Consider the following 72,089-nt stretch of genomic DNA (forward strand, 5'->3'; position numbering starts at 1 on the left):
TAAGATCCGCATAAATGTCCAACAATTACAACCTCTTGCATTCCAAATACGGACTTCATACCCGATAATGTAAGATGAACTTCTCCAAGCCGAGTTAAAATCTTTTCACAATCTTGTATATGATCAACAACATATCTGCGACACCCCCTCGTATCTAAAGTTTCATCCTTGTCTCCTTCTTTGCACCCTTTTATAGGAACATCATCTAGAAAAGGCATAGTCTTTTCCGGGATAAAATCTCTCAATACCTTATTCATCCCATTCATCATATGCGCAACTGTCCTTCAATATCATATAATCTTTTTCTTTCTTTTCTTTTAAAATCTTCAACTTTCTTATACATAATATTTCCATTCTCCAATATATCAATAAAACTCGCATCAAAGGCACCTTCATCTCGCGAGAGTACCTCCATAATCTCGCTTTACAGTGGTACCTCCCCAAAATCCTTAAATCCTTCAACAATCTTTGGCAATGGTTTCTCCCTCAACCTATCTCGATTCCGTTCATGGTTAGGAGGTACTGTTAGAAATTGTACAGCTTTCCTCCCATCTTCGCTCCGTACCCTTACATAAGCAGAACCATCGTCAAGTACCTTTGTTTCCATCCGTGTTGCCGTGATATAAGGTTGTCTTAAAATCAACGGATAAGACGTTGTATCTTGAACGAAGAAATGTTGCTCCATAGCAACATCCCCAATCCGAATTTTGACATCTGGACAAGCTCCATATAATTCGCCTCGTGTGTTATTAGCTGCTCGTATTGCCCATCCATGTTCCATATCAATTGGCCATTTTTGCTTCTTATAAAGATCTTTAGACATGAGATTTATTTCAGAACCATGGTCCACCAAAGCAACTATTGGTTCTTCTATATCTCATACCTTCACCAATACCTCAGTAGTTGCCCTTGCCCAATGCTTTCGAGTATAATGGCTCAAAGTTTCCATTTCCTTGTCACTAGAATCTTCGAAACGTACTCGCTGATTATACCCATTCTTTTCATTTATTCTTTGCTTGTAACCAATATCAACCTCTTTTTCATCTCTACATATTCTTGCGTCAATAGCATGACTCATTCCAGTTTCGCTCATTAATTTCTTCTTTCGCTTAATGCTGTCAATGATAACATCATGAAACTCCTTCTTTGCAATTCCCAAGACTTCTTTCAATGTGAATTCCACCTTAGCGTTTAATATACATTCTTTCAACACCCCTTTCAAATTTGTTGCCGCTTCAATATCAGAAAGTAGCTTATAAGCAATTGATTTGCCCTTATCTTTTGTCTCCGTTGTTTTTTCTCCCAATTATGTTGAGGTATCCTTTACAGGCAATTCTTGTGAAGCTGCCTCCCGAGCCTTGTCTCCTCGAGTTTGCCTCTTAAAAGAATTTCCTTCTCTAGTATCATCAAAATTTCTTCGTCTTTTCTCTTCCATCAAAGCTTCATGTTGGCTCTTAGCAATATATGCATGAACTGAAAGAGACTCAACGGGATCCTCCCAACCTGTTCTTCCACGTATTGTAGCTGCAGTTCTCAATAACGCTTTTCGAGGTAATTTCCCTTCTTACATTGTAGAAACGGCAGAAGCCCAAAACTCACTAGTTTCCGTACTTCCACCAATTTCATCATCTACTCTAGCACCATAACTTGCACTTTCTCGTGCTACTGTTTCATGCCCTTTTAAGTAATCTTGAACCAATGCTTTCATTCCTCCCTTGCCAAAATTGGTTTGAAGAAGATCCTCCCTATCTTTCAATGCTATCTTCCCATCTTTTCAGCAAATAATTCCCTGCCGTATCATATTATTAAATTCATTGCAATCTTTTCTAGTGTGTGAAGCATCATCACACCAAATGCATCTTTGTACATATCCTTGTTTTGAAACATTCTTCGAATTGTTTATAGAAGTATTCTCTTCAAGTCTTGCCAATTTGATTTGAAGATCTCGCATTCCTCGTATAATTTCTTCCATACCCATATCTGTTTTCTTTGACAAGGATGTCGAAGGTTGAACTGTAGGCATTGTCGGTGGTGTAGTACGTACTGGAGCTTTGGATGCTTGTACTTGTTTCGGAATATTACTCCTATCCTTCCTCCTTTCTTTTTTTGTAAGCAACCCCACCGCATCTTCAACGTTCTTCCACTTCGTTGTCAATCCTTCATCTTCTTCTTTGTCTTCAAGAAGGGGTTCTAATTTCTCTTGCAATTCTCCATCAGCAGCTTGAAGAAATAAATCAACTTTGTTCGGCTCCAATGTCAATTTTTCTACCTTCGATAATTGAGAGTACTGCCTCTCAAATTCCCTTAGTAGCTCTGTTGCTTGCAAATTCTTATTGGGCCGTTCAATCCATCCCAGAAACAGCTTCTTAGTAACGCGATCAACATCTTCCAAGAAATATTCGTCTTTCAATGCATGTGAAAAATCCTCCCATGAATTCCCACAACGATCCGTAATCGATGTAATGTGGTCCCTTATCTCCGGTATCATGGCAAGTCTAAATAGTGCAACCATTTTCTTCTCAGAAACCCGATTTAATTCCATTTCACGAACATAACATCTTAAATACCTTGAAATATTCCTCCCATCAAATTGATCAATTTTATTGACCACTGCTTGCAATGCTTTGGTTGCCAAAGCTTTCTTTCGATCATTGCTTTGCTGTTGCTGCATTGATAATGAGAAGGCTTGAAACAAACTAGCAATAGACGGATCCATGTGCATACCTTGTTCTTTAGAAGACTCCCCACCAGAAATTTCTCCCAAAAATCCTTCAAAATTTTTATTTTCGTTTTCCATAAAAAATAAAGATAAAATCAACCGAAATCCAATACCTTCTACCTCAAGCTTTCACGTCGGGTTCACCACTTATGTCGTATTACGTGCTTTCTTGCTTGAGAACGCATCGGGCGTCTGGTTGTAGAAGGTAGTATGGAGATTCGCCGATAGTCAAGCAATCTATCAGTTTTTGACTGCTGGAATATAAACGACTGCAACAATGTACCGTAAATCTATACGGGTGCTCTTGGACTGCTTGTCGAAGTCCTTTTTGCCCCAGCCGGTAGGTCTCTAGACGTTACAGAGAACCCCGTACAACCCAAACTGTTAACCTTCAATACTGCTTTGTACTTACGATCTTGTATCCACTAACTGTCTTGTTAGATTAACCCAATAAATTTCATTCACTCTGCATACTCAATCCTATAGAAACCCTTTTAATCCTTCAATCACAGACGTAACTCGATTTCACAAAACAGTCAAGAGTATTCAAATCCACTTCATTTAAAAATCCCGATTCACTATTAGAACACTGACTTCAGCAGCGATTGCCTCAGTCTTCCCCAAAACTCTACGAAGAAGAAAAATCCAAATCCTATGTCTTTCCTTCCCCGACCCGAAGCATGAAGCTCCTCTCTTTAATTTCCTTGATCTTCAAAAACCTCCCATCCCAATAAAAACCCACACCACTCCAAAACTATATCCCCCCTAACCTTATCCTCTGAATTTCTTCAATCTTCCGTCTTAGATCCGGAATTGGCTTTCACCTCAAGCTTGGTTCCGAAATTGGCTCCCACCTCAAGCTTTCTCCTCCATTTTTACCTTTAAGAAATTCATTTACCGAAAACAACGTTCCCTGAGACGGCACAGAGAACAGGACAGCCTGAAACAGAATCGAACCCCGTAAACGGGACCACATTGAGTCGCCCGACCAATTCAGGTCCTATATTGGAAAAGATGCCCGTAGTAACCTGGATGTTCTCGTAATTGGGTCAAATTGGTCCTCGCGTCAGATTCGCTAAGACTCGTAGTAAGACCTGGATTTCCCGTAACTAGACTGCATTGGGATGCCCCACCAATACAGGTCTCATATTGGGTAAGAGGACCCGGATTGGATTCTCGAAATTGGATCCAATTGGCTCCTCGAACCCGTCGTGTGAATTGGTCCTTCTCTTCCTGCTGACTCCCGTTATTGAAATCGAATGGGGCATTCCAGTATGCCCCGACTGACTATAACGGAGTCACTGAACTTGACTTCTCAGTATTTGTACTGAAGTTGGTCGATGCTCCCAATATTCGAGGTAAGTGAATATTAATAAAATTCCCCTTTCTTTTTATTTTCACTGTATACTCGTGTAACAACGCGACAGCGGAGTGAATGAAATTTATTGCGTTAATCTAACAAGACAGTCAGTGGATACAAGATCGTAAGTACAAAGCAGTATTGAAGGTTAACAGTTTGGGTTGTACGGGGTTCTCTGTAACGTCTAGAGACCTACCGGCTGGGGCAAAAAGGACTTTGATAAGTAGTCCAAGAGCACCCGTATAGATTTACGGTACATTGTTGCAGTCGTTTATATTCCAGCAGTCAAAAACTGATAGACTGCTTGACTATCGGTGAATCTCCATACTTCCTTCTACAGCCAGACGCCCGACGCGTTCTCAAGCAAGAAAGCACGTAATACGACATAAGTGGTGAACCCGACGTGAAAGCTTGAGGTAGAAGGTATTGGATTTCGGTTGATTTTATCTTTATTTTTTATGGAAAACGAAAATAAAAATTTTGAAGGATTTTTGGGAGAAATTTCTGGTGGGGAGTCTTCTAAAGGACAAGGTATGCACATGGATCCGTCTATTGCTAGTTTGTTTCAAGCCTTCTCATTATCAATGCAGCAACAGCAAAGCAATGATCGAAAGAAAGCTTTGGCAACCAAAGCATTGCAAGCAGTGGTCAATAAAATTGATCAATTTGATGGGAGGAATATTTCAAGGTATTTAAGATGTTATGTTCGTGAAATGGAATTAAATCGGGTTTCTGAGAAGAAAATGGTTGCACTATTTAGACTTGCCATGATACCGGAGATAAGGGACCACATTACATCGATTACGGATCGTTGTGGGAATTCATGGGAGGATTTTTCACATGCATTGAAAGACGAATATTTCTTGGAAGATGTTGATCGCGTTACTAAGAAGCTGTTTCTGGGATGGATTGAACGGCCCAATAAGAATTTGCAAGCAACAGAGCTACTAAGGGAATTTGAGAGGCAGTACTCTCAATTATCGAAGGTAGAAAAATTGACATTGGAGCCGAACAAAGTTGATTTATTTCTTCAAGCTGCTGATGGAGAATTGCAAGAGAAATTAGAACCCCTTCTTGAAGACAAAGAAGAAGATGAAGGATTGACAACGAAGTGGAAGAACGTTGAAGATGCGGTGGGGTTGCTTACAAAAAAAGAAAGGAGGAAGGATAGGAGTAATATTCCGAAACAAGTACAAGCATCCAAAGCTCCAGTACGTACTACACCACCGACAATGCCTACAGTTCAACCTTCGACATCCTTGTCAAAGAAAACAGATATGGGTATGGAAGAAATTATACGAGGAATGCGAGATCTTCAAATCAAATTGGCAAGACTTGAAGAGAATACTTCTATAAACAATTCGAAGAATGTTTCAAAACAAGGATATGTACAAAGATGCATTTGGTGTGATGATGCTTCACACACTAGAAAAGATTGCAATGAATTTAATAATATGATACGGCAGGGAATTATTTGCTGAAAAGATGGGAAGATAGCATTGAAAGATAGGGAGGATCTTCTTCAAACCAATTTTGGCAAGGGAGGAATGAAAGCATTGGTTCAAGATTACTTAAAAGGGCATGAAACAGTAGCACGAGAAAGTGCAAGTTATGGTGCTAGAGTAGATGATGAAATTGGTGGAAGTACGGAAACTAGTGAGTTTTGGGCTTCTGCCGTTTCTACAATGTAAGAAGGGAAATTACCTCGAAAAGCGTTATTGAGAACTGCAGCTACAATACGTGGAAGAACAGGTTGGGAGGATCCCGTTGAGTCTCTTTCAGTTCATGCATATATTGCTAAGAGCCAACATGAAGCTTTGATGGAAGAGAAAAGACGAAGAAATTTTGATGATACTAGAGAAGGAAATTCTTTTAAGAGGCAAACTCGAGGAGACAAGGCTCGGGAGGCAGCTTCACAAGAATTGCCTGTAAAGGATACCTCAGCATAATTGGGAGAAAAAACAACGGAGACAAAAGATAAGGGCAAATCAATTGCTTATAAGCTACTTTCTGACATTGAAGCGGCAACAAATTTGAAAGGGGTGTTGAAAGAACGTATATTAAACGCTAAGGTGGAATTCACATTGAAAGAAGTCTTGGGAATTGCAAAGAAGGAGTTTCATGATGTTATCATTGACAGCATTAAGCGAAAGAGGAAATTAATGAGCGAAACTGGAATGAGTCATGCTATTGACGCAAGAATATGTAGAGATGAAAAAGAGGTTGATATTGGTTACAAGCAAAGAATAAATGAAAAGAATGGGTATAATCAGCGAGTACGTTTCGAAGATTCTAGTGACAAGGAAATGGAAACTTTGAGCCATTATACTCGAAAGCATTGGGCAAGGGCAACTACTGAGGTATTGGTGAAGGTATGAGATATAGAAGAACCAATAGTTGCTTTGGTGGATCATGGTTCTGAAATAAATCTCATGTCTAAAGATCTTTATAAGAAGCAAAAATGGCCAATTGATATGGAACATGGATGGGCAATACGAGCAGCTAATAACACACGAGGCGAATTATATGGAGCTTGTCCAGATGTCAAAATTCGGATTGGGGATGTTGCTATGGAGCAACATTTCTTTGTTCAAGATACAACGTCTTATCCGTTGATTTTAAGACAACCTTATATCACGGCAACACGGATGGAAACAAAGGTACTTGACGATGGTTCTGCTTATGTAAGGGTACGGAGCGAAGATGGGAGGAAAGCTGTACAATTTCTAACAGTACCTCCTAACCATGAACGGAATCGAGATAGGTTGAGGGAGAAACCATTGCCAAAGATTGTTGAAGGATTTAAGGATTTTGGGGAGGTACTACTGTAAAGCGAGATTATGGAGGTACAAAAGAGGAGGTACTCTCGCGAGATGAAGGTGCCTTTGATGCGAGTTTTATTGGTATATTGGAGAATGGAAATATTATGTATAAGAAAGTTGATGATTTTAAAAGAAAAGAAAGAAAAAGATTATATGATATTGATGGACAGTTACGCAAGATAGGTACATTGCAAGATGATGAGAGGATTTTGGGTGTTTATGAAGAAAATGGGCTGGAAGATTCATTGGAATTGATTACATCTATTGGGTTAGGGGGATAATGATAAGATTGTTGAGATTCATTCGAGAGAGGTTTATACCATGCTTGAATCTTTTCAAGCACCAGAAGTCACAGTAGAGACGAGATATAAAACGGCAGATAAGAAGGTAAAGCCTGTTGCCGGACCATTACCAGAGGATTCTAAAGAACAAATGGGAGAAGCATCAAAAGAAGCAAGTTTAAGAGATCCAATGAGTATTGGACATCAGTTTACTGAAGAGAATTTTGAAGAATTCAAGATTGGTTCTGATGGTTCTTTATTGCCGGAGGAAATTACTTGCTTCAAAAAGATGTTGGCTAAACAAGGTAGATCGTTTGCCTTCGAATCTCATGAAATTGGGTGTGTGGATCCAAATATTGTAACACCTATGGTTATCTTCACTGTACCGCATGTACCTTGGAATCTAAGACCGATTCTAGTACCGAGGGCACATTTACCTAAATTGGTTGAGCTATTAAAAGAAAAGATAAAGATGAAAATATTGGAACCTTCATTTGCGCCGTATTCTAGTCGATGGTTTACGGTACCTAAGAAGAATGGATCACTACGGTTTATTCAAGATATGTAGTCGGTGAATGCTGTAACTGTTAGGAATGCAGGAATTGGACCTATTGTGGATGAATTTACTGAGGCGTTTGCTAGAAGGGCGATCTATTCAATAGGTGATTTGTATTCAGGTTATGATCAATTTCAACTTGCCGAAGGAAGTAGAGATCTGACAACGATGAGGACACCGCTTGGATTGGTTAGAATGTGCACTCTTCCTCAAGGCGCGACCAACTCAGTTGCGCATATGATGAATGGGATGAATAAGGTATTGAGAGATTTTATCCCGGAAAAGACTATGCCTTTTCTAGATGATGTTCCTATAAAAGGGTGGAGAGAAGGAGACAAGGATGAAACTTTAGATACGAAGGGGTGTCGCAGATATGTTGTTGATCATATACAAGATTGTGAAAAGATTTTAACTCGGCTTGGAGAAGTTCATCTTACATTATCGGGTATGAAGTCCGTATTTGGAGTGCGAGAGGTTGTAATTGTTGGACATTTATGCGGATCTTACGGAAGAAAACCAGATACGACTAAAGTTGATGCAATTGGAAGGATGAAAGAGGATTGTGGTACTTTAACAGAGGTTCGCAGGTTTTTGGGTGCATCTGTATTTTATCGAATCTGGATCCCTCATTTTGCTCACATAGCGGATCCATTATATGAACTGTTACGCAAGGGTTACCGATTTGAATGGAAAGAAAGGCATATTCAGGCAATGCAAAGATTGAAGAAATTTTTGATGTCACCTCCAATATTGAGGAAGGTTGATTATAAGTGCAATAGACCAGTGATTCTTACTGTAGACGCTAGTTCAATTGCCGTTGGATGGGCGGTGGGTCAAGATGATTCGAATGGGAGTAGATTTGCAGTTCGATTTGACGCTAAAGTTTTAAGTATTCGTCAGCGTGCATATTCGCAAGTCAAAAGAGAACTTTGGGGAGTCGTTTCGGCTATGAAAGCTGAAAAGGACTATTTGATTGGGGCAGTAGTAGTAATTGAAACAGATTGCTTGCCATTGCTTGGAATGATTATTAACTGTTCAACGCCAGATATTGCAATGTTGAGATGGATTGCTTATATTAAGTCACTAAATCCAGAATTTAAGCATATCACTGGAAAGGACAATTTAGTAGCAGACATGCTATCTCGAGCAAGATACGAGAGGGAGGACGAAATGGTTGAAGACATTGATGATGTCGGATTGAAATTCTATTCAATATCAAATCTCAACAGAGAAGACAAGCTATTTCTTGAAGAATCTTATGAAGGAGAATTATTGGATATTGGTCATTATTTGAATACCTTGTCTAAGCAGGGGAATTGGTCTACAGAAAAATTCAAACAAATAAGAAAAAAAGCATATGGATTTTTACTTCGAGATGGATTCTTATGGAAGAGACCGAAGAAAGGAATTGGGATGCCACAACGAGTGATAGGCAAAAGGGAAGAAAAACTAAAATTATTAAAGGAGTTTCATGATAATTTATGGGTAGGGCATAGAGGAATCTGGGCTACTTTTGCTAAACTCAAGGAACGATATTGGTGGAAAAATATGTATCGAGATGTGCTCTCATTTGTAGAGTCATGTGAAATCTGTCAATCGTATTCTAATATCCGACATCGAGATGGTCTTCATCCTACGTATCCTCTGGCTATTCATTTTAAATGGGTTGTTGATTTGGTTATTATGCCGGTTGGGTTATGGCAGATGAGATATTTGGTTTTAGCTCGTGAAGATTTATCAAATCAAGTAGAAGGAAGAGCATTGAGGACAAAATCTACAGAAGGGATTTGTAGGTTTTTGCTTGAAGATGTCATTTGCCGTTACGGGTGCGTAGGAAAAATCACTACAGATCGTGGAGAATTAAATGCACAAGAAGCTCGTAAGTTCTTTGAAAAATGTGGAGTTAAACTATCACTTACTACTGCTTATAATCCGGAAGGGAATGCGAAAAGCGAACACGGTCACCCGTCGATTGTGAAAGCATTGGTTAAAGCTTGTAATGGGAAGGTTAAAGAGTGGCCACGGCTTTTGTCATTTGCATTATGGGCTGATCGAACAACACATAGTTCGGTGACAGGATATATGCCAGTAGAACTTATGACAGGTCAAAAACCAATTATGCCGATTGAAGAAAAGGTACTTACTTGGAGTATGCTACCATGGGAAGATGGATTGACAAGAGAAGAACTTCTGGCTATTAGGATTCGACAATTGGAGCAAAGAACGGAAGATGTCCAGATAGCATTGGAAAGGTTAAAAAGAGCAAGGTTACAAAACAAGGCGCGATTCGATAAGCAACATCGATTGAGACCAAAAGCAATCGAGGAAGGTGACTGGGTACTTGTTTATGACAATAGTCTGGATAATCAACATAGTACTTTGCGGAAATTTTCAAAACGTTGGTTTGAACCATATGTTGTAACAACTGTTCATGATAATGCGACTTACTCATTACGGGAGTTAGATGGTACAAAATTGAAAATACCAATTGCAGGGAAGAGAGTAAAAATATTTAAACGAAGACACGCAGAGATGAATATGGAAGACCTTAATGAAGGTACAGAGATTCCGCAGCAAGAAGATGAAAGTGATATGGATAATGAAGGTGACGAAGACGAACTGGACAAAGACGTAGGGGATATATTTTGAATCAAACAGCAATTGGGTAAATTGGTGCATACCGGAGGATGCACAGGTTCAGAGGGGGTGGATGTCGTGTTGTAACACGAGTATACAGTGAAAATAAAAAGAAAGGGGAATTTTATTAATATTCAGTTACCTTGAATATTGGGAGCATCGATCAACTCGAGTACAAATACTGAGTGGTCAGGTTCAGTCACTCCGTTACAGTCAGCCGGGGCATACTGAAATGTTCCATTCGATTCCAATAACGGAAGTCAGCAAGAAGAGAAGGACCAATTCACACGACGGGTTCGAGGAGCCAATTGGATCCAATTTCGATAATCCAATCCGGGTCCTCTTACTCAATATGAGACCTGTATTGGTGGAGCAACCCAATGCAGTCTAATTACGGGAACATCCAGGTTACTACGGGCATCTTTACCAATATAGGACCTGAATTGGTCGGGCGACTCAATGTGGTCCCGATTACAGGGTTCGATTCTTTTTGAGGCTATCCTGTTCTCTGTGCCGTCTCAGGGAATGTTGTTTTCGGTAAATGGATTTCTTAAAGGTAAAAACGGAGGAGAAAGCTTGGCGGCGAGAGCCAATTTCGAATCCAAGTTGAGGTGAGAGCCAATTTCGGATCAAGCTTGAGGTGGGAGCCAATTTCGGATCTAAGATGGAAGATTGAAGAAATTCAGAGGATAAGGTTAGGGGGGATATAGTTTTGAGGGAGAGGGGTTTTTTTTTGGAGGGGAATCGAAGGGGGAGCTAATTTTCAAGCTTTTGCAAGGTTACCAGTTCGATTTTCATTGGAGGTTTTTGAAGATCAAGGGAATTAGAGAGAGGAGCTTCATGCTTCGGGTCGGGGAAGGAAAGACATAGGATTTGGATTTTTCTTCTTCGTAGTATTTTGGGGAAGATTGAGGCAATGGGTGCTGAAGTCAGTGTTGTAATGGTGAATCGGGATTTTTAAATGAAGTGGGTTTGAATACTCTTGACTGTTTTGTGAAATCGAGTTACGTCTGTGATTGAAGGATTAAAAAGGTGTCTATAGGATTGAGTATGCGGAGTGAATGAAACTTATTGGGTTAATCTAACAAGACAGTCAGTGGATACAAGATCGTAAGTACAAAGCAGTATTGAAGGTTAACATTTTGGGTTGTATGGGGTTCTCTGTAATGTCTAGAGACCTACCGGCTGGGGCAAAAAGGACTTTGACAAGCAGTCGAAGAGCACCCGTATAGATTTACGATACATTGTTGCAGTCGTTTATATTCCAGCAGTCAAAAACTGATAGACTGCTTGATTATCGGTGAATCTCCATACTACCTTCTACAGCCAGACGCCCGGCGCGTTCTCGAGCAGGAAAGCATGTAATACGACAACGGGTTGTGTGAAAGTGAGCCGTCAGGAAGACACTAATAGGATAGGTTGTTATAGGCCTGTTAGGTTAAGTCATATCAGGAGGAGAACCACGGTAGAAGTTAGGAGTGGGGCTCTTGGGTGGCATTGTTTACATTGTAATTTCTTGATTCACGTTGCTAAGCACAGGTTTTAGAGGATTATCGTGAATAGCGAAGATGGTGATTGAGCGTAAGAAGAGGACAGCTACGAGAGAGGAGTAACAGCGTAATGTCAAGACGAAGGGAACATTGCCACTAATGGAGTGCGTGATGGTGACCAGCATGGAGCCGGTCGCTATGGATATTTTTTGGTCGCAAAGGAGACAGAGAGAGTTTTACACGGCGCAGATGTATGGGTTTCTGAAGTTTTCGCAGAGGCTACCACCAATAGATATAGCATTGTTAACGGAATATGTGACAAATTATGATCCGAAAGACGGGTCCAGTGTAGTTCATGAGAGAATTATTGGTATAGATGAAGTGACGTTGAACAAGGTTCTATATCTTCCCATGGGTGAGCTACCGATATCAAGAGACTTGGAGTCTGATTTTGTTCCAAGCAAGTATTTCAAGTCGGGAAATGAAGCATTTGAGAAAAATCAAGGGTGAAAGACAGCGGATGCGCTTACGTTGGAGCTGGGAGAATGGATGCGGTTTGTGCAGAAGCGATTAGGGCTGAACCGACATTTGACGTATATGGCAAGGAGGTTATTGTTTTCAGCAATTGCGACGCTGGAGGGGATGGTCCTCAATTGGGCAGCGTATATTGCGACTAGAATCCATGCGGAATTGGACGTGAAAAGAAGAACAGGGAAGGTTACCACAATGTTATGCTCCAACTACGTGTGTGAAGCAATTAGTTATCAACTGAAGCAACCTTCAATGGTGGAGAGACTAGACGCTGTAGCAATAGAGACAAGAGTAGAGTCAACACCATTGCCATCAAAATAAGTCGAGGAAGCGGCGATAGCAGAGTGCAGCCAAGCTAGAAATTATGAACGGACCAATGTCAGCTCGTCATCTAGAGAATTGGGTCGTCCCAGTACCAATATGGCCGTCACTCTACCAGTACTGGTAGAGTATTATCAACGGGTGGATTTATCGGGAGCTGGCCAGCAGGCAAGAGAACTCAAGGAGTTAATCTCCACACAAATTACTCAATTACAGATGGCCGTTGAGAAAATAGACAATGAGTTCAGCCTTAGACAGGTACTGGAAGAGAAGGACAAGATCATTGAGGATCAGAAGAAGAAGATTGGGGATTTATAACATGCTTTAGTAACAGACGCTCTCAAATATTCAAGATTAGAGCACCAATTCAAGGAGACCCAAGCGGAATGGGCCAAGAAGAACAAGTTAGCAAAGAGTCTGATGGAGCTTACTAAGCAGGAGTGTATGGAGTTGAGGAACCAATACCAGGAAGAAAAGAATAGGGTGGCAGAATTGGAAGCTGGGAGATTCAAATTGGAGGATGATTTTCGGAGACAACCGGAGAGCTCGAAGACGGAGAACGAGCAATTGAAGAAAAGGATTGCCAAATTGGAGGCAGAAATGATTACAGTTACCACGTAGCAAGGAGAGGTCAATCCAGCAAGTACATCTTTATGGAAATTAGAGAAACAGGTGCATGCCCTGTAGGAGCAACTGAAAGAGCGAGACACCCAAATTGCGCTTTTGGAGTCTCAGGTTTAGGAATTGGGAGTACTTAACGAGGACTTGACAGCTTTATTGAACAGAGAGCAAGTGGGAGAGGGAGTTGGAGAAGAAACTCAAGAAGTCGAAACCAATCTCACTTATGGAAATGATGAAATGGACCAAGGCGGACTAGAGGTTTAGACATTGGAGGAAGCCAATGATGTGGGGATATTGTAAAACGTAGTACGAGGTGGTTTGCGAGGACGCTGCACAGTAAGGAGTGGAGCTATGTAGAATATATAAATGACTTTTCTGGTTCGTTATCGGTTAAATAGTAGTAATGTTGGAATTTAGATGAATAGTTAGTTCGATTAGTTGTTAATAATAGGAAGTTAGGAACATATGCAGTTAAGAAGCCAAAGTTTCACGACCTGTGGAATCTGCTAAATGACGATTCATATTTTGGTAGGATAAAGAGGTTGAGGAAGAAGGAATGGGGGCCAGACTGTGATAGTCGTGAGCCAAGGTAAAGCTTGGAGCTACCCTTTTGTTTTCTTTACTTTTGTGTTTTTCTTTAGTATTGGATTTAAGAAAAGGATTGCTGAAATTGTGATTGAGATATTAAAAATTATGAATTCGAATTAATTAATTTAGAGAAAGAAAGTGTGATTGTGATAATAGAGATTATTGCATTGTGTTAGTAGCACTGGAAGATTGAGTAAAAGTAAAAGAATTGAGAATTGAAGTACTGTGGAAAGAGATTAAGCATCTTGTAGATGTCAGGAAAATGTCAGTGATATTTAGTAGCTGCAGGGCAGTGAACGATTGTAGAGATTGTGAAGGAATTGAATTGAGATGAGGAAGAAAACTTTGGAAGTTTTAGATAATTAATACATAATCAATTGTAACATAACATATTCAATTCATACAACGAGTCTTTCCCCAAGATCGAACCCACCTATACTGATCAAATATCTTGGTGTTTTGAGTCTGAGTCAAACGACGATTACAGGACTCCCGATGTTTGGTGATTTTGCTAGAGGTAGGAACAACTTGTGATGGTATTCCAAATATTCTATTCGAAGGAAGTTACGAAGGCCTCAACAATGATAAAATAACTGAGTGGTCTTCCCGCCCTGGTATGGGATACTACCGATGGTTGAGAGGCCCTATCAATCATCTTCGAAGAGAACAGAGATCAGAATATGTGGCGAATACAATTCGTTGCATCATAGATTTCCTCAACATATGATGACCGCTCCTCGTGGAACTCGTCTCTAGAAGGGGGGGTAATGTCACGGCCATAATCATGTAAGCTAATAATTACATACAGAAATAGGTAGAAGTAAGTAAAAGTAGATAAAAGTAAGTTAATTCTATAATATTTAATATGGAAGCTTCTTAGAAACTTCCTAGATGCTACTTTGACTTCATAGGTGTCTTTAATTGACTTTTTGGTTTAGAAACGTGGTCAACAAGTTGGCCATGTGCCACACATGTTGTTAGCTTGAAGATCAAGCTAACTATGTGGCCCACACGTAGAAAAACTTGCCTTGTAAGTCAAGGCATGTGTCCTACAAAGTCAACACACATTGGAGGTCCTATAGAACGTCGCCACGTAGCCCCTAGTTAGATAGTATATATAGAGACAAGAGTGAAGGCTTCTTCACTCTTGTCAACTCCTTTCTTACTTCTAGTCTAGTTTCAAGGGTCTCTAGTTTTCTTGTCTTTTGGCAATAGCCATTCCAGTTTCTCTTTCAATATATATACTTATATATTTTGTTACCTCTCTTTGAGTGAATGCTCACTTGTTTGAATTGTTTTTTCATCGAGTTCTTGTCCGTGACACTTACAAATGCATTAGTAGCTTTTTAACATTTTATGAATGATATTTTTTTAGAGTTTTGGAAAATTTTTGTTATCTATTATTTAAATGAGATCTTGATCTATTCTAAGAACATAGAAGAATATGAACTTATGTTTGTCATGTCTTACAAAAATTAAGAGATGTGGGATTCTATGCCAAGATGAAAAAGTATATATTCCATACTACTTAAGTTGACTTTTTAAGTTATATCATTTCAAACAATAGACAAGATAGATCCTAAGAAAGTTTAAATAATTATGGATTTAAAGATCTCAAAAATGATCTGGGATATTTAATGTTTTTTGAGATTTTCTAATTACTATTGGATCTTCATGAAAGACTTCTCTCAAATTACAGCTCCACTTATACGTTTGACTTGTAATGACAAACTTCAATGGAATCAAGAAGCGGAAGCAACATTTGAAGCTTTAAAGACAACCTTTATTTTTGCACTAATCTTGTATCACATTGACTTTTCTAAGGCATTCTTTATGGAAATAGATGCATTAGAGTTTGCTTTAAATGCTGTATTATTACAAATAAGAATAGATGATAAACTTCACCTAGTAGTTTTTCATTCCAAAAAAACTTTTAGGAGCCAAGTTTAATTATGAGATCCATGATAAAGAACTTCTTACAATTATGGATTCTTTCCAAGAATGGTGCCATTATCTAGAATGTGCTTCTATTCTAGTCATCGTATATATAGATTATAAGAACCTCAATTAGTTCATGTCAGCTTGTATTTTGAATCATTGCCACACTCGTTGGAGCATGTCTTTGTCAAGATTTGAGTTCAATATCACTTATTGGCTAAGAAAACAACAAGGTTTGTCTGATGATTTTTTCAAACATTCTTATCTTGCACCTAAAGAAAGAAATGCAATTTTTTATCAACAAAGGACAATTTTACTAAAGCCAAAATAATTTCATCTTTGAGTAGTGAAATCAACATTGACTGTTGATTCAACTCTTTTCAAACAAATTCAAATAAGTATGTCTTTTGATCCTCTTGTTTATGATATCATGAATAATTCTTCTAAGTCTTGTATTACTTTTAAGTTTGAGTTCAAAAACAACCTAATTTATTTTGAAGGATACTTATATATGCTAGAAGGAGAAGCACATCACAACTTTCTAGCAATAAGATATTTTGGATACAATAAGACTTTAGAACTAATATCTAGAGATTTTTGGTGGCCGCAAATGTAGAAGGCTGTAAAAGACTTTGTTCAATTATGTGATATTTTTTCAAGGTCAAAAACTCCTTAGCATCGACCTTATAGACTTTTTCAACCATTACTTATTCTAGAACAACCATGGTCTATTATTTCTATGGATTTTATTATAGATCTTTTAGTCTCAAGATCATGTAATTCTATATTTATAATAGTAGATTATTTTACTAAAATGGCACATTTTATACCATGCACAAAATCTATCACAAGTGAAGAAACTGCCAAGCTTTTCATTGACAATATTTCTTGATATCATGGATTGCTGAAAGATATTATATTAAATAAAGGGATTCAATTTGTATCAAGATTTTGGAGAACTCTTTTTGAGATTTTAAAGGTAGACATAAAACTTTCTTCAGGCTTTTATCTTCAAAGTGATGAATAGACAAAACACGTAAATGAAGTTTTAGAGCAATACTTAAGAAATACCATCAATTATCAGCGAGAAAATTAGAGAACCTTCTTGCCATTGGTAGAGTTTTCTTATAATAATACAATGCATTTTTTTACGCAATAAACATATTTTTTTGCCAACTATGGTTACCATCCATGACTTGATATTTTTGACTTTTCAAAAGTTGATAATCCTATGGCATAAGGTTTGGCAAATCGTTTGTCAGAGCTACATCCAATAATGAAGGTGTAATTAAAAGAAGCTCAAGAATGACAAAAGATTAACACAGATACCTATCAGAAGAAACAACCATAATTCAATGTAAGGAACAAGATATAGTTGCTTTGCCATAATATCAAGACTACTCGTCCTTGTGATAAGTTGGACTATTATAGACTTGGACCTTTTCCTATTCGTAGATAAATCAATCGATTTGCTTATTGGTTACATCTATCGAAGGCAATGAAGATTTATCTTGTCTTTCTATCATGGACATATACATATAAGTCAATAATTACCTATATAAATACGTAGAAGTAAGTAGAAGTAGGTAAAAGTAAGTTAATTCCATAATATCTTCTATAGAAACTTCTTAAAAGCTTCATAGACGCTGCTTTGATATTATAGGTGTCTATAATTGACTTTTTGGATTAGAAAAGTGATTAACAAGTTGGCTATGTGCCACACATGTTGTTAGCTTGAAGACCAAGCTAATTATATAGCCCACACATAGAAAAACTTGTCTTATAACTCAAGGCATGTATCCTACAAAGTCAATATATATTGAAGGTCTTATAGAACATTGCCACGCAGCCCTTACTTAGATAGTACATATAAAAAGAAGAGTGAAGCCTTCTTCACTCTTATCAACTCCTTTCTTGCTTCTAGTCTAGTTTCAAGAGTCTCAGGTTTCCTTGTCTTTTGGCAATAAGCCATTCTAGTTTCTTTTTAATATACGTACTTCCTTATTTTTATTTTGTTACTCTTTCTTTGATACGGATTCCATTGGTTTATGCATCATCTTTTAGTTCATGTCCTTGACACTTCCATGTGTCTCTTTTTGAACCATACAAAACTATGAACATAGCAAGAAGAAGACAAGGTCCATCTCCTCCCATAGAAGTGGATAATAATGAAGAATTTAAAGTAGAAGAAGTTTTAGACTCAAAGAAGTGCCGAAATAAATTAAAATATCTTATCCATTCGCCTAGATATGATGTTATTAAACGCACATGGGAGCCAATAAAGAATCTTGCAAATGTAGCAATGGTAGTGGAGGCTTTTCATCGACGACATCCATCTAAATTAAGATAAAGAATAGTAAGTCTTTGTTATAAAAGAAACAAGGTTCAAAAAAGATTATATTCTATCTTTTATCTTTTTTTATAGCTCTGTATATTTGTGACGCTGAGGAGATGGAGAATCAAAAACTAACAAATTTAACTCAAAAGCTTTCATTTACGGACTTATCAGATGAGACATTATAATTGTGACAACCTTCAAGACGATGAAATTGAGATCAAGATCCTCAAGAACGACATATCTTTCCTCAAATAGATGATAAGATACAACATGTTTGATATCACAACCTTGGAAGAGACTTCCAATGTTTGGTGATTTTATTAGAAGTAGGAACAATTCTTGACTGTATTTCAAATATTTTATTTGAAGGAAGTTACGAAGGCCTCAACAACAACCAAATAATAGGGTGGTCTTCTCTCCTTGATACAGGATACTATCGATGGCTGAGAAGGCTTATCAACTATCTTTAAAGATAATAAAGATTAGAATATGTAGCAAATATAATGCACCACATCTTAGATTTCTTCAACATATGAAGACTACTCCTCGTGGAACTCGTCCCTAGAAGAGGAGGTAATGTCATGGTCTCACGGCCATAATCATGTAAGCTAATAATTACATATAGGAATAAGTAGAAGTAAGTAAAAATAGATAAAAGTAAGTTAATTCTATAATATTTAATATAGAAGCTTCCTAAAAACTTCTTAGACGCTGCTTGGACTTCATAGGTGTCTTTAATTGACTTTTTGGATTAGAAACGTGGTCAACAAGTTGGCCATGTGCCACACATGTTGTTAGCTTGAAGATCAAGCTAACTATGTAGCCCACACGTAGAAAAACTTGCCTTGTAAGTCAAGGCATGTGTCCTACAAAGTCAACACATATTGGAGGTCCTATAGAACGTCGCCACGTAGCCCCTAGTTAGATAGTATATATAGAGACAAGAGTGAAGGCTTCTTCACTCTTGTCAACTCCTTTCTTGCTTCTAGTCTAGTTTCAAGGGTCTCTAGTTTTCTTGTCTTTTGGCAATAGCCATTCTAGTTTCTCTTTTCAATATACATACTTATTATTCATATTCTGTTACTTTTCTTTGAGTGAAGGCTTACTTGTCTGAACTGTTTTTTCATCGAGTTCTTGTCCTTGACAGATTGACAAGAGTACACTTACAATATCAGAGCTTTGTTTTTTCTTGAGTAAGAGTGGATTACCCCTTTCTCTTGACAAGACATAAGCGTATTAGAAGTTTGCGGATTACCCACTTCTAAACTGATATTGTTCTTAGTATCTTCTTTGTTATCAAGTCTTTCTTTTCTTTTGTCTTGAGCAATATCAAACAAATTTTTCTTCTTAGTGTCATTATGGCAGAGCTTGTTGAAATGAAGAGTGCAATGGCACAAATGCAAGAACAATTGAGGGAGTTAATGCTTGCGATGCATCAACTCAATTCACCAACACAGGAAAGAAGAAGAATAGCAGAAAGTGGGGATATAGAGATGATCGGAGCTGCTTCAACATCTACAACAAATCACATTCTTTCTCCAATTGTACAACATCCTATAAGCACTAGAGAACCAAGAATTGCCTTACTTGAGAAATTTGATGGTACGAGATCAAAGTTTCGAGGGTTCATCAATCAAGTACAATTGGTAATTGAACTTCAACCGCAAAGCTATCCAACTCCAGGATCACAAGTCAGGTTTATTGGCACTCTACTTTCTGGTTCTGCATTATCGTGGTTTTCGTCTTTTCTTGAACAACAAAATCCAATATTGGACAATTTGGAAGCTTTTTTGGCGGAGTTTCGATCTATGTATGGTGAACACGATGCAACTCGTGTTACAACAAATAAGATCCGAATTCTGCGACAAAGAAATCGCTCAGTAACAGTATATGCTTCACAATTTTGACAACTTGCAATTGACATCAAGTGGGATGATGCTGCACTCATCAGTCAATTTCTTTATGGATTGCAATACGAAGTAAAGAAATTGATGCTCAACTTACCTGATCCTCAAACTTTGAGTCAAACAATCGATTTTGCGGTAAAATGTGATAATCGACTTTTCGAATTTTGTTCCGAGAATCATTCACGGGAACCTCAACGTTATTACTCAATGGCAACATCAGCATCTTTGCCAAACATACATTCGGAAGTAGAAGACATGCAAATTGATGCGGTACGTTTTAAACCCCTAACTGAGCAAGAAAAGATTCGTCGTCGTCAAGAAAGATTATGTTTATACTGCGGAGAACCTAAGCACACTGCTCAACATTGTCCAAAGAAAAGACGCAACTATAAAATGAGGGGTACGATGGTCAAAGAAGACAACATGTCAGAAAACGGATTCGTCTAGCTACAATAGGGACCGTGCAGCTGGAACCTTGTACAATTCCTAATGAAGGTCCTATCCTCTCCTTAGAACCCTCTTCTTGTTTTATAATAGACTTATATTTAGGATCTAAGAATTACAAAGCCTTTGCTTTATTAGATTCGGGAGCCTCAGCATGTTTTTTAGATGAACAATTTGTTAAAAGTCGTAAAATACCCTTTGTACAGAAACCTAAACCAGTACATGTAGAAGTCATAGATGGTCGTCCCTTGTCTTCTGGAGATGTCACTCATGAAACTCATCCTATAAAAGTAACAATAGACGGTCATGATAGCTACATAGCTTTTAACATAATTAAATCCCCGTCCAATCCAGTTATTTTAGGTTTATCCTGGCTAGAAAAATATAATCCTCGAATAGATTGGAATTTGCATAAACTTGACTTTTCCCAAAGTATTATTAATAGTTCTACCAACCATATAAAAAATTATAAGTCTAGTATAGTAAAACCCGTACTGATAGGTGCAAAAGCATTTATACACGCAGCAAAAGAAGGATCAACTTTTGCTATTTATGCTGCACCTATTTCTGAAAACGTAAAGACTTCAAGTAGCATTCCAAGTCAATATCAAGATTATCAAGACGTTTTTGAAAAAAAAAAATGCAGATATTCTTCCTGAGCATCGCCCATATGATTGTTCAATCGACCTCAAGGAAGGAACTCAGCCACCATTTGGACCAATTTACAGTTTATCACAAGATGAGATGGCTGAACTCAAGACATATATTGACGAGAATTTAGCGAAGAATTTCATACGCCATTCAAAATCTCCAGCAGGAGCTTCAATTCTATTCATAAAGAAAAAAGATGGATCTTTATGAATGTGTGTTGATTATCAAGGACTCAATAAGATCACAATCAAGAACAGGTATCCATTACCTTTGATATCAGGACTCCTTGACCAGTTGAATCAAGCTAAGATCTATACAAAAATAGATCTAAGAGGAGCATATAATCTAGTACGGATCAAAGAAGGAGATGAATGGAAGACTGCGTTTCGAACCAGGTATGGACATTTCGAATATAATGTCATGCCCTTTGGACTCACGAATGCACCAGCTGCTTTTCAACATCTTATGAATGATGTATTTTGTAAATTCTTAGACAATTTTGTCGTCTGCTATCTAGACGATATCCTGATCTATTCTAAGAACGTTGAAGAACATGAAATACATGTTCATCAAGTATTACAAAAACTTAGAGATGCAGGATTATACGCCAAGATGGAAAAGTGTGTATTTCACACTACTCAAGTTGACTTTTTAGGATACATCATTTCAAATGATAGTCTCATGATGGATTCTAAGAAAGTCCAAACAATCATGGATTGGAAGATTCCAAGGACAGTAAGAGATGTCCAATGTTTCTTGAGATTTGCCAATTATTATCGGATCTTCATCAAAGATTTCTCACGAGTTGCAGCTCTACTTACACGCTCGACTAGTAAAGATAAATTCCAATGGAATCAAGAAGCGGAAGCAGCATTTGAAGCCTTGAAGACATCGTTTGTCTCTGCACCAGTTTTATATCGTGTTGACTTTTTCAAGGCATTTTTTAGGGAAACAGATGCATCAGATTTTGCCTTGGGTGTAGTTTTATCACAAATGGGAACAGATGACAAACTTCATCTGATAGCTTTTCATTCAAGAAAATTCTCAGCAGCCGAGATCAATTATGAGATCCACGATAAAGAACTTCTTACGATCGTGGATTCCTTTCAAGAATGGCATCATTATCTAGAAGGTGCTTCTAGTCCAGTCACTGTGTATACAGATCACAAGAACCTCGAGTATTTCATGTCAGCACGCGTGTTGAATCGTCGTCAAGCTCGTTGGAGTATGTCTTTGTCAAGATTCGAGTTCATTATCACTTATCGGCCAGAAAAACAACAAGGTTTGTCTGATGCCCTATCTAGACATTCTTATTTTGCACCAAAAGAAGGAGATGCAGCTTTTGAGCAACAAAGAACGGTCCTCTTGAAACCGGAGCAATTTCATCTCCGAGCAATGAAATCAACATTGACTGTTGATTCAACTTTTCTCAAGCAAATCCAGTCCAGTATGTCCTCAGACCCTCTTGTTTATGATATCGAGAATAATTCTTCCAAGTCTCATGATCCTTCTAAGTTCGAGTTCAAGAATAATCTATTATATTTTGAAGGACGCCTATATGTTCCAGAAGGAGAAGCACGTTTATGTGTTCTTCAAGCACGTCATGACTTTCCAGCAGCAGGGCACTTTGGATATAATAAGACTTTGGAACTCATATCAAGAGATTTTTGGTGGCCACAAATGTGGAAGTCAGTCAAAGACTTTGTACAATCATGTGATATTTGTTCAAGATCAAAAATTCCTCGTCATCGACCTTACGGACTTCTTCAGCCATTACCTATACCAGAACAACCATGGTCTTTTGTTTCTATGGATTTCATCACAGATCTTCCAAGCTCAAGATCTTATGATTCTATATTTGTGATAGTAGATCGTTTCACCAAGATGGCACATTTTGTGCCATGTACAAAATCTATCACAGGTGAAGAAACAGCTAAGCTTTTCATTGATAATATCTATCGCTATCATGGATTATCTAAAGATATCATATCGGATAGGGGAACTCAATTTGTGTCAAGATTTTGGAGGACCCTTTTCAAGATTTTAAAAGTGGACATAAAGCTATCTTCGACTTTCCATCCTCAAACTGATGGACAAACAGAGCGCGTAAACCAAGTCTTGGAGCAATATTTAAGGTGTACTATCAACTACCAACAAGATGATTGGACAACCCTTCTGCCATTGGCAGAGTTTCGTTATAATAATACGGTACATTCCTCCACGCAACAAACACCTTTCTTTGCCAATTATGGCTATCATCCACGACTTGATACTTTTGATTTTTCAAAAGTTGATAATCCTGCAGCAGAAGATATGGCAAATCAGTTGTCAGAGTTACATGCAATAATGAAGACGCAATTGAAGGAAGCTCAAGAACGACAAAAGATAAACGCAGATCTATATCGTAAGGAGCAACCACAAATCAACGTGGATGATAAGATATGGCTACTTCGTCGCAATATCAAGACTACACGACCTTGTGACAAGTTGGACTATCGTAGGCTTGGCCCCTTTTCTGTTTCTGAACAGATCAACCCAGTTGCATATCGGTTACATCTACCGGAGTCAATGAAGATCCATCTTGTATTCCACGTGTCTCTTCTTGAACCATATAAGACAGTGGATATACAAAGAAGAAGACAATTGCCACCGCCTCCTATAGAAGTAGATAATAATGAAGAATTTGAGGTGGGAGAGATATTAGACTCAAGGCGGGGCCGAAATAAGCTGGAATATCTTGTTCATTGGCGCGGATATGATATTAGTGAACGCACATGGGAGCCATCCAGGAATCTAGCAAATGCATCAGCTAAAGTCAAAGTTTTTCATCAACGACATCCATCGAAACCAAGATGAAAATCTCTCTTATAAAAGAGACAAGATTGAGGCAAGATAACATTCAATTTCCTATCCTTGTTTATAACTTCTTTGCATTTGTGAAGCTAATTAGATGGAGAGCCAACAACCAGCGGATTCAACTCAAGAACCTTTGTTTGCTGACCTACCGGACGAGACATTACGATTGTCACAACCTTCAAGACGACGCAATCGAGATGAACATCTTCAAGAACGACATGTTCTTCCTCGAATAGATGGTGAGATACAACGCGTTTGGTATCACGATTTGGGAAGGGACTCCCGATGTTTGGTGATTTTGCTAGAGGTAGGAACAACTCCAGATGGTGTTCCAAATATTCTATCCGAAGGAAGTTACGAAGGCCTCAACAATGATCAAATAACTGGGTGGTCTTCCCGCCCTAGTATGGGATACTACCGATGGTTGAGAGGCCCTATCAATCATCTTCGAAGAGAACAGAGATCAGAATATGTGGCGAATACAATTCGCCGCATCATAGATTTCTTCAACATATGATGATCGCTCCTCGTGGAACTCGTCTCTAGAAGGGGGGGTAATGTCACGGCCATAATCATGTAAGCTAATAATTACATATAGGAATAGGTAGAAGTAAGTAAAAGTAGATAAAAGTAAGTTAATTCTATAATATTTAATATAGAAGCTTCCTAGAAACTTCCTAGACGTTGCTTTGACTTCATAGGTGTCTTTAATTGACTTTTTGGATTAGAAACGTGGTCAACAAGTTGGCCATGTGCCACACATGTTGTTAGCTTGAAGATCAAGCTAACTATGTGGCCCACACGTAGAAAAACTTGCCTTGTAAGTCAAGGCATGTGTCCTACAAAGTCAACACATATTGGAGGTCCTATAGAACGTCGCCACGTAGCCCCTAGTTAGATAGTATATATAGAGACAAGAGTGAAGGCTTCTTCACTCTTGTCAACTCCTTTCTTGCTTCTAGTCTAGTTTCAAGGGTCTCTAGTTTTCTTGTCTTTTGGCAATAGCCATTCTAGTTTCTCTTTTCAATATACATACTTATTATTCATATTTTGTTACTTTTCTTTGAGTGAAGGCTTACTTGTCTGAACTGTTTTTTCATCGAGTTCTTGTCCTTGACACATGGACATACACATGTTAACCAATAATTACTTATATGATTTAGATAATAGTAGATAAAAGTAAGTCAATTCGATAATATCTTTTATATAAGCTTCTTAGAGGATTCATAAATGCTACTTTGACAATATACGTGTCTTTAATTTACTTTTTAGATTAGAAACATGATCAATAAGTTGGCCATGTGCCACACATGTTGGTAGCTTGAAGAACAAGCTAACTATGTTGCCCACATGTAAAAAACTTGCCTTGTAAGTTAAAGCATGTGTCCTGCTAAGGCAACACATATTAGAGGTCCTATAGAACATTGTCATGTAGCTCCTAGTTAAATAGTAAATATAGAGGCAAGAATGAAGCCTTCTTCATTCTTGTCAACTCTTTTTCTTACTTTTAGTGTAGATTTAAGAGTCTCTAGTTTCTTTGTCATTTGACAATAGCCATTCTAATTTTCTTTTAATATACGTACTACTTAATTTTTATTTTGTCACTTTTATTTTGACATAGATTTTTCAAGTTTATGCATCCTCTTCTAGTTCATGTCCTTGACAGGTAGTATTATGAAATAATCAAAATCAAATATGTATAAAAATACTTTTTTTGGTATTTCTAAGTTCATTGTCATTTTTTTAATTCATTTTTTAAAATCAATAAATATAAAAAAATGATAGAAAATATAAAACTAATAGACAATATTGTATTACTTATAACCAAAATTATTAAAATAAACTAAAAATAATTAAATTAAAAAATTAAAAAATACTTGTGTATTATTATGATTTCTTTCATAGCTTTATATCAGAAATTTTTCAATTAAAAATACTAATTTTTTTTATATATTCAATTACTAGTTGTATTCATTTTTAGTTTTCTAAATTATAGTTTTAATATTATTATAATATATTCAATTTTAGTAAGTAAATTATACCATATTTTAGTTACAAATGTTCATTATTATTATCATTATTATCATTCTTTCTATAAGTATTTTGGTGTTATAATATTATATATATATATATATATATATATAAAGATATATATAAGAAATGATACTGCAACTACTAATTTTGTATATATAATGAGCAAATATTAGCAAAAAGAAGTTTAAAATGTTGGATATAAAAATAAATCAGATCAAATTTGCTTTCGTTTATTAGTTGGATCTTTCAGTTTTTACATATTAAGAATAAGATTATATAAAAATTTACATTTTTTTATACAAAATTTAATATTTACAAACATAAAAATATATCTTAAAAGAAAAAATTGATAATTAGATTTATGAATTATATTTTATCATGTAAAAGTATTAAATAATAAGTCGTTTTGGGTGTTTATAATATAAATGATATTTCTGTCATTACAATGTCTTTTATGGTATTATTTTTAAAAAATAAAATAAATTAAGAATGAATACATTTTTAAGATTTATTAATTTATATTTAACCATTTATAAATATATATATATATATATATATGTATTTATAATCAAAAAAATTTGTGATACAAAAGAAAATGAGGTAAAAGATTCTTGAAATGCATCAATTTTGTTTACAATTTACTTTAGCTTCGAGAATGATTAGTCAAAAATAGTTGTTTGTATGTATAAATGTAATGAAATATAATTATTTTTAAATGAAATTAATTTCTTTAAATTTTTATAGTGCTTTGCTTTGGTAATGCATTTAACAATAAATTGTATATTTGATGTCATCACAAGCACGTTAAATTGCATTGCATATCAATCAGTTATCATTTCAGCTTATTCAAATAAATCTGGATTAAGATCATTGGGATGGCAAAGTGAGTTCATTTAAGCTCGAAGGATTTATAAAAGTGGAAATTTACATCCTATAAAATAATATATGTCCCAAAATAAACATTCTATTAGGTTTTGTGCATAATATTAACGGCATTCATCCAAGTAAACGCCGACGAGATGTACAGCCACGTTCATCCATGGCAATGCCTGGATGGAATTAGAATGACCGAGAGAAGGGGACCGGAGCTGGTTTTCCGTTCATCCATGGCAATGCCTGGATGGAATTAGAATGACCGAGAGAAGGGGACCGGAGCTGGTTTTCCGTTCATCCATGGCAATGCCTGGATGGAATTAGAATGACCGAGAGAAGGGGACCGGAGCTGGTTTTCTGTTCATCCATGGATGTATGTGACGTTCTAGAACGTTGAGTATTTCTGGTCACGTACCAAACCCTATACCGCGTACGTTGCTCTGTGTGAGCTGCGCTCTGAAACCCTAATGGCTCTCAGAGTCGCAGCAACAAATACTTGCCCCTCCACATCAGGTTCTTTCTTTCTCGTCTTCCTCCGCTGCGGCGTAGGTGACTCTACTATTTAGCGTCTTGCGTTGTCGTGATGTTGGTACACATAGTCTCGTACGGGAGAGTTCTTAGCTAAGTGCATTGCTTGTTGTGCCGAACTATTTACCAATCCTGCGGAGGTGTCGTGTTTTTGAAGTTTGCCCCGAGTGTCTGACGGTAATCTTCTCGTTTGTTTGGCGGCAGATGTGTTTTCCATTGATAGGGTTTTCTGTCAGTTTTTAGGGTTTATCTTGTATATTTGGTCTCTTATGGGTTAACTTTTGAACGAGGTGAGCCCCTCTTTGCGTTCGGAACTGTACCATGTCATATGGCTGTGAAGAAACTTAACTGAAAGCATTCGCTCCCATGGGTGCTTTTACTGTTGCTCTTCACAAACATAGTACGTGTTGATATCAGCTGGTTTCTCGTATCGGTGGGAAGTCATGTTAAACTACGGCACTAAATGATAAAGAAAGTGTTAGGATAACGGTGATGTGGAAGGTGGGAGCATGCATCGTAATCAGCCCCCTGCGGTTTTGGCAAGGGGCGCTACTGATTACCAGATGCAAAGAGAGATGCAGAGTTCGTTGAGTCGTTTGGGCGATTTCATCTGAGCCCGATACGAATTAAGAACTGCTACAGTATTACAGATTTTTCAGTTGGTTGCACGGTCTCGTAGGTTGTATGTCTAGGTGTTGGGAAGGGTCGGTGATGATGAAACATTGACAAGCATATAACTGAGTGGCAACGCCACATGTTGATTCATTGGATCCTGAGACTTTTTCCCGAGGGTCAGTGTGCTGTGGGTGGCATGATCCGTGATGAAGAAGGTTCCTGCAACTAAGTTGCGTGAGTTAATCGCTATGATTGCTTAGGACCGAACTGCCTTCCTTCTGAGACTAATGAGTCGCCAGTGACAAGGATACCTTAAATCTGAACCTGCAGCAGTCTTCTCTGCTTAAGAGGAAGCACTGTCGCACTGGCCCGTGACGATATCTACACAGAAGGTGGGGAGTGTTGATGTATGTCCTCACGAGGAAAAGCGCCATTAGTTCTGCATATCTCAGCACCACATACGAAGTAGGAAATGGTAAAGCACTGCATTATTATGAATGCAAGAATTAAAGAAACCCCACCGTCAGTCGACCTAAATATTAACTTCCATTACAACAGATAAAATCGGATGTAATAAAAATAAGCTTAATTGAAACTGTGATCGACCATTCAGTTCCTAATTTAAAAATAATAAAGTACACTGAAGAAATCAAATAAACATGTAATAAAAGTTAGGAAGATACAGTCTCCCAAATCAAAACTTGGAGACTGGTTTAAACTAGAGTAATATAACCTTTCTTGTTTAGCATCTTTGATTCTGTCAAATATCCAACTCATAGTGTTTTGTATTGCAGAAACTCAATTTCAAAATCTAAGTTACTAAATTATTTGTTACTGTAGCTTCTGCAAAAACATCTAATTTTCTTAAGGGTAGTTTCCGCTTTCTTACCCAATGACACGATGTGTTAAAACCAGTTGTTATACCGGTAACCGTTGTGATGAATATTGAGGTATATTAGAACGACAGTTATATAATATCGCTAAAATTACAAAAGAACTTTTGTTTGTAAAATTAGATGGTTATTTCTTCTATTTAATACAACCTAAAAGCCCACATCCTATTCCTACAACAAGACAGTTTAAAAAGAACGCACGCCACAAAAGATAATCATTCAATTAATCAAAAACAAATAATTTACAGTCGAAAATTACAACTTGCAATTTCATCACCAAACCTCACAATAATGAACACTACATCTGTAATGTCACCGTGCTCACAGTGAATGCCATTGTGAATTTTAGAAGAGCTAAAAGAACGTTATAGTGATATTAATGAAACCTGGTTTGCTCGAGAGCGTTTCTAAATGTGGCAAGTGAGACAGCATCAGACGTGACGATAACGAGGTCGAGGCTATTTATAACTACCCTCAACGGTCACGACCACCGGCGCGGGCGGCGTTTGTAGGCCCCCTTAACGGTCCCTTCTAAGAATGCCGCCCAGCCCGACTCAGCGCAGCCCGAAACTGGGCACTGTTTATTTTATTTTGTTTTATTTATTTATTTATTTTTCGGGGAGACCAGTTCCCGTGTGGATCAAGATACGATCGCCGCACCTCATCCATCTCACTGACAATTCGTCCAGAAATTTCCTGCGAATCCTCCTCCACGTCGCTGCAAAAGGAAGGAAGGAAGAAAGGAAGGCTCGGGTCCTCCTCCTCATGGCCCGTCGTGTTTGTTTGTAGCGTCTGTCTTCATCGGTGGTCTTGCCCCTGGTTTTGTTGGATTCCGTCAGGAATTGCAATTTCGGAAGCCTTGGCTCGGGTTTAGAATCTGAATTCGTGCTTCCCTGGAGCTGGATTTTGCTTTTCATTCACTAAGAGCAGTTGAGGTCCCGCTGTTTTGATTGATGGAAGCCGAAGTGATGGATATTCGGTTTTTTTAAGGTCTGAGAATTTGAGGACCAGGACGTGGTGGAGAAGGGGATATATTGTTGGGGACGTTCATGGCGATGGGTTCTGCGACGTGAAGAAGTTCGAGAATCCTTGTGCCGCTGTCGATAGTGTTTTTTGTCGCTTTTCAAGTGGAGATTTGCAGCGATTTTGCAGGCATCATGATGCTGGGTGTCAGAAGAGGAGACATGGGGACTTACTTCAAGAGGAGCCAGTTTAAGCCTCTGGTGTCCTCGTTTCGGGAAGATCCAGTTGGCACTGCCGGAACAGTGGCGAAGGTTGACTCCTTGATCGGAGTGGAGCTCGGCACTTCAATGAAATTATCCATTCTCAAGTTGGATGGCAGTCATTTTGGTATGTGGCTGTGGGGTTCTGTCGTTCCTGTTCAGGCGAGTTCATTATGTTAATTCCCTACATGCAACCAGGTCTATGGCTTTGTATATACCGTCGATTATTCCCCCAACTTCAGAGTTGCCGTCCTTTCCCTTCATATTGTATCTACTTTTATTGTAGCCTGGGGAGCCGCATGCAATGATACGAGCAGTACAGTTGACGTAGTAGAGCCGCCATTGGCTGGGATTGTGTTCCTTGCATTTCTTTCATTTTCTATTAACACCCACTTGCATATCTTGAGGTTTTTATTTTAAATCACTGCATTGTTTTAGTACAATCAGAAGCACTGTGTATATTATTTTGGTTCATGATATTTCTGAACTCGATTTGCCCTCCAGACGTAGTAGTGCTCACCAATTCTAGGGTCAGGGACCTGAAGCAAGCTGTCGTGAAGTATGTCGACCACTTGGAACAATCAGAGCTTGGTCACAAACGCATTTCATGGTGGGTACATCACATTCCATCGATTCCTGTTCGCGTGCTGCATGCTGCATGCTGAGATGTTTTCGCCCTGAAAATCCACCCCCAAATTCGAACTTCCAGACTCATAAAAGCAGAAAAGATGAAAATGGTGTTATTGTCAAGCATTAGGTTAGGGTACATGAGCTCTAAAGTTCCTTTACTTGATAATATTGCAGGCAACATGTCTGGGGGCACTTCTGCTTGTGTCATGGGACCGAGAAGCTTGTGGACGATGATGCTCGACTTGCCGGGTTTGGGATAAGAAACAACGATCAGGTGAGTTAGGCAACGCCTACTACTGTTGTGCAGTGACTGTCAAGACATTCTAAGCTTAACCGTTACATCTCAATTCTTCTTCGTAATGAATGAGTTGATGTGCTGCGTCGCACTTCTGTGCGTGTGTGTACCCTCAGCATGAACTTTGTTGCTCCCTTGCAATTGTTCGTGTCCTCTTTCATGCAATGTGCCTGGTGTAGTTCTCAAATTTTGATTTTTGTACAGCTGAGGTTTGAGCATCATGTCTCACTGAGAGACGAAGGTCAATATCTGCGTGCCAAAAAACGTCGCTTCTTTCATGGTCTCATCAAAACTGATCGGAAGACTCCTGCATCAACCGCCTCCTTCTCGTAATTGGACACACTTTGGGTCAACCTCGGCTTCACTGCTTGTGAGAGTAACATGGAGGTCATTGGGAATAATGCCAGCCACAATAAAGATTGTGCTGCCAGTAGAGTGCTATTAGAGACTAATTCTACATCAAAAATCACGAAAAATGAGTGAACACAGCACTACATAATTTCTTTGCGTTTTCATATGTGAATATGTCCATGTTTCTGCTGCTCCCGAATTCTTTATACACATATTTACATAATTATCTTGGATCCTGATTTTCTTTGGGGTTCTGGACGAAGTGAATAATGCATACTATCATTGTGTTGTGGAAGTCTCTGAGGATGTTAAGTTGGTAGCAAGCAGTATGACCTAATGTTAAGAAATTTTGGGCTCATGGCCACCTCCAACTCATCAATTTAGCTTCTTGCTGGAGTATGCTCCTACTTTGTCTTGTCTTTTACTTTTTCGCAGAGATCTAATTTGAAATTGCACACTGCGAATGTGAAATAGTATTGGCTTATGTTCTCTTATCGGCCTCTGAATTAGAGGTTCCTTTTCGCACAATCATCATATCTGCTTTTGGTTTCAAGTTAGCAAAACAGCACACTTTGCACTGCAAATGTTGTGTTCTTTCAGTGAAATTTCAATTGAGATCAATAAGTCGTTGCTAGAACAAGGCACAAGATTAAATTGATAAACCCGCTGCCATTGCTACTTCCATTACACAACCATTCTTGACAATCATGACACAGGTTTGAAGGCAGAGATTCCATTTTCGATCACTTGAGCATTTCAGCAGCTGTAAAATGGAAAAAAAAAAAAAAAAAAAAAAAAAAAACATGTACAGAAATAGAACTGAGGAGGATTCCAAACGTTTTCACACAATTTGGCCCAAAAAAAAAAATTATATAAATGTTTTAGCTAAAGTTTCTCTTCAACCTATTTCCAATGTATAGGCCTACCTAATTTTGACTAGTGGTGGATTACAAAACTAAGAATCCAACTTTTACAAAATTGTGATGTACGGCATCTAACTATACTATTATTCTACCCCAACCAATTAATAATTAATACCTATTGATAGTTTTTACAAATCCATTTTGTATACAATGAATTTTATTTATTGCTTGTAGCTTAACATTATTTTAACAAGCCCACGACCTATTTCTAGTTAACGGAAATAGAATTTTTTTTATCATTGTCAAACCTAATCATTGAACTACAAAAAATAGCACACCCTATATGTTGGAAATGAAAGGATGGTTGGCAATAGATCAATTACTTAGTTTTGATAATGATTTAATGTAAGGAAGCTGATCCATTATTGACCACCCTCTATTTTTGACCTATAAGGTGGGATATTTTTAAGGCCAACCACCTATTGTCAACCAATTTTGACATTTTGTAGTTGGAAATAAGTTAGAAGCCTAGCGAAAATGGTGTTAAACTAGGAAAAATATAAACAATTTATTATACATTGACTTGGTATATGTGAATTATTAAAAATCATTTTTGCATTAATGGAGTTGTCATGTGCGGGGGTTGATTATGCATTGGTAAATCAAGGAGTTATTGGAGCACGATTAGAAGATGGAGGATGTGAGAGATATTGTTTGGAGATAAGAAGAAATAGAAAAAAATGGTAGCAAAAATTCAACTCAAATATAGTGGATTATTTACAACTAGATATTTAAATTTTTTTGCTTCATCTATAAATTTATATGTGTAGGTAGCATAGAATTAGATGAAGTTTGATAGCATAATTAATACATCATGATTTTGTTAAAGTTGGATTCTTAATTTTACAACTTTCTATGTTTTTGATTTCTATTTTCTTACATAGAAATATTTTTATTCTAAAAATAATAGATAATTTTATTTTTATAATATTTTATTTGAATAAATTTGAAATTATTACAAAGAATGTATTTCGTATCATAATAAAAAAACTTTAAAATTGAATACAAATTACTGTTATTTTTTTTTCACTTTAAAAATTATTATCATAATAATTTTAAGTGCAATTGATTGTATATATTATAAGATTGTAACCAATTTAATATATTATTTAATTTTTTTTATCTTATTTAAATTTATTATAATATAAATTAAAAAACTAACCAATAATTGTAGATACTTGTAGCTACGAATTGATTGAATTATGCAAGCTTTGTAATATATAATATACCTAATACTACTATAAATATTGAATTTAGATCTAACAATGAAATATTTATTGTTAAACAAGCATTATAAGGTCCTTCAATTTTAAAGTTGTATTATGTAGATTAAAAAGAAGAAAAAAAAAAAAAAAAAAAAAAAAAAAAAAAACACACATATACACACAATATAATACAACATAATATGATAATGAATCTTAGATATAATGTATATGATTTTTCTATCAAAAAAATAAAAATATAACAATATAAGATGTTATAATTCTTTTCATGCCTTGAAAAATTATTAAGCAAGAATGGATGTAGGTGATTTGGAAGCTCATCTTTTTTCTTTGACTCTCTTTTTCTCTTTCTTGGTAAAACATTAATATGTAAGGTTTTACAATGTGATAGGTATTGAAAAAAATACAAGGTGATCTTTTGCATGTATATGATCTACTTCTACTATTGTAAAGTAGTTAACTATGTCAAGTGTTAGTTTTTTGAATTGAATAGATTAATAGATCCTACTACAAAGTATTTTTTTTATAGAAGTTCAATGAATATCAGTATTAAAATTACTTATATGTAATAAGATTAATATATTTATATAATTCAAAAAAATGAGTAGATTTTATAAAGTTTATTTAGTTAAGAGAGGTGTAAGCAAAAGAATTACAATTCCTTGATTATGCATGATTCTATCATTTTTTTATCATTAAATCACATGGTTGATTAATTAGTTGTATGTTTTAATATGCCCTTTTAATCATGCTGTGATATGGTTGATATTTCTCTTTCAAGCAAACCTTGCAATAGAAGGTTTTCGACAAGCTTTGATTCAAATAGTGATTTTGTGAACATATTTGCTTACATAATGGTTGTAGAGCAATAGCAAAATTAAACTTTGTTGAAGTTTGCAAACTGCCATATAAAATAATATCAAATAACAATATATTTGGATTATAAAATTTGATTATGCAGAATGATACAAAAGCAGATTGGTTCTTATAATGGATTAGGGTTGATTGCTTTAGGATTTCATCTTGCTCAAGATCTTCAAGTAAATAATATAGACAAACCAATTTGGAAGCAGTAATAGCTATTGCCATGTATTTCGTCTTAGGGCTAAAAAAAAGCAATTAAAAGCTAGTAAATAGAGCTCCAATTAATAATATTATGAGAAAAAAATGTATATAAATATAATATATATATATATATATATATATATATATTTGGATGTTGAGCAATATTCATTGATCTCATCAATACAATCCATGTTACTAAAACCATATATAGATTGGTGATACACGGTTTATATAAAAACCAAGATTTCTATATAGATAGCAAAAAATATGCTTATAGGCATGAATATAAGTGGACTTTAAGCATGAATATGCATGTACTAAATCAAGATACTAGTTGCAAAAAAAAATGTTGAGTCATATATATTGCAACTTAATTCAAAGATTTGATAGTATTTACATATAAAAAAGTAATACTTTATTAGTATTCTATTAGAATAGTGAGATAGTCCATAATTAATAAGCAAGTATTGGATGAAATTGGAGTTGAGATTTGATACACATCGAGATTAAGTTGAACAACAAAAGTAAAGATGAGTCAAATCAATTAAATCCAAACTATTGGTGATAATGTTTTATTATAATCTAGCTTCATGATCTAGTTGAATCTATGAGCAACAAGATAGACTTTAAAGCAATCTACTGTTATAAGCTTTTCATTTTGATTTTAAAAATCTACTTGCATGTTATTAACTTAGAATAAGAATGAAACTTTGTGAATGTCTAGAAAGAAATGATAATGTGAGAATTCAATTCTTTGGTAATTTCTATTTTTAAATAAAAGTTGTCAAAAGAATTTATGGCTTGAGCATATATCATAGGTTCTATTGGCATATCTTTGACTATTACTAATGCACAATGAATGCATAAGGATTTATTGGTTTTGGATGTGACAAATATACATATTTATTTTCATTATGACCTAGATAATATGAATAGATAGAAGTATGTAAAAATAGATTAATTTGATAATATCTTATAGATAAGATTTTTAGAAACTTTGTAAATGCGGTTCCACCTTTATACATGTTTATAGGTGATTGGTAGGATGAACACTTGACTACAAGTATTCAACAAGTTAACCAAGTAACATACATATTGAAAGCTTGTAGTACAAGCTAATCATGTAGTGTACATATAGAAAACTTATCTTGCAAGTTAAAACAAATGTCTTCTAAATTAAATATATGTCAGAGGTCCTATAGAATGTTGTCATATAATTCTTAGTTAGATAATATATATAGAAATAAGAGTGAAGGCTTTTCACTCTTATTAATTTTTTTCTTATTTCTAGTCTATTTTTAAAGGTTTTTAATTTTTTTGAATTTTAAAAATAGCCATTATAATTTCTTTTCAAATATACATATTTTAATATATTTATTTTATCATATTTTTTTTAAGAAATATCTTATTTATTTATTTACCTTCAACAAGTTCTTATCCTTGACAAATTGACAAGAGTCCACTTATAACATAAAAATCTTATCTTTTCTTGATTAAGAGTGGATTATCTCTTTTTCTTGATAAGATAGAAGCATATTAGAAGTTACAAATTACCTTCTTTTAAATTGATATTATTCTTAATATTTTTTTTGTTCTCAATTCCTCTCTTCTGTTTATTTTGAATGATATTAAATATCTTTTTTTTTTTTGTATTATCATAACAAAGCTTATTGAAATAAAGAGTAAAATGGTACAAATTTGAGAACAATTAAAGGAGTTAATGACTGTAATGTGTCAATTCAATTTACCACCACAAAAAGCAACACAATTGATAAGAAGTAAAGATATAGAAATGATTGGAGCTGCTTCAATATTTGCACCAAATCATGTTACTCTTCATATGGTGGACCTTGTTCAAATATTAAAGAACCAAGAATTTCTTTGCATAAAAATTTTCATGGCAGAAGATTAAAATTTCAAGGATTCATTAATCAAGTACAACTAGTGATTGAACTTCAATTTCAAAACTATCTAATTTTATGATTACAAGTCAAATTTATTGAAACACTACTTTTAGATTTTGTATTGTTATAATTTTCATCTTTTTTTAAACAATATGATTCAAAATTAGATATTTAATAATACTAAAATAATTAACTTTGTTGTGAAGTGTAATAATTGGATTTTTGAAATTTGATCTAAGAATTGCATAAGTAGACCATAATATTATTACAATTTGATGGCAACACCAACATCTTTTCAACACATATATTTGAAAGCAGAGAATAAGCAAAATAATGTAGTATATTTCAAACTTCTTATTGAGTACAAAAAGTCTTATCTTCATTGGAAAGGATTATGCCTATATTGTAAACAATTTAAATATACTACTCAACATTGTCAAAAGAAGGAATGCAACTAAAAAATGAAGAGTATGACTATTAAAGAAAGCAATATGTTAACATTTTCTTTCCTTAGAATCCTTTCCTTATTTTACAATAGATATTAGTTTAGGACCTAAATATTACAAAGTCTTTGCCTTGTTGGATTCAAGAGCCTCACCTTGTTTCTTAGATAAAAAAATTATTAAAAGATATAATATGTTTTTGGTAAAAAAAAATAAACCTATTCATGTAGAAATCATAGATAGTCATCCGTTGTCTTTTAAAATATTACTAATAAAATTTTTTCTATAAAAATAACAACTCATAGTAATAGTAGCTTTATAATATTTAATTTTATTAAATCTCCTTCTAATCTAGTTATTTTAGATTTATTATAATTAAAAAAATATAATCCTTAAATAAATTAGATTTCTAATAGTCTTGATCTTTTTAGAATTTAATTAAAAGTATTATTAATTAAGTAAAAAATCATAAGTCTAGTATAATCAAAGTTATATTTGAAGATGCAAGGACTTTTTTACATGCTTCAAAAGAAGGATTATCTTGTATTATTTATACCACATTTGTTTCTAATGGTGAAAAAACTTCAAGTAGTATTTTAAGTTAATATTAAGATTACTTTGAAAAGAAGAATGCAAATGCTCTTTCAAAACATTCTCCCTATGATTGCTTAATTGACCTTCAAAAATGAACTAAACCACCATTTGAATCAATCTATAGTTTATCAAAAAATGAGTTGGCTAAATTCAAAGAATATATTAAAAAATACTTGATTAAGAATTTTATATGGCATTCAAAATTCTCAACAAGAGTTTTTATCTTATTTGTAAAGAAAAAAGATAGATCCTTGTGGATGTGTGATGATTATCAATGACTCAATAAGATCACTATCAAGAATAGATACCTTCTATTTTTGATATCTAGACTTCTTCATCAATTGAATTAAGCCAAGATCTATACAAAAATAGATCTACAAAGAACATATAATATAATACATATCAAAAAAGATAATGAATAGAAGACTATATTTTGAATGAAGTATGGACATTTCAAATCCAATGTCATGTCTTTTAGACTCACAAATGCACTTATAACTTTTCAAAATTTAATGAATAATGTCTTTTGAGAGTTTTTAGATAATTTTATTATCTATTATGTAAAAAACAACTTTATCTATTCTAAAAATATAAAGATCATGAACTTCATATTTGTCATATATTACAAAACTAAGAAAACTAGGACTCTATGCCAAGATAGAAAAGTATATATTTTATATTATTTAAGTTAATTTCTTAGAAAATATTATTTTAAATTATGGATTTATGATGGATCCTTAGAAAGTATAAATTATCATGGATTAGAAGATTTAAAAAATAATAAAAAATATTCAATATTTTTTAAAAAAGTTCAATTATTATTAGATCTTTATCAAGAATTTTTTTCAGGTTACAGCTCCACTTATATATTTGACTTATAAAGACAAACTTGAGTAGAATCAAGATACAAAAGCAACATTTTAAGCTTTCAAGACAAATTTTATTTTTATATTATGTCTACTTTTTTAAGCCATTTTTTTATAGAAACAAATATATTAGACTTTATTTTGGATGTTGTACTATCTCAAGTAGGAGCAAATAAAAAACTTCAACTAATAGCTTTATATTTAAATTTTTTTTTAATAATTTACATAAACTATAAGATCTATGACAAAGAATTTTATACAATTATGGATTTATTTCAAGAAAAATATTACTATTTAGATGGTGCTTTTAATTCAATCACCATTTTTGTGTAATAACATGACTATATAATGAAAATTAAAAATATAAAAGTTATTATAAAAGAGCTTTAATAAAAAATTGTAGTAAAAAAATAAGTATAAAAGATAGAAAGGTAGTGAAAGATTTAGTCTTAATGTTATTTTTTTGTAGAATAGACTTCTATTTATCTTGTAGAGGCATAAATGAACAAAATCAAAGAAAATGAGATAATAAATTGATATAGGCATGTTTAAGAAATAATTAACAATAAGATAAAGCAAAACTTACCTCAAATTATTAAAGACTAATATTTGGACAGGACCAATTTTTAATCTGGATTGAAATCAAAACTTGAGGCATAAAACCATGTCCATATGGCCACTTCAAGGTTCTTTGGTAGATCAAAGAGTGGAATTTGAAAGAAAACTTAAAGAGAGATTTTTGAGCATTAGTTTTATATCAATTGAGTCAATATTGAGTTTTTGAAGAAGTTTTCAAAGTTAATAATGTTCTTAGTTGGTTTAGATTTTGAGAAATAAAAACATGTTTACAAATTTGAGAGTTTCTTGAGTATTTTGGTATATGTATAGGTAAATTTCAGGCAATGTGTTGGTGTACTAGTTATAAATGTGAGTGCAAATTTTTAGATCAATCAAATATTTAGGTCAAAGTATATAAAGGTTTTTGTAGATTGAGGTCTTAATAATTGGAGTTTGAAGATTAGCAAGTATTTCTAAGATCTTAAGCAATCTGTCAAATGGATTGAAATGATTTTTTTTTTTTTTTTTTATTAATATTAGACTTAATTTTTAATGTTTGGATGAAATTTGAAAGCAATTCAACGATTCAAGAAGGAAGTATTGGTGCTAGAAGTTCAATATTTAGATTGTAGTAGGAGACCACCCAACTCACGATTGGATTATCTTACATTTCTTCATGTTGGTAAGTGCAATTGATTTCATCTTTCTTGTACTTGTTTCTAACTAAGATGTTAAGAAGTGTAAAAATTTTGACTTGATATCAAAAGTTTGATAATTAGTTGTTGAATTTCCATTTTGCTATAGGATTTAATTTAGGATTTTCTATAATTTGGTTAGGACTTAGGATTTGGTCTAGGATTTTGTTAGGATTAGGATTTTTTTGGGATTTGGTTTAGAACTTAACTTTAAATTAATTAAGGATTTCTTAAGGTCTATCTAGGATTTAAGATTTTATTAATATTTCATTAGGATTTGATTTAGAATTTGGTTTAAGTACAATTAGGATTTTAATTAGGATTTAATATAAAATTAATTAATATTCAATTAAGATTTCTATTTTTAGTATTTTTAAAAGATTTTTATTATTTCTTTAAAGTTTTTTTTTTATATTTTTATAAGATTTCTTGTTATTTTTCTTTGACATTAGTTTAAGACTTCTTTTTGTTTCTTTTATAACTTCTTTTAAATTTATTTTAGTTTGGCCAAAATTTTATTAAGATTATTAAGGTTTATTTAAATTTTATTTAAGATTTTATTAGATTTGGTAGGATCATTGTTGCATTTCTAGTTATTTTCCATAGCTAGATGACTAGTGCATTTTCAAATAAGAACACACATAATACAACACCATATATATAAATCACAACAATCTCGAGTATTTTAGGTCAACTCATATTTTGAATTATTACAAAGTATAGTAAAAAATATTCTTGTCAAGATTCAAATTCAAGATCACTTATTGAATAAAAAAACAACATGATTTGTCAGATGTTATTTCTAAACAATTTCAACTTGCAAAAAAAAAAAAAAAAAAAAAAAAAAAAATGTAACTTTTTATTAATAGTAGACAATGTTTTTTTAAAGATATATCAATTTTATTTCTAAACAATGAAATCAACACTAATTATTGATTCAACTTATTTTAAGCAAATTCAATCAAGTATATCTTGTAATTCTCTTATTTGTGATATTGAGAATAATTCTTCAAACTCTCATAATACTTCTAAATTTGAATTCAAGAACAATCTATTCTATTTCAAAAAACTTTTATATATTCTAAAAGATGAAGCATAATTATAAGGTCTTCAAGCTTATTACAAATTTCTAATTATAAGATATTTTGAATATAATAAGACTTTAAAATTAATTTTAAGAATTTTTTAGTGGCTTCAAATGTAAAAAGCAATTAAAAACTTTATACAATCATATGACATTTGTTATAGATTAAAAACTCCTTGTCATCAATCTTAAGAACTTTTTCAGCCATTACTATTTTTGAAACAATTATAGTCTTTTATGTCTATGAATTTTATTACAAATCTTTCAATCTTATATTTGTATGATTCTATATATTTGATATTAAATTGTTTCATCAAGATAACACTTTTGTATCATGTATAAAATGTATCATAAGTAAAGAAATAACTAAGGTTTTTTTTAACATCTATTGATATCATGGATTATTCAAAGATATTATATTAAATAGGTAGATTCAATTTATATCAAAATTTTAGAAAATTATTTTTAAGATTTTAAAGATAGATATAAAACTATCTTTAGCTTTCTATTCTCAAACTAATTGATAAGTGGAGTACGTTAATTAAGTTTTGGAAGAATATTTGAGGTGTACCATCAACTATCAACAAGATGATTAGATAATTCTTTTTTTATTGATAGGGATTTTTTATAATAATATGATACATTCATCTATTCAATAAACATCTTTTTTTGCTAATTATGATTATTACCTATAACTTAATACTTTTAACTTCTTAAAAGTTGATAATCTTATAATAAAAGATTTAACAAATTTTTTATCTGAGCTATATACAATAATAAAGGTATAATTAAAAAAAAATCGAAAATAAAAAATAATTAACATAAATTTCTATTGTGAAGAACAACCTCAATTCTACATTGGCAATAAGGTATGATTATTTTGTCATAATATCAAGACTATTTGCTCTTATAACAAATTGGATTATTATAAAATTAGAACATTATCTATATATATATATATATATATATATATATATCTAATTACTTATCAATTTTACCTATTGAAATCTATAAAGATCTATGTTATATTTCACGTGTTTCTTTTTGAGCCATATAAGACAATAAATATCTAAAAAAAAAAGACAAATATTATTACTTTTTATAGAAGTAGATAATAATTAAGAGTTTGATATGGAAGAAATTTTTGACTCAAAGCAATGCCGACTTAGGTTAGAATATTTTATTCATTGGTATGAATACAATATTAGAGAATACACATGAAAATTAGCAAAAAATCTTACAAATGCAATAGAGAAGGTCAAAGCCTTTTATTAATGTTATCCATCAAAATAAATATGAAGAATCAATCAAATATTTGCTATATATAAAAAAATATTCAATAAAGATTGCATTCTATCTTTTATCCTTCATTGTGATTTTTTTATATTAGTAGAACTATTAAGATGGAAAATTAATTATCAGGAGATTCAATTCAAGAACTATGATTTTTTTACTTATTGAACAAGACATTGCAATTGTCACAACCTTCAAGACAATGTAATAGAGATGAAGACCTTGAAGAATGACATATACTTCTTCAAATAGATCGCAAACTATAATGCATTTGATATCACAATCTTAAAAAAGACTCCTAAAGTTTGGTGATTTTATTGGATATAGGAATGATTTATAATGTTATTATAAATATTTTGTTTGAAGGAAGTTAGAAAGGCCTTAATAATAATTAAATAACAAAACAATCTTTCTGCTTTAGAATGAGATATTATTGATGGTTGAAAAGACCTATCAATTACCTTCAAAAGAACAAAGATTAGAGTAAGTGTCAAATATAATTTATTGTATATTAGACTTCCTCAACATGTGATCATTGTTCTTTGTAGAATTTATTTTCAAAAGGAGGAGGAGAATAATTTCACAAATATATATATATATATATATATATATTCATAATTATTTAAATAATATGAATAAATAGAAGCAGATAAAAGTAGATTAATTTAATAATATTTTATAAAAAAAATCTTCTTAGAAGCTTCATAGATGTGGTTCCACTTTTATACATGTTTGTAGGTGATTGGTAGGATGAATACTAGGCAAACAAGTTAACCATATGTCACACATGTTAGTAGCCTATAGTACAAGCCTATCATAGGTCCTATAAAATATTGCCACGTAGCTCTTAATTAGATAGTATATATAGATGCAAGAATAAAGCCTTTTTACTCTTGTCATTTTTTTTTTTTTTTTTCATTTTTTTTTGCTTCTAATTTAATTTTAAGGTCTTTAGTTTTCTTATTTTTTGGAAATAACTATTTTATTTATTATATATATATATATATATATATATATTATTTCTATTTTATTATCTTTTAAAAAAAATATCTCTTTTTTGTATTTATCTTTATTCATTTCTTATTCTTAACATTAGGTGGTAGATGAAGCAACTCTAAATTGTAGTTCTTAGTAGGATTTTTAGGAATAAGGACATCTTTAGTAATAGAAGAAAATATTTAAATAAAAGCACTAGCAAAAAGATGAGATTTAGTCATAGAGAGATTAAAGTCAAAGGGCACCAATATTAAACAAAGAAGCTAAGTATAATAGCTAATGTGCAGCATTAATTCTAGATTACACTATGAGTCCAAAAAAGTTTGCAAGGTAAAAAAAACCATTAGGTACTAAGAATAGTGGTGGCGAGGAATGGGCTTCAAGAGAACAAGTTCAAGAGTGATGTTGGTCAAAACAATTTGGTACCACACTTTGAATAAAATAGTGGCTTATACAATTGCTTTGCTGGAATATTAATTTTGAAAATAGATTATATATGTTATTGCTTCTTTTTAGTAGGATTTGAATAACTTAGCTTTATGAAGCATATAGACAAAGAAGATCATAGGAGCTTGCATCATATAGTAGATTGATTGTAGAAGTTCCAAGAAGTGATTTTTTGTGAGTTTTTATTGATAGTATGTTAATATTGTCAATTAAAATGATGATGACATTGAATTCAATGTTATGATTTTAGAGCGAAGTGATACTATATAGATAAAAATTATCTTAAAGTAGATGATAAGGTAGAATAGAATTGTCTTATACAAAAAGTCCATAGATATAATTTTTTATTAGAATGTTGTTTTCTTGTTGATCATAGTCTTTGATAGAAAACAAATATTTTTTGCAGGTTAAAAACATAGAAGGTATTAATGAGACAAATAATTTTTCTATTGATCATAGAGATTTTAATATTTCTTTGATCATAAATAGGAAGGGTGGTGTCATCACCAAAGTGGACTTTATTTTTTTAAGTGAAAATGATTCAAATTGATAAATTATTTTTTTATTATGATTTAAGTAATGTGTGGCTTCAATATTAATGAATTATTATGCATCTTTTGTTGCTCCTAGTTATAAAGATTTTTCAAAGTAATAAACTTTTGTAAGATAGATATGAGTATAAAATATTGAAGTAATTTCTTCTACATTTTTTTTACTTCTATTTAGACTTCTTATTTTCATAAAATATGGTTATGATGTTTGCAAAAGTTTTAAATTTTTTGTTTTTTGTAAAAAACTATAATTTTCAATACTTATTTTTTTTTGTAATAGAGACATGAAATTACTGATTTTGATTTATTTTAAAAAAATTATTGTCATTTTGTTATTATTTTGTAGAAAATCTTGATTACGACTTATCTTTATCTTTGCATCCTATAAAAATGTTTGGAATTTAAAAGAGAATTCTTTCATGGTTGTCTCCTCTTCAAGTTGGATTACAATTAATTTTGGTAGTGTTGCAATTCTTGTAGTACAAAGAATTTGAATGATTGTATCATATTGAGATAGTACATATTTCATAAAAATAAAGATTTCTATTTAAAATATAATTATTATTTCAACAGAATGAAATTATTGAAATAAAGTTTTAAAATTATATTAATATTTTATTATTGACTTTCTTGCTCTCATTTTTTGTGTAATGAACTTTTCTTGTAGGTGAGCATGAGTAACAATATCACTTGCTAAATACATGTTTAAAGAGCAAGCAATGCCTCATTGATTGTTTTGCATGCTCGAATGTAGGAAAATATTGAGTTGTCTATACAATTCCATATAGCTCCTAAAACAACATGGTTTCTTTTTTTTTCTACATGATAATTGCAACTTGGTTTGTTGGTAGATTTAATATTATTGCATTGATTTTTGGAATAGATGTGATTCTTTTTCTATAAAAGAGACTAATTCCTATAATTCTTCTATCTCAAATTTCATTGGTATTTTTTGTTTCTAAAAGATGTACCAAGAGCCATCAATTTTTGGCCATTCCATGGTGGTGAGGCTATTTATAACCATATTCAAGAGAAGAGAAGTTTATTGGTGCCCCAATTTTTATGAAGAACATCTTCACTATAACTTCATTTTCTTGTAAGTTTTGTTATTGTTGTTTTGGAACATGTATCAAAAAGTTTGCAAAATTCAGCTTTATTACCATATTAGAGTCACTTGTAGGCAATGAGGTTAATTTGTTTATATAATTCACACTAAGTGACTATATTTTATATAGTTTATTCATTTGAGGGAGGTGCAACAAGAGGGGTTGTGACTCCTATACTGGGTGTGACTCTATGATTGTTTTACGGTTACACCACGGGGTTGGTTAATTAGTTATATGTTCTAATAGTCGAGTCAAGAAAGAAGTTTTGGGGTTGGCTTTGCTTATGTGGCATCAGGGATTCTGTCCTTGTGAGACCAGCTGGCCAGCAGAGATCCAGGTTGGTGACCCACGCAATTCCAGTTGTTGGATCAGATGCAGTGTTGAAGAAGATGGTGGGGGTTGCTGCAGCAGTCATGGCCAAACACGTGAGGTTGAGTACATTGCCAAGGAGTACCTGCACACTTTTTAACTCATTCCATGGCACCGGGAACATTGATTTGATTGAATGTAAGGTATTTGGTTAATAATTGAAGTTTTTGGATCTTGTCTACATACTTAAAATCTGAAGTGGTTCCTACAATTCTGAATTGCACTGAATCAAGATTGACTTCAGGATTTACAGTGCCTGAACGATGCTCTATCACGACAACTTGAGGTTTAGGGTTTCAGTGTAAAATTTGAGAGTTACAGTTCATCATTGTTTACGGCCAAGTTGCGGGCTTGCGAGGTAGTGGAGACTGCTGTGGTCTAGAGGTCACGGCTTGCTGTCAGACTAGGAGCTGTAGACATGTCAATAATGTAATGGAACCCAACCAACAATAATAGTCTATTTCCTTGCTCTGCTAGCAGAACTGCTAGGGTGACCGACATCGTATACGAACGCAGCTCAGGGAAATCTTACTAGACTTGCAGGTCTCGATAATAACGATAGATCTTGCTCCGAAGTGATAAATTTGTGAGCTCTTCACTGCTTACGTTTCTGGATATGGGAACGTCACTGGGTAAAGGATGATGTTTATCTAAATCTTATCTGCCCAGACATGAGGAATGAAAGTAACAAGAAGAATTTTTTTGTGTTATCCAATAACTATACTTGTACTGTTACATGCTTCTTCTCCTACGCTGATACGACCACAATGGTATTGCTGAGCCTGCAGTGTTGTATGCAGCTACCGAGGGCACTCATAGAAGAATGACGAGGCTTGAGGATAGCAAGAACTCATTTGGCGAACTCGACTGTGAATAGATTGTCCTGGTGCATGATTCTGTCAGCAACGATTGAGTCAATCTTGCATTCAGTTACGATACAGTGCTCCTTGCTGCACGAGTGTCGGGGCAAAAATTGACCTGCAGTATGCTGTCATTTACGTCCTCGTTACATTCCTCAATTTTTATTTTTTATTTTTTTCCCCACTTATTGAGTGCACACACTAGTGCACTGAGAATTCTAGACAAAAAGCTATTAGGAAGTCAACAACTAATTAATCGCCAGAGTGTCAGACATGACACAGTAAGGTGACCTTAAATATGAACAGATCCCCTTTACAAAGAAAGATACCGTTGCAGATGTGCACAAAAGTTAAGACAGCCTTGTTAGTATTACCGGAAGATAAGAGAAAAAGGAAAAAAAAGAAAACAGAGGTAAAATAATCCAACCCGAAGACGAATGGCACAATCGTAGCCTTTCGTCTTCAACGTGGAAATAAACCAATGAAAATTTCTATTGATTCTCACAAGCTCAAGGTTGGAAGCCATGCTTCTTATGACTGAGAACTAATGAAAAAAGCTGTAAAATGCAACCCTCATTTAAAAACCGCACAAATGCGGTGCCGAGCCTTGCCAAATGAATCACCGTAGGGGTGGCAAAAAAGGGTTCCCTCCAGTGCCCACGCTCAACAATCGACCAGTCCGGTTTCCGACTAACGTACACCTTCGAAACATCTTCATTCGAAGGCCCCGCAAACGTGTACGGCCATCTTAGATTTACAGCGAGCGCCGGAGATATTTCTATGATACATGACAACGCCAAGTCTCCATCTTCGAATACAGCTTTACAAGCCAACAAAAAGACACGTACCTGAAACAAATTTTGACTGACCAAGCCAAAGTAGACTGCGAATTTGTTTCGGCGTCGGCTCTTGCTGCCCGACAGATCACACCTTGCTATCCTACGAGCTTCACTAGCGACTGCTAAAACGACGCTACCGGATGATGAACCTTTGGAAAACTTAACTACAAAAATGAAACAGGTTTATTCTGGCAGATGGGCGGAGCTGCACAATGGCGTCTATGAGTTGCTCGATGTCCTCTTCACGAATCTGCCCTTCATGCGGGGGCGACGCTCCGCATTGACCTTCCTGACCTCATACCGGATCTTCTTCGAGAATAGGCGAGTTGCCCGCTTCTCCTTGTACCGAAGGACTTTGGCATCCCTGCCACCGCCACTCTGGTTGTCATCGGCCGTCGAGAAGTGCATGTCCGGGACCAGGCCAACATCACTACCTGAGGAGGTCGATTCGTCGGATGAGATCCATGGCTCCCCTTTGTCAGACCATGCAGCCAAGACATCTTCCAAGTTCAACTTGAGGGTAGGCACCATTTGGGCATCGCCGTCTCCCTCACGGCAGCACTTGAGCATCTCCTTAGCTTCTCTCTTGATCTCGTCATGAGAAATCAGCTCCTGCGACTCGGATTTGGGCTTCTGAGCGAAGAACTTGGCAAAGGGACCAGCGGTGGTGTGGTCAGGCGCTGCTAAGTTGCGTTTGCATCCGAGGGAAGCAGGTTCTGTTGGTTGTGAGGGAGCCTGCACACCATTATGAAGCTCTTGGTCTAAGTTCAAGCCGAAATTTCCAGGGACGCTCAAGTCTGGAACGAAGCTCTCGAATCCATCGAGCCCGGGAATATCACCCGAATGGAAAAATGCCTCGCTTGAGAGGCCAATGATTGCGTCCGCTGGGGTGGTGCTGGGGTCGGATATTTCGACGTCGAAACGGAAGTTGAAAGCGTCGGGAACGAGAAACTGGTCGCTGTCATCGAAAAGGGTCTGCGAGGGAGCTGCTTTTCCCTTGAAGAACGCCGCAAACGAGTCTGCCGAAGCCGAATGATCGTTACCCTGAAATTTGTAATCAGAAGATAGTAGGTCGATGTCGGGGGAGCATGCAGCGTCGGCGCCCATCACGATGGAAAGCGATGGAACTTCCTGGTTGCCACCGTGCAGGACTTCATCTGTGTTGAGGAAATCAAATAGCTTCGCCTCTGCGTTGATCGCAACTAAGTCCTCAGACTTGATCAAATCTTTCGAAACCATTCTGGTGAGCTTCCTCAGATGGTGAGAATAAGGCTTGCTTACCCTCGACCGTTTGCGCGAAGGCAGAACCTGCTCAGGATGTGGATGTAGCCTCTTCATGATGTAGGCACCGCACTGTCCCTCCGCTGGAACCTGGAATCCCGTGGCGTGCGATTGCGTCCGCATGCCATGGGCAGGAAGATGAATTCGTTCGTGACGACGAGACAGCGCATTCGCAGAGTGGACTTGCGTGTCGCAGGCTGTGCACAAGTACGCATCATCTGCTGAGCAAAACCATTGCGCATTCTTGTTGGCGCATACGTCGCAGGTTCTTGCTGTGCACACTGAGAAGGCCACGGCAGTGGCTGCCGAACTGTTTACGACACTGGTCGCCATCTTTGAACCACTTGAGACCAAATTTAATCTCTCGGCTACTTTCAAACCACCTGTGTTGAGCAACACCAAAACTACGAGAACGGTTGCAAATATCTCTCCAATCTTGATCTTCTGAATTTTCTGGTGATCGCAACAAGTCCGTATACAGGCTTGTTTTTATATCTATTTAAAAGAACTACGTTGATCTCATTCCTCAAAGGATATCATCACCCTCCCCGCCCCTCTGAGATTATTTACATGATTCGGATACCACACCACGAGCCTCTAAGTCCTGAAAATGGTGTATGACGACAAATGTACAACCAAGGAGTACCACTCCAAACCGAGATGATCCCTCCACTCTGATTGAAATATACACGCCTACGAAAGCCCATCAATTATCTAAATCTGATACCATTCCGCTCTATCAATATATCGGTTACAAAGCATTAAACACACCTTGAAATTTACACTGTCCAACCACTGCACAAGGGCGCGCACACACACACACACGCCAAAAATAAATAAATAAATAAATAAAGAAGGTTTTGAAGCTTCGATGCAGTGTCTGAAAGGTCTTAGTTATTGTGCAGCTAAGGCATTGTAGAGATCAGCAGAAGAATCGAAGAGCATGGACTGGACACTGTGACTTACGAGAGCTGCATGAGCAAAGAAAACTGGAATCAGAACAGGGTTAAGTAGTAAACCAGATGAGCATACAGGGTGGATTCTGAAAAAGTGCCCTCCAGGCTTGAATGCAATAGGCAATGATGGTAACCTAGAACAGAGGACCCACACTCATCTAGGGGCCTCCCCAAGACTACCAATAAACGAAGGCCACTTGGAAAAATGCTACCCGAAACGCGCCTGTAGGCCCCGATCCATACCTTTTCCAAACAGTCCCGCAAGAACATCGCATTAAATCCATCGCTGCTATATTATGCCACTGTGGGGTCTACGGATAAACGTACACACTGGTGCCAACATCTGCTAGTCACACAAGACTCGACTTTCAAGTGTCCAAGAGATGGAACCCAACTGGTCTGCTGCAGAAGCGAGAGCACCGATGGCGAGCTTTAGTTACATCCAATTGCATTGATCCAGCTCAATAACCTGTCTTCGTACTGGTTACATACCTGCATAATATTCAAGAAAATCAAATTTACAATTTCATCGTGGTTATTTTCGATCGGAAATTACCTGCCTGATATACATGCAGCCATTTAGTTAGTTCTAATACCACTAACAATCTCAAGATTTGATTAATCCTACTCAAATTCAACGAGAAGTGGTATTAATTTTTGCCTAGCTATCAGGGCTCGGTAGGCACGTGAGTCAGATTTCACAGACTGCCACTGTGGTCAGCACCGAATTAAAAAATAAATAAAAAATGATTCTACCATTGCCGCCCACGGTTATCAACTTACCCATGCCGTGTCTGTGGACAATTTGATTATATTTGCGGTAAATAATTCTAAATAAAGAGGATAGTATCTAGCTCGTAGTGTCACATGTGTCAGCGCTGCAGCTGTGTGCACAAGGATCCATGAGAATAATTTCATTCCAAGTACCAATCCCAAGACGCAGCGTCGATGGCTTGGGTTGTGTGTACACGAGCGATATTTGCAGTTTTCTGATTGGAAACACTTCCTATTTTATCGGTCGTTTCATGCATTCGATCTTTCACATTAAGTATTGCTTGTTCGAGAAGTTTAAGATCTGAATCCAGGTTTGCCCATTTTACGCAATGAGCAGAAAACAGGAAGTTGGGGGACCCCAAATACTATTCACCTGTGTTTTAACACGTGTGAGGATACTGGCATGTGGTGTGTATCCCCTCGCCCCCCTCCTGCATTCCGAACGCCGCAGAATTCAGACCTAGGAGAATGCTTCTGTGGGTGAGAGTAGGAGTGAAAAAAATTCATCAACTGCCACAGTTCCTAAGAGGTTCTGCTTTGTCTAAATCAAGCTGTACGGTATAACTGGCAGTTTCCAAACTTCGAATCCTGCTGTCCTGTCCAGTAGAGTCAAAGTTTCAGGCATTTCGTCGAGGAGACAGACTTCCAGTTGTGACTCTTGCTAAGAACAATCTATTTGCCTTTGGGCTAAAAAAATTCTTCAATGGAAGTAATTTAGCAAAACGAACTAATCAGAGACACCAAACACCGCGAGTATCGATCGCATTGATTGGTTGATGACTGAAGGAACTAAAATATGCAATGTTCTCATTGTGATAATGAATGTAAGACCGTTCTGTTGACGAGGTATGCAGACCTAAACACTTAAAGACTTAGATTCGTTCTAGGGTCGCCATATCACGATTCTTGTCATTTCATGATCCAGCTTCTCCTCGTGTCAAAATGCTGCTCAATCTAGAATATCCATCATATGTTATTCCTTCACGCTCTGGATTTTAACTCATTCTTTTACTCTTTCCTAGGAAGTGTACAAAGTGCACTGTTTATTGAATAATGACGTAATACTATTTTTGTAATGAAGACTAAAGGTTTTGGTCCGCCAGACCTGGCCTACCTCAAGAGGATCAACTCCTGGAAATTTTTGGCTTCGACGATCACGCTGAAAACCAAACTCCTCAGCACATGTCATCAAACAGATAACCCCACTTACCACCATCTCTACCTTTGATCCATCCTTAGACTCTTTCTCAAGCGATATCTGACCATGCACAACTTTTCTGAAGCACAAAAAAATCAACATGTGCCACTCATAAACACATTCTCGAGAGCGAGCTCTTAAAGCCAGTAAAGTTCCAAAATGTAATTAAATGTTCAACATGCGGATGAGAAACAATTCTTATTACTTTGAGAGTAAGTAAACAGTGAAAGCTGCTCCTCCCTGGAAGGGAAAATTTTAAAAATCGAAACTCCCCTACCCCCCAAGTCAAATTAGCATGAAATTAGGAGAAGAAATTCAGCAGCAACTGTGTCGCATTCAAATTATGCTTAAGGGCGGAGCGGAACATCCATCCGCAAGAGACGCGGGGCGAGGCACAGCAGCAATGATAAGACCGAGCAAATGGAGGAAACCTGGGCAAAACTGGAACATGTCAGGAAGCACTTTTGATTTGTAAATCGGCATGAAGAGAAAAATAAGAAAGAAAAGGGGGGCTCTTGAGCGAGGCTAATTAAACTAGGGAATGTAATCGTCGGGCGCTTTTCCCATTGACTGGCATGCCTACGCTTTCGTCAGTTGTTGCTGGGAGGGGGCATGGGCGAGCTCTTCCCCGTCCCACTTTCCCTCCCCCTAATAACGCTCCCACCAAAATTTCCAATAATGTCTCTCGTTCTATTTGTCGTTTTTTCACATACCAATGAAACCGGTGCTTCACCATCGTCCAATTCATCTTCTAATTCAACTTCTTCTACATCCTTCTCCCAGTCTCCTGAAATAAGAGGGCCTGCCTGCACTCGGATCTGGATCGATCTCACTTTCTGCAATGGGAGGGAATTAGGGTTTCTGCCTCACGGCGAAATTAGGGTTTCATCGTAACGCAGTTACGCGGAATTTTGCATCTACGCAAGCGGAATATTTAGACTTATGGACTGAAGATTAGGAGAACATCTCTGATTAGGGTAGATTGAATATGCAGATCTTGGCTGTTTCTACATTTTGGAGTGTATTGTTTCATTCTACGTTGGGTGAATAATGATTTATATTTGAATAGCGTGTGTTATTTTTAAAGTTTATGCCAATCCTTAAGATACAATTATAGTCACTCTTCTATGATAAGTATGGTGCTTTTGTATTTTTTTGATTTATCAAGTATTGTATGCACAAAATGAGATATTCTAGAAGTGAAAAAGTCCTTTTTCTTCTGCTGCTTTGAAAGTTATGTTTTACTCCATTCTAAAAACATTCAAAAGTTACTTTTTTGACTCAACACCAAAAAGTCATGCATACACATCATTCATTCTTTGGAATATTGATATATTCTGCAAGGAAGCTGAACAATTGTTTTCTTTAATGAATAACAAAAATAAGAAAAAAAGTAATGTTTACAAATATGTACATAGAATATATTGGTCACATATAAGCTCATATTCAAGAATAGATTTTTAATGCGACAGAACAGGTACTTTTATACTGGGGCATGTTTTAATGAGCAGCTTTCAATCAACCATGGAAAGGCTGCTGGTAAAGAATGGAGAATTCGAAAAGCGAAAAAAAAAACACAAAAAAAATGCAAATAAAATGTAAAAAAGAACTAGAGTGGTCGTGAAAGGAGACCAATCTGACAAGAGCTTCAATTGTTCAAGAAATCGTGATGTTTCACAAAGCAAAGTAAACAAAGAAACAGAAACTGGTAAACGGCAGAATGGCATCGCAACGCGGCCAAGTTGGAGTCCATGCCGACAGAGCAGCGCGGCGGAGGAGGAGCAGCAACAGCAGTCTCTCATGGATGAGTTTTTTACGGTGAAATGGTTGAGATCTTCGCTACTATGATTCAGTTACTGTTGATTTTGATCCATGTCTTCGTCTTCGTCTTCTACTTCGGTGATGGTAAGCTGGTTCCTGATTGAAAATTGAAGGTCGTGTTGGCAACATGGAAATATGGGCCGTTTCGAATAAAAATCTTTCAACTAGATTTTGCATGAGGAGGAGAGAGACATCATACATGTGAGTTCACTCGTTGAATTCTAGTTTGAATCCAGATACTCTCTGCGTCAAATGTACTGTTTCAGACCAGCTTCGATGTCTGATAATAAAATCGGTCCCGAGGTCTGTCCCGAGAAAACCCTGGATGGAGAACCTACAGTCAGGATTAGCACAACCGGGCATGTTCCATCTTCCGACAAAAACGAGCCGCAGTCTGCCAACAAGCTAAAAGCCCTGAGATGGTTAATCTGGAGACCTAATAATCATCACCGGCGGGCCCACGGGCTCCACTACGGCCAGAATCACCGAATTGCAGCACTGGCAACTATCCTGCATCCTCTTCCTTAATCCTCTCCGAAAGCGGGGCTCCAGTAGCTTTAGGATGGTGCACTAGGGGTGACGAGGTTTCACAGGCCTTTAAGAGGGTATCAATCCAGCACCCACAAGACTTACTTTCAAGTGGTTCTAGTGGACAGTTCCAGTGATGGAGTTGACTACGATTCATGACATCTGGATTTTTCGATCAGTATATGGCGAGACCCCCCCGGTTACGTAACAACGCAGCCATAATCCGATCATCCACCCGAATCATCAAAATTTCACTAAACCATTTGCATGTCCATCGACAGTTTCTAAACCCTGGAATAAACGATACAGCAAAACAATCACCAACCAGGTGTTGCTCTTGCAACCGCCAGAAGAGAGCTTGCAACAAGTGGGTTGGAAGGAGGTTGAACCGCACCGGCAGACAAGACTTGTGTCATTCAACAAGTTGGTGTGGAGGAGCTAGGCACCATGCTCCATGGGCAACATGTCAATGCATCAAAGGTCTTTCGAAATCCTTGCGGTGGGAGTGTATCAGAGTTAGAAAAACCCGAAACAATGCGATGATGCCTAAGTGTAGAATACTCATTGATTTTATTATACATGTATTTATTTTCCCCTCTCTGCACGAAGCGTGCGATCTTCTCTTCCATGCCATGCTGGAAGATTAACGTGAAGCTGCCTTAGATGTTGGGGCTACAAAAGAGGGCCGATCAGAGTTTGTAGCTGCAACTGCCAGTGCCACCGACACCGCTATAGGGGCCCGAATTTCCTCGCAATCCCCCTCCCCGCGCTCGGATGGATGAATGAAAACGTAAAAGGATGGTGTGCTGCAGCGGCTTTATTTCATTCATCCTTTCACGTAGCTAGATGAAAAGAGGAGGATGTGACCTGGATGCGCCGTACTTTCATTTATCTTGGATCGCCCTCAATGAATGGATATGGTCAGATACATCCGCTCAATGTCATTCGTCCATGGATATCTAAACTTATCTGCGGTGTCAAGACCAACTTGACCATTCTATTGTGAGTGTGTGGCATGGGATAAGATAGTTGGAATATCGAGTATTATTTCACGTGTTGTTATGATTCACCTTTATGCCGAGTAACTTTAACATCCCTTCCTTTCATAATGTACAACATTTTATTTTTTTTAATTCTTAACACACATCACTTTTATAATATTTACATTATTTTTTGAATTGAAAGTGTTCTTTTTGTCTTTTTCTTCTTTTTTTATTTTTTCTATGAAACTAGAAGAATGGTGGTTACAAATTACCCAATTCTTGGTGCTATATTTCTTTCAACGTAGCATAATAAAGGTTTTGTAGAAGTTGGAATGTAAGTTGTTTTGTAACCAATTTAATAGTTTTATAGAATTATTAAAAGTTGTATTGAAGACCCATAAAAAATAATAAATAAAAAATTAGTCCTTCAGTAAAGAAATCAGAGCCATGACAAAGACTTATTACAACAGAGACAGAACAAAATTAAAAAACAGAATAAAAATTCTCATTTATTGATGTCCTGAGCTTCAACTGTTAAACAAACAGTTTTTTAGCACAGTTCATATTCTGTAATTGGACAGGAGGATAGGGTCGGCAGATATTTAAATTATAATGCCAAGATATAGATTTGTAAACCACAAACCAAGTAAGATTTAAGATGACCTCAATATGGCTTTTATCTACATCTTTTATGAAAATAAAAAATTAATTAATAAACTAATAATTAAATAATTAGGACATTGTTCTACATTTTTTTAATATTAATTATTGTAAAAGAATTTATTTAGATTTTTCTTTGAAAATAATACCAAAATAGAACATGGCTAAGGTAAAATATGCTAAAAGATAGAATTTTATTTACATAATAAGAAATAAATTTATTTAATATATTAAAATAAAAATATTATGTGTAAAAATAAAATCTTTAATATTTATTTATTTTAATCTTGAGATTATAATATAATATTTTTTTATCTATATTATTAAAAATTAATTATTAAATTATATATATATATATATATATATATTAAATCATAGATAAAATGCATAATCATATATAAAAGATATTATTTAATAGTTGGTCAATATACCTTTGGACTTTTTCTCTAAAATAATTCAACATAAAAATAAATTTAATACATAATTATTTTTCAAATATAAAATTATAATTTTTTCTAAATTTCTTCTACATTATTTTAAAAAATTGTTAAAAAAATCTTGTTGGCATTTAACAATAAATTTAAAAAATATGTATTTTAATTTTTTTTTTCAAAAAATCTTCAAAAAATATTCTCTATTAAATCAATCAAGATATCTTATTAAGATAATAAATTCAAAGCTTGATCAATGACTCTTTGAAAAAAAATCATCTAATAGCTTAAATAATAAGAAATGAAAACATTAGACTACAATCCTATATCACAAATATATATAATTTCATAAAAAAGAAGTATTAGATAGAAGATAAATGTATGTAGATTTAATAATATTTTATAAAATAGCTTTTTAGAAGCTTTATAGATGTGGATTTAACTTTATACATGTTTGTAGTTAATTAACAAATTAAAAACTAGGCCAAGAAGTTGACTACGTATTGCACATGTTTGTAGTTAATTAACAAATTAAAAACTAGGCCAACAAGTTGACTACGTATTGTACATGTTTGCAACTTGTGATATAAGTTGGCCATATGATACACATGTAGGAAACTTATCTTGCAAGTTACATACATAGAAGTATTATTTTCACGTCTATGAAAGAAGTCAATAATGAAATTCAAAGCCTATGCTAAAAAATTGTCTTCTTCAAAGAAGCAAGTAGACCAATCTTGCAATTAAATCCAAGAAGTCTTACTACTACAAGTATGAGGGAGACAGGGATTAATATGCTAAAGAAGTTTGATAGAATAATATCAAAATTTTGATAATTTCTAAAACAAATCAAGTTCTACTTAAGGTTGTATCCTTTCGAATATTATGATGGATTTTTTTAAAGTTAGATTTATAAGCACAATTCTATCTAAAAATGCATTCTTTTCATTTATATCTTTGATGAAAAAAGATTAATAATTGTCACGGACATACTCATGTAAGCTAGTAATTACATATACAAGTAGGTAAAAGAAAGTTAATTCTATAGTATTTAATATGGAAGCTTCCTAGAAGCTTCATAGACACTATTTTGAATTCATAGGTGTCTTTAATTGACTTTTTGGATTAAAAACGTGGTCAACAAGTTGGCCATGTGCCACACATGTTGTTAGCTTGAAGATCAAGCTAACTATGTAGCCTACACGTAGAAAAACTTGTCTTGTAAGTCAAGGCATGTATCCTACAAAGTCAACACATATTGGAGGTCCTATAGAATGTCGCCACGTAGCTCCTTGTTAGATAGTATATATAGAGACAAGAGTGAAGCCTTCTTCACTCTTGTCAACTCCTTTCTTGCTTCCAGTCTAGTTTTAAGGGTCTCTAGTTTTCTTGTCTTTTGGCAATAACCATTATATTTTCTCTTTCAATATACATACTTATTTATTTATATTTTGTTATCTTTCTTTGAATGAAGGCTCACTTGTCTGAATTGCTTTTTCATCGAGTTCTTGTCCTTCACAGATTGACAAGAGTACACCTACAATATCAGAGCTTTATCTAATCTTCATTAAGAGTGGATCACCTCTTTTTCTTAATAAGATATAAGCATATTAGAAGTTATGGATTACCCTCTTCTAAACTGATATTATCCTTAGTGTTTTCTTTGTTCTCAAGTTCTCTCTTCTATTTAACTTGAGCGATATTAGACATCTTCTCTCTTCTAAGTGTTATCATGGCAGAACATGTTGAAATGAAGAGTGCAATGGCACAAATGCAAGAACAATTGAGGGAGTTAATGCTTGCGATGCATCAACTCAATTTACCACCACAAGAAGCAATAAGATTGGTAGGAAGTGAAGATATAGAAATGGTTGGAGTTGCTTCAATATCTGCACCAAACCATGTCCTTTCTCCTATGGTGGAACGCCCTTCAAATATTAGAGAACCAAGAATTATCCTACCCGAGAAGTTTGATGGCACCAGATCCAAGTTTCGAGGATTTATCAATCAAGTACAACTTGTGATTGAACTTCAACCCCAAAGGAATCCAACTCCAGGATCGCAAGTTAGATTTATTGATACGCTTCTTTCAAGTTCAGCACTATCGTGGTTTTCGTCTTTTTTTGAATGACGAGATCCAATATTGGATAATCTCAAGGCTTTTCTGGTGGATTGTTGATCCATATATGGTAAACATGATGTAATTTGTATTGCAATCAATAAGATCCATATTTTACGATAAAATTATCGATCAGTAACGTTGTATGCTTCACAATTTTGACAACTTGCAATTGATATCAAGTGGAATGATGCTACACTTATTAGCCAATTTTTCTACGCATTACAATATGAGGTAAAAAAATAAATGCTCAACTTACCTGATCCTCAAATATTGAGTCAAGCAATTGACTTTGCTGTGAAGTGCGATAATCGCCTTTTTGAATTTCGATCTTAGAACCATACAGATGGACCTCAACGTTACTATAATTCAATGGCAATACCAACACCTCTTCAATACATACATTCGGAAGTAGAGGATATGTAAATTGATATAGTACGTTTCAAACCTCTTATTGAGCAAGAAAAGACTCGTCGTCGTCAAGAAGGATTATGTTTATATTGTGGAGAACCAAAGCACACTGCCCAACATTGTCCAAAAAAATGACGCAATCACAAAATGAGGAGTATGGCTGTGAAAGAAGATAATATGTCGGAAAATGAGTTTGTCCAGCTACAATAGGGACCGTGCGGCTGGAACCTTGCACAACATCTAGTAAAGGTCCTATTCTCTCCTTAGAGCCATCTCCTTGTTTTACATTAAATATTATTTTAGGACCTATATATTACAAAGCCTCTGCCTTGTTAGATTCAGGAGCCTCAGCGTGTTTTTTAGATGAAGAATTTACTAAAAGACATAGCATATCTTTAGTAAAGAAAACTAAACCTGTTCATGTAGAAGTCATAGATGGTCGTCCATTATCTTCTGGAGATATTACTCACGAAATCCTTCCTATAGAAGTAATAATGAATGATCATAATAGTTTTGTAGTATTTAATATCATTAAATCTCCCTCTAATCTAGTCATTTTAAGTTTATCGTGGTTAGAAAAATACAACCCTCAAATAGATTGGATTTCCCAAACTCTTACTTTCTCTAAAAGTATAACTAACAGTGTAGTTAATCAAGTAGAGAGTCATAAGTCCAGTTCAATTAAACCCGTATTTATAGGTGCAAAAGCTTTCTTGCATGCTGCTATGAAAGAATCACCATATATTATTTATGCCACACCTGTTTCTACTAGTGAAAAGACTTCAAATGGCATTCCAAGCCAATATCAAGAATTTCAAGATGTATTCGAAAAAAAGAATGTGGATACACTCCCAGAACATCGTCCCTATGATTACTCAATTAACCTTCAAGAAGGAGCACAACTGCCATTCGGACCAATCTACAGTTTATCACAAAATGAGTTGACTAAACTCAAAGAGTATATGGAAGAAAATCTAGCCAAAAATTTCATACGCCATTCTAAATCTCTAGCAAGAGCTTCAATTCTATTTGTGAAGAAAAAAGATGGATCATTGCGGATGTGTGTTGATTATCGAGGACTCAACAAGATTACCATCAAGAACAGGTATCTACTACCTTTAATATCTGGACTTCTTGATCAGCTGAATTAAGCTAAGATCTATACAAAAATAGATCTTCGGGGAGCATACAATCTAGTACGCATCAAAGAAGGAGATGAATGAAAGACTGCATTTCGAACTAGGTATGAACATTTTGAATACAACGTCATGCCTTTTGAACTTACAAATGCACCAACAGCTTTTCAACATCTAATGAATGATGTTTTTTGAGAGTTTTTGGATAATTTTGAGATCTGTTATCTAGACGACATCTTGATCTATTCTAAGAATCCAGAAGAACATAAACTTCATGTTCGTTGTGTGTTACAAAAATTAAGAGATGCAGGACTCTATGCCAAGATAAAAAAGTGTGTATTCCACACTACTCAAGTCGATTTCTTAGGTTATATAATTTCAAATGATGGACTTATGATGGATCCAAGAAAGTTCAAACTATTATAGATTGGAAGATTCCAAAAATGGTAAGAGATGTCCAATGTTTTTTGGGATTTGTCAACTACAATCGGATCTTCGTCAAGGACTTCTCTCGAGTTGTAGTTCCACTTATACATTTGACTTGTGAAGACAAAATATAATGGAATCAAGAAGGGGAAGTTGCTTTTGAATCTTTGAAGACAGCGTTTATTTCTGCACCAATCTTATATCGTGTTGATTTTTCCAAAGCATTCTTTATGGAAACAGATGTATTAGACTTTGCTCTAGGTGTGGTTTTATCACAAATGGGAACAGATGACAAACTTCATCCAATAGCTTTTCATTCAAGAAAATTCTTAGCATCAGAAATCAATTATGAGATCTATGACAAAGAACTTCTTGCAATTATGGATTCTTTTCAAGAATGACATCATTATCTAGAAGGCGCTTTCAGTGCTATCATCGTATATATGGATCACAAGAACCTTGAGTATTTTATGTCAACATGCGTATTAAATCATCGTCAAGCTTGTTAGAGCATGTCTTTATCAAGATTCGAGTTTATCATTACTTATCGGCCAAGAAAATAATAAGGTTTGTTTGATGCCTTCTCTAAACATTCTTATCTTGCACCAAAAGAAGGAGATGCAACTTTTGAGCAACAAAGAACGGTTCTCTTGAAGCCAGAGTAATTTCATCTTCGAGCAATAAAATCAACATTGACTATTAATTTAACTTTTCTTAAGCAAGTCCAATTAAGTATGTCTTCAGACCCTCTTGTTCATGATATCAAGAATAATTCTTTTAAATCTCATGATCCCTCTAAATTTGAATTCAAAAACAACCTACTCTATTTTGAAGGACGCCTATATGTTCTAGAAGGAGAAGCACGTTTACGTATTCTTCAAGCTTGTCACGACTTCCCAGCAACAGGACATTTTGGATATAATAAGACTTTGGAGCTGATATCTAGGGATTTTTGGTGGCTTCAAATATGAAAGGCAGTCAAAGATTTTGTACAATCATGTGATATTTGCTCAAGATCAAAAACTCCTCGTCATCGACCTTTTGGACTTCTTCAGCCATTACCCAATCCAGAACAACCATGGTCTTCTGTTTCTATGGACTTCATCACGGATCTTCCAATCTCAGGTTCTTATGATTCTATATTCGTGATAGTAGATCGTTTTACCAAGATGGCACATTTTGTACCATATACAAAATCTATCACAGGTGAAGAAACAGCTAAGCTCTTTCTTGACAATATCTATTGCTATCATGGATTACCTAAGGATATTATATCAGATAGGGGAACTCAATTTGTATCAAGATTTTGGCGGACTCTTTTCAAGATTCTAAAAGTGGATATAAAACTATCTTCGGCATTCCATGCTCAAATTGATGGAAAAACGGAGGATGTTAATCAAGTTTTGGAGCAATATTTAAGATGTACCATTAACTACCAATAAGATAATTGGACAATTCTTTTGCCATTGGCAGAGTTTGTTTACAATAACACGATACATTCTTCTACAAAACAAACACCTTTCTTTGCTAATTATGGTTATCATCCACAACTTGATACTTTTGACTTTTCAAAAGTTGATAATCCTACTGCAAAAGATTTGGCGATTCATTTATCAAAGCTACATGCAATGATGAAGGTGTAGTTAAAAGAGGCTCAAGAACAACAAAATGTCAATGCAGATGTCTATCGAAAGGAACAACCACCATTCCATATGGGTGATAAGGTATGGCTACTTCATCACAATATCAAGACCACTCGTCCTTGTGACAAGTTGGACTATCGAAGGCTTGGACCATTTTCTATTTCTGCACAAATCAATCTAGTTGCATATCGTTTACATCTATCGGAGTCAATGACAATCCATCAAGTACTCCATGTGTCTGTTTTTGAACCATACAAGATAGTGGACATACCAAGAAGACGACAAGCTCCACCTCCTCCTATAGAAGTGGACAATAATGAAGAGTTTGAAGTAGATGAAGTCTTAGATTCAAGGCGGCGCCAAAATAAATTGGAATATCTTGTCTATTGGTACCGATATGATATTAGTGAATACACATGGGAGCCAATGAAAAATCTTGTAAATGCAGCAAAGGTGGTGGAGGCTTTTCATCGACGACATGTATCTAAATTAAGATAGAAACCTTCTTTATAAAAGAAACAACATCTAGGCAAGATAACATTCTACTTTCAATCCTTATTCGTAGCTTCTTTGTAGTTTTGATGCTTAGGAGATGGAGAACCAATAACCAACGGATTTGACTCAAGAGCCTTCATTTGTTGACCTATCGAACGAGACATTACGATTGTCACAACCTTCAAGACAACGTAATTGAGATGAAGATCTTCAAGAATGACATGTTCTTCCTTGAATAGATGGCAAGATACAATGCCTTTGGTATCATGATTTGGAAAGGGACTCCCAATGTTTGGTGATTTTGCTAGAGGTAGGAACAACTCTTGATGGTGTTCGAAATTTTCTATTCGAAGGAAGTTATGAAGGCCGTAACAATGATCAAATAATTAGATGGTCTTCCCGCCCTTGTATGGAACACTATCGATGGTTGAGAGGTCCTATCAATCATCTTCGAAGAGAACAAAGATCAAAGTATGTAGCAAATATAATTCGTCGCATCATAGATTTCCTCAACATATGATGACCACTCCTCATGGATTTCGTCCCTAGAAGGAGGGATAATATCACGGACATACTCATGTAAGCTAGTAATTACATATACAAGTAGGTAAAAGTAAGTTAATTCTATAGTATTTAATATGGAAGCTTCATAGATGCTGCTTTGACTTCATAGGTGTCTTTAATTGACTTTTTGGATTAGAAACATGGTCAACAAGTTGGCCATGTGCCACACATATTGTTAGCTTGAAGATCAAGCTAACAATGTGGCCCACACGTAGAAAAACTTGCCTTGTAAGTCAAGGCATGTGTCTTACAAAATCAACACATTTTGGAGGTCCTATAGAACGTCGCCACGTAGCTTCTAGTTAGATAGTATATATAGAGACAAGAGTGAAGCCTTCTTCACTCTTGTCAACTCCCTTCTTGCTTCCAGTGTAGTTTCAAGGGTCTCTAATTTTCTTGTCTTTTGGCAATAGCCATTTTAGTTTCTCTTTCAATATATATACTTATTTATTTATATTTTGTTACCTTTCTTTGAATGAAGGCTCACTTGTCTGAATTGCTTTTTCATCGAGTTCTTATCTTTGATAATTATTCTTCTACAATCCAATTTCATTCTTGGAAGTATCTATAACAACATTTGGAGAATGTGATTAAAAAAAAGTAGTAGAAACAAAATCCTATCTTTACAAGAAAGATCACGTTTAATAATTGTATATGGTGAAAAATTCTAAAATGTTGCTTGCAACATAGATTGGAATAAAAAAATTCTTTTACCAATTGATTTTAATATTAATTAAAATAAAATATTAAAAAATTATTATTAATAATACCAACAATAAATTTATTAGAACGATTTATTGCTTAGGCTATTATATATAATAATTAATTTTTTGAAACATGCTAAAAATAAATATTTGATTAGAGAAGAACAAATCAAGTTATGAGAACAACTTCTAAGTTTGCAAAAACTTATTCATTAAGATTAAAACTTATACAAATTAATATGATATGTTTCAAATCTCTCATTAAACAAGAAAAGATTTGATGTTGTCAAAAAAGATTGTGCTTGTATTATAAAGAAACTAAGCATATTATTCAATATTATCTAAAGAAGCAACACAATCACAAAATAATGAATATAGTTACCAAAGAAGACAATGTATTATGAACATCTAATAAAAAGATTTTAAAAATATTCTTAAAATATTTTATTATATTTTAAAAAGTTTTAAAATATTCTTAGAATATTCTAATAAGAGATTCTAAAATATTTAAAAATATTTGTAGAAGCTTTTTAAAATATTTTAGTAGATTCTAAAAAAATCTAAGAAGATTAAAGAAGTTGTTTGAAAAGCTTTCTAGAGTTGTTTCATCTTCAAGCAATATGAGAACTTTTCAAAGAAATTCTTAATACATAGTATATATTGGAGTGAAAATCAAGAGTATTTTCAATCTCAACAACACATCTCTTGGAGTTTTACCTCACCTCTCTTGGTATTGATCTTGTATTCATTTGATTTAATTAAGTTTTTGCTAGCTTTCGTGTTAAAACCTTTATATTCAATTTCTTGTTTGATTTCTTGTATAGTGTATCTTTGATAATTTATTAAAATTTCCTTCTAATTTATACTAGGACTTGATTTTTTTTTTGTATAGAAAGTAAGTTATTTCTTTTTTTAAAGACATCTAAGTGCTTTCGAGGTTAAGAAGTATCCTCCTCTAAATTGATATTGTTTAAAAACTCATTTTTATTTTTATTTTTAGAATGATTAGATGTAAAGATATTAGTATGATTGAATCTTTTGAGTCCAAGTGAGATGTTATTTTGAATATGGTGAATGCTTTATTTTATAAAACTACTAAAATTGAAGAATTTTTTACAAGATTTCATGGTGATGCAAGACTTGGAACAGTTAAGCCTATGATGCAACCACTATTTTAAGTTTCTACATTCAAAAAGGTAGTTTTACCTATACTTCAACAAGAAAATTTATCTATTCAATAATATAAAGAAACTCATATTAATCTTTTGAAAACATTTGATGGCTCACTCTCCAAGTTTTAAAAAATTTTAACTAAATTTGATTGGTGATTTTTCTATAACTTGAATGATATTCAGCAAAGAAATTACAATTTGATTTAGTTGGAACCTTGTTTATAAGTCAAGCCTTATTTTGATTTGCTCTTTTATTTAAGAAGGGATCTCCAATCTTAAGCAACTTTGAAGCTTTTGTAGAAGCATTTAGAGAACATGATAAGATTCAATGGACAATAATAAAGATTCATTTATTATATTAAAAATCAAGCTTTGTATCAATTTATGCATTTGAATTTAGGCAATTGGCTTAAAATATTAATTAAAATGAATAAGCTTTTATGAACCAATTCTATTGAAAAGTAAGCGATGATATGAAAGACCTATTATTATCATTATCTGATCCTCAAATACTTAATGAAGCTATTAAACAAGCTATGAAGTGCAATAATCAATTACTTCAATATCATTAATATTAATGATTGTGAACTTTGACAAAAAAATGTATTAAAAATTTATATTTTCTATTTTAATAAATATATTATTTTTATATTTTAAAAGTAAAAATATATAAATTAATAAAATATAATTCAAATTTCTTATAATAAAAAAAATAATTTTTAATTTGAATAAGGCTTACACTTATATTATGGTGAAAAAGGCCACAATTTGGAAATTATTCAAAAAAACAATATACAACTAGTACTAGAGGAGCAATTATTCAAAAAAATAAAGAGGTCCAATGATAATATTGATTATATGGCTAGACATGCCAACACCTCAAATTCATTAAAGTCCCTCTCTTTCTACCCAATCTACTATCAAAGACACACACTTGAAGAAGATACATAAAGTCGTAGAATCTGTATATAAAAAAAAATGACAAAATAGAAGAAAGTATGTATATTCAAGGAAGAACTAGAGCGACTATTGCCAAAGATTAGAAAACATAAGACTCTTGAAATTAGACTAAAAAACACGAAAGGGATTGACAAGAGTGAAGAAGGCCTTACTCTTTCCTCTATATATATTACTTAACTAAGAAATATGTAGTGATATGCTATAAGATCTTTAATACAAGTCCAACTTGGAAGACACATGTCTAATTTGCAAGGCAAGTTTTCTAGGTGTGTGCCATATGTCCAACTTGTACTATAAGTGATCAATATGTTGATATGTGGCCTTCTTGTTGGCCAAGTTTTCAACCTATCAATCACCTATAGACATGTATAAAGGCAAAGCAGTGTCTATGAAACTTCTACAAAGCTATCCATAAGATATTATCATGATTATTTATTTTGACTTCTACCTATTTTTACTATCTAGATAATTATGAGGATAAATATGTATGTCCGTGACATTATCCCCCTTCTAGGGATGAGTTCCACAAGGAGCAGTGATTATATGTTGATAAAGTCCAAGATGTACCAAACTATATTTGCCACGTATTCTAATCTTTGTTTCCTTCAAAGGTAGTTGATAGGTCCCTTCAACTATCAATAATGTCCCATACCAGGGTAAAAAGACCACCTTGATATTTAATCATTATTAAGGCCTTCATAACTTTCTTCAAACAAAACATTAGTAATACCATCAAGAGTAGTTCCTACCTCCAAAACTATCAGTAAACATCGAGAGTTCCTTCCGAGGTCGTGGTATCAAACACGTTGTATCTTACCATCTGTTTGAAGAAGAACATGTCATTTTTTAGGGTCTTCATCTCGATTTCACCATCTTAAAGGTTGTGATAGTTGCAATATTTCGTCTGATAGCTCAGCAAATGATAGATCTTCCATTGAATGTACTAGTTGTTGGTTCTCCATTTCTTAAGTACTAAAAAATCCAAAGAAACAATGATATAAGATAGAATGAAATCTCCATTGAGCTTGCTTTTCTTTATAGCAAAGAATTTCTTCTTTCTTTATCCTCATTTTGATGGATGTCATTGATGAAAAGCTTCAACTTTGGCTGATGTATTTACTAGATTATTGGATGGCTCCCATGTACATTCATTAATGTCATATCTATGCCAATATATTAGATATTCTAATCTATTTTGGTGCCACCTTGAATCTAAGACTTCTTTCACTCCAAATTCTTCATTATTGTCCACTTCTATAAGAAGTGATGGTATTGTCTCCTTCCTTGTATATCCATTGTCTTGTATGGCTCAAGTAAAGACATATAGTACACAAGATGGATTTTCATAGACTCTCGTAGGTATAATCAATAAGCAACTGAATTGATCTATTTATAAATGGAGAATAGTCCAAGCCTACAATAATCTAGCTTATCACAAGGATGAATAGTTTTAATATCACGATGAAGTAATCATACCTTATCCTCTACATGAAATTGAGGTTATTCTTTATAATAGATATTTGCATTGGTTTTTTTTTTGTTCTTGAGCTTCCTTTAATTGTACCTTTATTATTGCATGTAGCTTCGACAATTGATTTGTTATATCTTCTACCCGAGGATTATCAATTTTTGAAAAGTCAATAGTATCAAATCATAGATGATATCCATAACTAGCAAAAAAAGGTGTTTGTTGAGTAGAAGAATGTACCAAATTATTGTAAGCAAACTCTGTCAATGGCAAAAGAGTTATCCAATCATCTTATTGATAGGTGATAATACACCTCAAATACTACTCTAAAACTTGATTTATCCATTCTGTTTGTCCATTAGTTTAAGGATGAAAAGTCAAAGATAGTTTTATATCCACCTTTAATATCTTGAAAATAATTCTCCAAAATCTCAATAAAAACTATGTTTCTTTATCTGATATAATATCCTTTGGTAATCCATGATAGCAATAGATGTTGTGAAGGATGAGTATAGTTATTTTTTCACCTATGATAGATTTTGTATATGGTGCAAAATCTTCCATCTTGGTAAAATGATCTATAATCACGAATATAGAATCATATAAACTTGAAGTTGAAAGATTTGTGATAAAATCCATAGAGATAGAAGACTATGATTTTTTTAGTATATGTAATAGTTGGAAGAATCCATAAGATCGATGATGAGGAATTTTTGATTTTGAACAAATATCACATGTCTGTACAAATTCTTTAATAGCCTTCCACATTTGAAGCCACTAAAAATCTCTAGATATAAGCTCTAAAGTCTTATTATATCCAAAATATCATATTGTAGGAAAATTATGACAAGCTTCAAGAGCACATAATTATGCTTCTCATTTTGAAATATATAAGTCTCTTTCAAAATAATGCAGGTTCTTCTTAAAATCAAACTTGGAAGTATCTTAAGACTTAAAAGAATTATTTTTAATATCATAAATAAGAAGGTTTGAGGACATACTTGCTTGGATCTGCTTGAAAAAAGTCAAATCAATATTGATTTCATTACTGAGACATAAAATTATTTTGACTTTAATAAAATTATCTTTTATTGGTTAAAAGCTACTTTTTCTTCTTTTGATGTAAGATAAGAACGTCTAGAAATGTCATTAGATAAACCTTGTTTTTTTCTTGGTTGATAAGTAATATTAAATTCAAATCTTGATAAAGACATGTTCCAACAATTTTGGTAATTATTCAAAACACGTATTGATAAGAAATACTTGATGTTCTTGTGATCCGTATATACAGTGATTAAACTTGAAGTGCCTTCTAAGTAATGATTCTAATTTTGAAAAGAATCCATAATTGTAAGAAGTTCATTGTAGTGGATTTCATAATTAATCTCGGTTGCTAAAACTTTTCTTGAATGAAAAGCTATTGGATAAAGTTTGTCATTTGTTCCTATTTGTGATAAGAGTGCATCCAAGGCAAAGTCAAATATATCAGTTTCTATAAAAAAATGCTTTGGAAAAGTTGATGCAATGCAGGATTAATACAAAAATAAAAGCTTTCTTCAAAGCTTCAAATGATGCTTCTGCTTCTTTATTCCATTTGAGCTTGTTTTTCCAAGTTAAGTGTGTAAGTGGCATTGTAACTTGATAAAAGTTCTTGATGAAGATTTGATAGTAATTGACAAATCCCAAAAAACATTATACATCTTTTATTATTTTTGAAATCTTCTAGTCCATGATTGTGTAAATTTTTTAAGATCAATTATTAGACTATTGTTTGACATGATGTATTCTAAGAAGTGAACTTAAGTAGTGTAGAATACACACTTTTCTATCTTGCTATACAATCTTGCATCTCTAAGTTTTTGTAATACACGACAAACATGAATTTATGTTCTTCTGCATTCTTAGAGTAGATTAAAATGTCATTTGATAATAGATAATAAAATCATTTAGAAACTCATGAAAAATATCATTCATAAGATGTTGAAAAGTAGATGGTGCATTTGTGAGTCCAAAAGGCATGACATTATATTCAAAGTATCTATACCTTGTTCGAAATGTAGTCTTCCATTCATCTCCTTCTTTTATGCAGAGCAGATTGTATGCTCCTTGTAGATCTATTTTTGTATAGATCTTAGCTTGGTTTATATGATCAAGAAGTCTAGATATCAAAGGTAGAAGATATCTATTCTTGATGGTAATCTTATTGAGTTTTTGATAATCCACGTACATTTATAATGATCCATCTTTTTTCTTTATAAATAAGATAAAAGCTCTTACAGGAGATTTTGAATGGCATATAAAATTCTTGGCCAAGTTCTCATCAATGTACTTCTTGAGTTCAGCCAACTCATTTTGTGATAAACTATAGATTGAACCAAATCGCGGCTAAGTTCTTTCTTGAAGATCAATTGAGCAATCATATAGATGATGCTTTGAGAGAATATCTGTATTTTTTTTTTCAAAAATATCTTAAAAATCCTAATATTGACTTGGAATTTCACATGAAATCTTTCCATTATTTAAAATGGATATGGTATAAATAACAAAAGATGATCTTTCTTTTGCAACATGCAAAAAAGCTTTTGCACATACAAGTACAAGTTTGGCTGTACTAGATTCATGGCTTTCTATTAGATTAGAGAAAATTTTAATGATATTTGAAGAAAAATCAAGTTTACAAGAAATCCAATTTATCACAAGATTATATTTTTTTAGCCACGATAAACCTAAAATGACTGGATTAAAGAAAGATCTAATTATATTAAAAATTACACAACTATTATGACCATTTATTATTACATTTATAGATAGTATTTCATGAGTAACATCTTCAAAAGATAACGGAAGACCATCTATTACTTCTACGTGTACGGTTTCATAATACATGAAGTCTTGCTTGAGAATGCTTTCGGTACTTGGCTGTGGAAAGTAGAATGGAAATTGCAACAAAAAAATCATAACTCTAATAAAATATTAACTAAACTCTGATTAGACTATAAAAATGCTAAGTAATCTTTAATCAAATTCAAAGAAACCTCAAAGGAATTACAAAGAAATAATAAGAAATATAAAAGAAATATTAGAATGATCACAAATATATCTCAAATACATTTCAATTCAATCTTAATTTAATCCTAGTTAAAATCCTATTGGACTTCATTCAAACTTTAGGCCAAAAATTAACTAAATCTTAAATCCTAAAGAAACCCTAATAAAATCCTAAATCCTAAATTAAATCCTAATCAAATCGTAAATCAAATCCTAATCAAATGTCACGGACAAGAACTCGATGAAAAAATAATTCAGACAAATAAGCCTTCACTCAAAGAAAGGTAACAAAATATAAATAAACAAGTATGTATATTGAAAGAGAAACTGGAATGGCTATTGCCAAAAGACAAGAAAACTAGAGACCCTTGAAACTAGACTGGAAGCAAGAAAGGAGTTGACAAGAGTGAAGAAGGCTTCACTCTTGTCTCTATATATACTATCTAATTAGAAGCTACGTGGCGATGTTCTATAGGACCTCCAATATGTGTTGACTTTGTAGGATACATGCCTTGACTTACAAGGCAAGTTTTTCTACGTGTGGGCCACATAGTTAGCTTGATCTTCAAGCTAACAACATGTGTGGTACATGGCCAACTTGTTGACCACGTTTCTAATCCAAAAAGTCAATTAAAGACACCTATGAAGTCAAAGTAGTATCTATGAAGCTTCTAGGAAGCTTCTATATTAAATACTATAGAATTAACTTACTTCTACCTACTTTTACTTACTTCTACGTATTTGTATATGTAATTACTAGCTTACATGAGTATGTCCGTGACATTATCCCCCCTTTTAGGGACGAGTTCCACGAAGAGCAATTATCATATGTTGAGAAAATCTATGATGCGGCGAATTGTATTTGTCACATATTTTGATCTTTGTTCTCTTCGAAGATGATTGATAGGGCCTCTCAACCATCGATAGTGTCCCATACCAGGGCGGAAAGACCACCCAGTTATTTGATCATTGTTGAGGCCTTCATAACTTCCTTCGAATAGAACATTTGGAATACCATCACAAGTTGTTCCTACCTCTAGTAAAATCACCAAACATCGGGAGTCCCTTCCCAAATTATGATACCAAACGCGTTGTATCTTGCCATCTATTCGAGGAAGAACATGTCGTTCTTGAAGATCTTCATCTCGATTGCGTCTTCTTGAAGGTTGTGACAACTATAATGTCTCGTCCAGTAGGTCAGCAAATGAAGGCTCTTGAGTCGAATCCACAAGTTGTTGGTTCTCCATCTCCTGAATGCCACAAGTACAAAGAAGCTATGAACAAGAATTGAAAGTAGAATGTTGTCTTGCCTAGAAGTTGTTTCTTTTATAAAGAAAGTTTTCATCTTGATTTTGATGGATTTCGTTGATAAAAAGCCTCCACCACCTTTGTTGCATTTACAAGATTCTTTATTGGCTCCCATGTGCATTCACTAATATCATATCTGCGCCAATAGACAAGATATTCCAATTTAATTCAACGCCACCTTGAATCTGAGACTTCTTCTATTTCAAACTCTTCATTATTGTCCTTATTTATAGGAGGAGGTGGAGCTTGACGTCTTCTTGGTATGTCCACTGTCTTGTATGGTTCAAGAAGAGACACGTGGAATATTGGATGGATTTTCATTGACAGCGGTAGATGTAAACGATATGCAACTAGATTGATTTGTGCAGAAATAGAAAATGGTCCCAGCCTTCGATAGTCCAACTTGTCACAAAGACGAGTGGTCTTGATATTGTGATGAAGTAGCCATACCTTATCACCCATATGGAATGGTGGTTGTTCCTTTCGATAGACATCCGCATTGACCTTTTGTTGTTCTTGAGCCTCTTTTAACTACGCCTTTATCGTTGCATGTAGCTCTGATAAATGAATTGCTAAATCTTTTGCAGCAGGATTATCAACTTTTGAAAAGTCAAAAGTATCAAGTTGTGGATGATAACCATAATTAGCAAAGAAAGGTGTTTGTTTTGTAGAAGAATGTGTCGTG

The 72,089-nt window shown here is 34.5% G+C and overlaps 2 protein-coding genes and 1 long non-coding RNA gene across 3 annotated transcripts; 2 read left to right on the plus strand and 1 right to left on the minus strand.

Moving 5' to 3' along the window:
• Positions 1-29,765: 29,765 nt before the first annotated feature.
• Positions 29,766-31,776, plus strand: LOC112272800 (U11/U12 small nuclear ribonucleoprotein 25 kDa protein). The gene is made up of 4 exons (XM_024500914.3): positions 29,766-30,353; positions 30,731-30,836; positions 31,031-31,130; positions 31,356-31,776. Exons 1-4 carry the CDS (start codon positions 30,161-30,163, stop codon positions 31,482-31,484), a joined length of 528 nt encoding a protein of 175 aa, XP_024356682.1. The 5' UTR covers positions 29,766-30,160; the 3' UTR covers positions 31,485-31,776.
• A 15,043-nt stretch (positions 31,777-46,819) lies between these two features.
• Positions 46,820-49,624, minus strand: LOC112295793 (zinc finger protein CONSTANS-LIKE 7). Its single transcript, XM_024547741.3, has one exon. It carries the CDS (start codon positions 48,930-48,932, stop codon positions 47,538-47,540), a length of 1,395 nt encoding a protein of 464 aa, XP_024403509.1. The 5' UTR covers positions 48,933-49,624; the 3' UTR covers positions 46,820-47,537.
• A 1,415-nt stretch (positions 49,625-51,039) lies between these two features.
• Positions 51,040-52,638, plus strand: LOC149987333 (uncharacterized). Its single transcript, XR_016498551.1, has 2 exons — positions 51,040-51,175; positions 51,352-52,638. It is a non-coding gene; the product is annotated as an uncharacterized LOC149987333 (long non-coding RNA).
• Positions 52,639-72,089: the final 19,451 nt, after the last annotated feature.

Source organism: Physcomitrium patens, chromosome 19 (genome assembly GCF_059467195.1).
Source record: "Physcomitrium patens ecotype Gransden chromosome 19, ASM5946719v1, whole genome shotgun sequence".
NCBI classification, from domain to species: Eukaryota; Viridiplantae; Streptophyta; class Bryopsida; order Funariales; family Funariaceae; genus Physcomitrium; species Physcomitrium patens.

Excerpts from the sequence above, each read along its gene's own strand:
- LOC112272800 (XM_024500914.3), top strand. The coding sequence starts at position 30,161 with ATGATGCTGGGTGTCAGAAGAGGAGACATGGGGACTTACTTCAAGAGG. Across the intron at positions 30,354-30,730 it reads GTTGGATGGCAGTCATTTTG|ACGTAGTAGTGCTCACCAAT; the intron begins GTATGTGGCTGT and ends TTTGCCCTCCAG. Across the intron at positions 31,131-31,355 it reads GGATAAGAAACAACGATCAG|CTGAGGTTTGAGCATCATGT; the intron begins GTGAGTTAGGCA and ends ATTTTTGTACAG.
- LOC112295793 (XM_024547741.3), bottom strand. The coding sequence starts at position 48,932 with ATGGCGACCAGTGTCGTAAACAGTTCGGCAGCCACTGCCGTGGCCTTC.